The following is a 72,089-nucleotide window of genomic DNA, read 5'->3' as shown; positions in this document are numbered from 1 at the left end:
GGCCTGAAAGTATGTAAGAATGTGTTGAATATCACTAATCATCAGGAAGATGCTGTTTTGGTTATTATCCTTCAACCTGAGGCATTTAATGTGACCAGATGAGAGTCAAAGTTTTTGGGTTTGCTTTCAGTGTTGAAAACTGAACCTAGGGCTTTAAGCATACTGGGCAAGTGCTCTACTACCAAACAATCCCCGCCCACTAGTCCAAGATTTGGTTCAGCTAAAGTCATAGTGTATTCTGTAATGGAAGTGCAGTTCTGGGAGTCAAAACTTCAATACAGCAAAGCTCTGAATTATAGTGAGAGGAAAAAAGAAATCCACAAGAGGGTCCCTGAGAATGATAAACAGATGGGTCTGTCTTAATTCTTCTCCTTATTTCCTGGACCTGTGAGTTTTAGCTGTTGGTAACATAGTATAATATATTAATTGTTAATTCAATGCATATGTAACATCTTGGAGGTCATCGTGTATAGGTAAAATACAATTGCACTATTCACCTCTTTTCTGAGTTTTACTAGGCATTTGGTTATTCTCTGAGCCTGGCCCATCTAAAAAAGGTGAATCCTGTGGTCCTGGCCTATTGTCACAATCCTCTCACTGCAAAGTGTGCTTCATGCCAGAGGCAATCTTTGTGGAACAGAATATCCATAAGTAAGACTCAATAGAAATTAGAATGGCGATCCCTGGAAAAGGACTCCAAGAAAAAAAGAAGAGCTGGTGTCAGGGGCAGGAATCAAGTTCAACAAGGACATAGCAGTACCACCTGTGTGGAGGGACTGACTTCATATAATTGATTTGCTAATGAATGGCAATTTCTCAGTATCAATCTTGTCTGTTCACAGGTCAAATATTGAGGATCAGTAATGGCACTAGAGAGATAAGCCTTAAGTAAGGGAAGTCCAACACTTTTGAACACAGCCTACCTGACCACTCCAATGTCTATTTCACTCATGAACTCATTACATGTGCAATGGGACAATAAAGAACAAAATTATTTGAGAGATAATCCTCTTCCACTGGTCTTAATTGCTTCCTCTATGAAGAACAACATGTGGTAGACAATGATGTCATAACTAAGATCCCGAAACCTTACATTGATTCATATAGGATTGTCCTTACTTTTTCCCCATAACACCTTTATTTGATTCTCCAGTGTTGTTCTGCTATTGCCTCTAATAAACCAGCCGAGATAATTTCTACTGTCCAGGAACTTGTGTTTATTATTATCTAAGTCAAAATACACATTCCAAGTTGACAATTAAGTACAATATTCATGAGTGCTCACACTAAACAAAATTCCCACAAACCAGGTACATTAGTGAGTGCCTGTAAACCCTGCCACTCTGAAGGCTGAAGCAGGAGGATCACAAGTTCAAAGCCAGCCTCAGCAAGTTAGCGAGACCCTAAGCAACTAAGTGAGACCCTTTCTCCAAATCAAAAATCATAAATAAATTTCACAAAGCTTCCCTCACCAGTATAATTTCTGGTCACCCTGAGTGGCAACAGTAGCCCATTTGCTTGCAGATGTCCAGATATATAAGGTCCTATCTGTGAACAAAAATTTAAGTTTTCATTTTTCTGTCAACTGGCCATGGCAATCCTATCATGAGCCCAAAAATCTGAACTAAACGAAAGATGTGATAAGTACTTGATACAAGGACCAGTAATACCCATTCATGTATCTGTGTGATGGCTTTGGAGCTGCTTCAGCTTAAACCCAGAGGGAACAATTAAAATATATGATTCATTGCATTGACTGATAGAAATTGTCACTTGCTAAATGATGGACAATCCTAGTGACATGACATTGGAAAACCCTTTGTCAGAACCTAGTACTTACTTAAGGCTCTGGAGCCTCTTAGAATCTGCTATTCAAACAGTAAATGTGCTTCTTTATAAGATGCCTGGCTTTCTTCCAGAACACTGACAGTTAACATTGTTCCTCATCTCCTTATTGATCACGTCCTTATTTATCATGAATATCTGCATTCAATTATATTTTCTTCTGTACACTGAGCATTCCATTACCAAAAGTTAAGGAATCTCTTAATGTAGAATGGACTTGATGCAGGGATCCACTGAACTAACAATCCTATGAGTGACCCCAATAACTGTAATACAGATGTATTCACAAGTATATTATGACAGAAAGAAGATGAAAACAGAGCTGAGAAAAAACTGTAGCTACTCATCACTGTTGTTCCAATCAAAAAAAAAAGTTTTAGAAAATGTACATCCTTTTGCACATACAGTAAAAATCACCCTAATGTTTGAAGTATGAACAATACATTTTTCACCCACACAAGGCTCAAAGTATTTACATATTAGTAAATATTGTTGACTTGAAAACCAGTAACACTTTACTTTAATACTATTTTAAATTTTAAAATATCAATAAAAGAACACCAATGAAGAACTAAAAAAGAGAAGATAAAATTTGATAAAAATTCATTATGCTTTTTATTATCATGATTTCTATACTTTAAATTAATCAACTCTACAGGTTAAAATGATTTTTTTTTTATATCATAGAAAACCCATTTAAAAATCTCTAGAGACAAGGCTAAAAAATTAACAGTCCTGTGAGTTTACTTTGTTTCTAGGAAAAGAGCATTTCTTATCACTGCAGAAACCTGGCCAGGCTTCAGATACCGACTCTTCAGCTTGGACATAGCTGCCTTCACTTCTTTGTTCCTCAGAGTATAGATAACAGGGTTTAGGATGGGAGTAAATATGGTGTAGAACACAGCAAGCACCTTGTCAACTGAGTAACTGCTGAAGGGCCACACATAGATGAAAATGCATGGTCCAAAAAAGAGTGTGACCACAGTGATGTGAGCGGTCAGTGTGGAGCGGGCCTTGGCCATGCTAGCAGAGGAGCGGCTCCTGACTGTAATAAGAATCACAGTGTAGGACACAACCAGGAGGAGAAAGGAGCTCAGAGAGAGAAAGCCACTGTCTGCCACTATGAGTAAGCTGATCACATAAGTGTCTAGGCAGGCTAGCTTGGTCACTAGAGGGAGGTCACAGAAGAAACTGTCAACTTGATTAGGCCCACAAAAAGGTAAATTTACAGTAAATGCCAACTGGCTAGTGGTGTGGATGAAGCCCACAGACCAGGAGATGAGGACAAGAATAATACACACTCGGCGGCTCATGATTGTCATGTAATGGAGAGGCTTGCATATGGCAACATAGCGGTCATAGGCCATGGATACCAGAAGGACCATTTCACTTCCAGTGAAGAGGTGAACAAAGAAAATCTGAGCCAAGCAGGCATCAAAAGAAATAGTCTTGCGCTCAACCAGAAGGTCTGCAATCATTTTGGGTGTAGCAAAAGAGGCAACACACACATCTATGAAAGAGAGGTTTGCAAGCAGAAAGTACATGGGGGTGTGAAGGCGGGAATCCGAGGTCACAGTGAGGATGATGAGAAAGTTGCCCAGCAGAATTGCTAAGTAGAGTAGTGAGAAGATGAGAAACAAGAGTGGCTGAAGCTCCTTTGAACTGGAGAGTCCCAGCAACACAAATTCGGTCACCCGAGAATAATTTGTATCATTCATTGATTTTGGACGGGACCTCTCTTCAGCTACCTGAATAGGAGAGAGGTAGAGACCAATCAACTAATTAAGCATGGTTTACTTTCCCAATTATGCAAGTATTCAGGATTCTAATTCTTCTTTATTTTTATGTACTTTAAAAAAAATTATTAGACATTGTATAGACAATGCAAAATTGCCTCATGAATGTAGTTAAATTTTAAAAACTGTCAAAACTTATAGATGGTCTTTAAAGTCCTGTAGTTCTTATCCTCGAAAGGGGTCTAGGGAAAAGGACTAAGTGCAGGAAATATTCTGTTTGTTGACGTAGTTGAGAATTAGATGGGAGCTTTGTAAATGTTTACCGAGATATGCGCCTGCTTTTTGTATCTTTGTGACATACATATTTATAAAGACAAAACTGGAGAGAGGGACAACATTCATTTATGTAAATAGGTTCATAGAAGAAATCATTACCTTGAGTGATTCTATTTTATCTCCTTCTCCCTTCATTTACAGATTCTATAAACTAGAATAGAAAATCCTGGCAACACTGAAAGTTTCAGAACTTCCCAGAACCCTCTCCATGTAAGGTCCTCGTGGAGTTCTCCTTATGAAAAAAACTGCTCTTAGTTCATTTCAACTTATCCCTGAAGATGTTAAACTTCTTTATATCCAGTCATTGATGTTGATAACCATGAATATTTTGTTGGGTTATTAATAATATTTCATTTGATTTCATTCGTCTTTTAAAAATTATAGTTGGGAAGGATGAGAAGTTATAAGGAGTTTACACCATGAGAACAACGATTTTCCATTCCTGTTCAGTTATTCTATGATCTATTTTATTAGAACGTATTCTGCTTTATGTTATTTTCACTTGTATAAGCTATCTAGAACTTTCTAAAATTGTATAGTGAATAAAAAAATAAAAAGCAAGTTGAAAAAGAACATTAGACATCTCAAATTTGAAAGATTTCATTAAATCTAAATCAATTTATAGAAGAGGTTTTTTTTATTTTACTGATTTCTGACCACTTGCTATTTTTAATATTAACATCTTAGATCATAACTACAAATTTCTTAGTCTCTCCTTGAGTTTCACCAAAGGGTTTATGTATAAAGGCAGGTAATGTGATGAATAATTTTAACTACCAGAAATCAAATTCAGAGACTCATTTTGTATCTCAAATCTCCAAGTTTCTAGAAAAATCACCAAATAATTCATATATTATTACAGATTATATCAAATGATGACTTCAGGATTTCTGAAAAGCTTAACAAGTGAAATTTGAATGTATAACAGATTGCAGGAAAAATTATACAGTGGAACACATTTGACTTTGAAGAACTACTATTTTCTTTTCAGTTTATTTCTCACCTCTTTCTACATACTCAGAATTTCTAACTCTTAGACTCCATGACATAAATACTGCAATGAATTTCTAAGGCAGGAAAGGAAATAATACCCAATAAAATCAGCTAATAGGGTCTCACATGTATCCCATCAGAAAGAGCAAAGCATTAATCACAGGAAGGAAAGCTTCTGGTGCTACAGCAGGAAGACTGTAACAGGAGGGATTCGTGAGCAAAGGCTTGAGAGAAAACACATAATTCAATTCTGTGAGAAAGTTATCAGAAGAATCCTTCTTTCAGTGACTTTTTGGTCTTTTGCTAACTGGTTTCTCAGAGTTCCCAGAAAAAGAAAGTATCCTGTTTTCCATGGAGAAAAATATTACACAATTGATTCAATCAAGAGCTGAGATTCCTGGCATATAAGATACCAAATAAAATCACAGTGATGCATTAAGCACAAAGCTTTTAGAATAAAAAATTTATGTTAAAAACTACAGTTATGTCATTGGGTTGCTGCATGATGCTGGGCACGTCCTTTAGCCTTTCATCACATCATCCTCAAAAAATTAAATATTTGGATTATTATCTTCAAATGCACATTGAAAATTTTCCTAAAATACCATGTAGGACAGAATTCTGCAAGAGATCATAATGACTAAGTATATGTAACATTCTTAATAGTGTGTTATTTCAGATCAGAATAAATAATGATTTTCTAAAATTTTACATGGTGTGGTCTGACTCATAGCAGAATGAATTTTGGACTAGATGTGGTCAGGTAAAGACAAATTCTTCATTTCTTAATGTATTTGGAGATGAATTAATGCATGCATACAAGGTTGTGCTAGATGATTCTCAGGTCCCTCCTTTCTGAAATTCTATCAAATGACTCTTTCTCTAGTACTTACAACTCAGCTATTACAACCAGCAGGTGAAGTGCAGTGAATAAAAGTATTGGAGGCAAATAATGGCTCATAATCTTTAGAAGAATCACCCCCTTTCCCCCAAAAGAAACAATTCCACTTACCTAAAATGAGTATGGAGATATCCTATAATCTATAGTCATTAATGCTTGGGAAGAACTTGGTTGTTACTCCCACATCTCCTTGGAAATCAGACCTAGTGCTGTGGAGATAAGTCATAAAGTTTACTTTTTAAAAAAGAGAAGGAAATAGATTCAGGGTGTCTGTAGCAAAAATGAGCTTTCCAGGAGGTGAAAGAGGGTTAGATGCTGTATTCAAATCTAAGACCTAAGAAGTTCATGGAACACACAGAATGGTCAGAATTCTAAAAGAAATAAGGACAATAAAAGGAAGAAATGAAACATTTTGAAAACAAATACTCTTTCACAGTTTTGCAAAGTATTTAATCTAACTGGTGTTATATTACTTCTGTTTGCAATAGCAGTAAATTAGATTACAAAAAAAATTCAGAAACCTCTAGAAATTAAAACAAATCACACATCACCAAGAGTCGCATTGAAAGGATCATTTCCTGGTCTCTACTGTAGCTTAACATGCAAAGTATGTACTCACATGTGCTAGGAAAATGCTACCTTCCAACTTAACTTCATCTGACAGGTCCAGGAAGCTTTGCTGTTCCTGTCATTGATTTTACAATGTCAGCACCTACTGGGAGACACAAAATTCCTCAGAAGTCTCTCAGTGGGAGACAGAAGAGGAAATCCATGCATGTCCAGTCTTCGGTCCTTGCCCTTCACATTCAGAACATCAATATCTTCAGTACACAGATATAAGGAAAGTCATCACAGAGATTAGACAACTAATTAGGAATTTGACGTCACTGGACTGTAGTGACCAAGAGACCTAGAGGAGAGTTGTGGTGGCAGAAATTACCTTCATTAGGAATAATTACCTTTGGGAGTTTGTTTGCTCATGAGAATTATAGTGCATTATCTTGAGGATTTCACAACTGGACCAAGCAGCAGGACTAGTGGAAATGCTTTATCCTGCTGGGGACCATCTAACATGGCAGAAAAGAAAATGATGAATAATTTTGTTGGCTAGTCCTTTCTGCTTCATGACCAATGTAGAAAAGCAGCAGTAAGAGTGTTTCAAAAAGTGGTATGATTGCATCCACATAGTAGGCCAATTTTAATTCTTTAGGATAAATACCACAGAGAAGGATAGCTAGGTTATATGGTGGATCCACTCCTAGAATTTTGAGGAAGCTCCATGCTGCATTCAAAAATGGTCGTACTAATTGGCAATCCCACTGACAATGCATGAGTGTAGCTTTTTCCCCACATCCTTGTCAACATTTGTTATAATTTGCATTCTTAATAACTGCCATTCTGACTGGAACTAGATGAAATCTCATTGTAGTTTTGATTTGCATTTCCCTGATGGTTAGAGATATTGAACAATTTTTCAAATATTTATTGGCCATTTTTACTTTTTCTTTTGAGAAGTGTCTATTTAGTTCTTGCCCATTCGTTAACTGAGTTAACGGTTTTGGTTTTTGTTTTTTGGTGTCAATTTTTTTGTGTTCTTTATACCTTCTGTATATTAATCCCTTATTCAAGGAGCAAGTTGGCAAAGAACTTCTCCTATGCTGTAGGCTCTCTTTTCAAGTGCTTAATTGTTGCCTTTTCTGTGCAAATACTTTTCAGTTTCATGCCATCCCAATTATTGATTCTTGGTTTTATTTCTTGTGCTTTAGGATTCTTGTTAAGGAAGTTGATGCTGTGTCAATCAATGTGTATAGCAGTTCACAATTCATAATAGCCCAGCTATGGAACCAGCCTCGGTGCTCATTGACAAACAAATGAATAAAGAAAATGTGGTATTTATTCAAGATGGAATTTTCCTCAACCATAGGTATATCAAAATTATGGCATCTGCTTATAAATGGATGGAACTGAAAACCATAATGCTACATGAAATAAGCCAGATCCAGAAAGTCAAGGCTAAAAGATTTCCTCTCATTTGCAGAAGCTAGACAAAATAAGAATTTTTTTAAAAGGTGTAGGGAATTCCATGAAAATAGAAGAGAGATCAGGGGAGTAGAGGAAGAGATTTGAGGGAGAGGGAGGAAGGAGAGGAAAAGGAAGGAATATTGTAATGAATCTGACCAAACTTTCATATGTACATATATGAATATACCACAGTGAATTTCACCTTTATGCAGATTCTTTATGTACTAATTTTAAAAACTATAAATAAAAGAAGAAAGATCAGTAGAATAAGGAAAAGGGAATGGGAGAGGGAGGAAGGAAGGGAAAGGGGAAGTTCTGGGGACTGAATTAGAGCATGTTATATTCCATGCTTCTATCATTATATCAGAACAAACTCCAATATTATGTATACATAAAACTAACAAAAAAGGAAAAGTAATCCATGTGAAGCCATTATGTGACCCTGCATACTACACAGCAGGACAAACACCCTGGTATTTTGTCAACTTCAGATCAGCCATATGCTTGATTTCCAAGACAAGGAATCTAGGGCAGGGCAGTGGGAGCTGTTCTATAACCAAAACTGCAGCCTGCAGAACAGATTCTAGTAAACAGACTGAATAATCTTGAAGGAATTTTAATTTCCTAGTTCAAATTCTCAGGGAAAAATGCTGTTGAATGAAACTAGGACTTTTTTCCTCCTTTTAGTCTTCATTCAAGAATAGAATAAAAAAAACCACAAAATGAAAAAAAAAAAAAGGGGGGGGGGAGAAAAAAAGGTCCTTCTTATAATCTCAGAATTGTGATGCTGGTACAAATAATGGAAATCAATGACTTCAACATCCTAAATCTAGAGCAACCAACAACAGTTCCATCCCAACACTTTTTAGATGGGTATTTTCCTGATGGGCTAGCATAATCTGGTGATTTTACACATGTTATTCAAATAACCAAAATGTTTGATCTTAATGAAGATATACCTAAGCACCTACTAATATGATTTCTACCCTAATCATGATGATATAACTACTGATATGTTTTACTATCATATATTTCAATGTATTTTGACAAATTTCTTTGAGTTTCTTGAAATTATTGGCAAGTTAGCATTTCTGGATTTGTAAATCTGCAGGTCTAAACTTAAACTGGGACAACTCATTAACATAATGTGAATTACAAAACTTTCTGGTGATAGGGCAACTAAATGCCCTGTTAGTTTTGTACATGGTAAATCATTTTTTCATTAAATATTCCTCTAATTCCCTTCCTCCTTAATATGCAGTCATGTCCATAAGGCTGGAGATATTCCTTATTCTCCTTTATGTGTACAAAATATCTGGAATAAATAAATTGCTGACCTGACTGTGTTACTTTGAATTGAACAAAACTGAATGTTACCACACCGAGATTACAAATTAATATATGTGTTTGTAACATCACTTATATTCTTAACTTGCCTTTTTTATTCATTAGAGAGCATTTTAATGCTACTCTGGTATGAAAGTTGTTGGGAACAGAAGATTGACTTTTGTCATTTTGTTTAGTACCTTATATTGCCCCTTAGGATGATTTTCATTGAGTCCATTTTAAAACAACATTAGTTAATTAAAGTAGCACCCAAGAAAGTAATCTCACACATGGATAACTAAATGAAAAAACAAGATTGCATTGTCAAAGGGCAATGACCCAACTAAACTGAGACTTACAGATGAAACAATCTAGTTTTCCACCTGCTTCATATCCCATAACTCCAAATATATAATTTTTATAAAAACAAACAAGAATAGAACTTACCTGAAAATCAGCATTCTGTATTACAACCTCTTTGTGGCACTTAGAGCATATACTTTGATTTTGAACATTTGTTACTATTTACAGCTTTAGGAAGAGCTGTGTGATATAAGCTAGGATAATATTTCCTTAGGGTCTTAAAGCCTATTCTAAGTAATAAAAACAAAACACACAATCATGTCTTGAGTCCAAAGCTTATGACTATGAACTAAAAGCTAACACAGATAGAAAACTTCCCTTGGCTTGAATTAAGTAAAGTAGCGATGACATTGCCAGTTTCTGTAGCTGATAAAGGAATCTATCAATCATGGGCTCCTTTCCTTCTCCTGTTCTTTCCATCATTTGCTGACATGCTTCTGAAGTTTCAAAGTTTGAGATAAAGAGAAATATGCAATATATTTTCTTATAACCAATGTACACATTTTCTGTGACTACTTTGAATTTTGTATTCTTCAAGTGAAACTAGCTAAACAAATTCATTGATTATATGGACATTCTACAGTCATTTTCAGTTGATGGTGGGCTTATTATCAATGATGTGAAATTTGTGTGTAAGGGGTCTAATAGTTCTGCAGAAAGAGTATAAGTAGTCCTGTGATTTAAGCTACAGACTTGGTAGTATTTATTGATTTTATTTGTTTTAGAGCCAAAGCAGCAAAACTCAGACCTATAATTGATGTTATACTATTCTATGTATTTAAAATTTAGAACAAATAATAACTTTAATAGAGTTCTTATAAACATCAATACCTTCTTACTAAATGTGGAATTTTTGTACCTAATTGTAGGAACAAAGTTATTAGTTATAATAATTATGAACTAAAACTGAGAAAGCTGATGAGCACTTTTTGAATCTTCATATAGACTGTTATGTCATAGAAAATTCTATTTTTAACTAAAAAAAGAAAGCCAAATTCTTCTCTGTGCTATCAAAATTGAGCCACATGTGTTAGTCCTGTTTACTATGAAGCTGATATTAACATACTACAAAGAATATCTTAATGTCTATAGAAAGTAAAATGATTAAGGAATTTTGATATATGTATTTGCAGCATATGTAATTATTTAATATGTGCAGTTGTTATAATATATTTAGTTATTTTAGGAAAGATGATGTGATATACAGAACTTTGAGTCAACTTTTTCATCACAGTAATGAAGAAGACAAGAAGAGCATAAAGGAGGAAAAGTTTATTTGGAGCTCAGTTTCAGAGGTCTCAGGCCACAGATGACTGATTCTATTTTCTCTGGGCCAGAGGTGAAGCAGAACATCACACAAGAAGGTGCGGAGGAGGAAAACAGCTCAGAACATGGCACATGGCAAGCAGAGAGAGCGAGTTTCCCTCACCTCAGGGAAAATATGAACCCTAAAGGCATGCACCTTTGACCTTTCTCTTCCAACAACACCCTATCTGTCTACAGTTACATTATCACTGAGTTGATCCATATCAGTGCACTAATGCACTAATTAAGTTAAGGCTCTCATTACCCAACCATTTCACCTCTAAACTTTCTTGTGCTGTTTCACACCTGGCTTCAGGGGGACACCTTATAGGTAACCCATAACATAAAATATAGGAATTAATATCATAATGTGAGATTCTGCACTACCTTTACCAACATGTAGAAAACTTGATTCAGGCCCTATAACAATTAAATTCAACTTGTTATAGGAACAGTAGTAATAATCATATGTATTGAGTATAAATCCAAGAAGTAGAGATTTGAGCTACTTTCTAGAAAACCTACTCAGAACCAACATTCGGCTCTTTAACTTCTTCATGGCTTCCTTTACATCTTTATTCCTCAGAGTGTAAATCATGGGATTAAGGAAAGGAGTGAAGACAGTAAAAAAAACAGAGATGAATTTATCAATTGGAAAGCTTTCAAAGGGCCAAATATAGATAAAGATTAAAGGGCCAAAGAACAGAACCACAACAGTAATGTGGGCTGACAGGGTGGAAAGTGCCTTGGACATCCCACCAGAGGCTTGGTGATGAACAGTAGCAAGAATGACAGTGTAAGAAACGAGTAAAAGGAGGAAACAGATAAGTGAAAGCAGGCCACTGTTGGTGAGCACGAGGATCTCCAAAACATAGGTGTCTAAGCAGGCAAGCTTAATCACTAGGGGGAGGTCGCAGAAAAAATTGTCTACTTTATTGGGTCCGCAGAAGGGGAGATCAACTGTGAATGCCAGGTGGCTGGCTGAGTGCAGGATGCCAATGGCCCAAGAGACCCCCACCAGAACAGCACAGACCCTTCGACTCATGATGGCCAGGTAGTGCAGAGGTCTGCATATAGCAATGTACCTATCGTAAGCCATGGCAACAAGAAGAACCATTTCGCTACCCCCGAAAACGTGCAAGAAAAAGATTTGTGACATGCATCCCTGGAAAGTGATGGTCTTATGTTCATTGAGGAAGTCTGCAATCATCTTAGGAGTAGCGAATGTAGCCTGACACACATCAATGAAGGAGAGATTGCTGAGAAGAAAGTACATTGGAGAATGTAAGCGAGAGTCTGTAATTACTGTAAGGATGATAAGGATGTTTCCCAACACTGCAGCCCCATAAAACACAGAGAAGACTAAAAAGAGGACAAGTTGGAGTTCCTGAGAGCTGGACAGGCCCAACAAAATGAATTCAGTGACCACTGACTTATTGCTCCATCCATTAACTGAGTTTGGGCTGTTGGAGTTATCTAGAGGAAAAAAAAAAAAACAACAATAATCACTAAGGATAAGCCTTTCATCATTTTTCAAATGACATAGAAGATTTGATTCTAATAAATATAAAAAATAGTGTTGTGAGGTTAAAAGACACTGTATTCACATTATTGTTAGGAATTGATATTTTCTATGAAATTTTCTTCACTTTTGCAATTATGGATTGGAATGATGGTCATATTTATCTAACAAATAAGTGTATATGGAAGTAGGGAAAAAGTTGAGATATACCAGCACTTGCCAATGTATTCTAATTATGATTTTTAAAAATGTACAACAACCTCAATATTACTTTGAAAGAAACATATACTTTACTTACACATTCAGGTTGTGAATAGTTGAAAATAAGTCTGGCGCTTTCTACAGAATCTTGGAGAAAGAGAAAATTTAGACTAAGTACAAGGAGATGGAAATCATTCCAGTTACTTCAGTAAATGTTATCAAGAAAAGAATTGAATGTAGCCATGTATTTGAGTATTTGCAGTAACAAGATCAGGGAGAAATTAATTTGTAACAAGTTAAACTGTTGTGAGTGAGAGATGGCATTCACCTTTCTGTATTAATTTATTTTGAAGTTTACAGCAGTGAGTTAGACAATTTAGTATACATTCTTTTTAATGAAAAATGGTTATTTTAGTATCACAGTTGTATCTTTATGCATCTCATAATGAGTTGCTTGTTACTTCAACTTAATACTCCTTAATGGATCAGATACCTGCTCTTCAAAGATAGGACTAAATGCAATTTTAGTGAGCATGATATATTTGCTATTTAAATTTATATTTAAATATTTAAACTTCTTTTCCAATGATTTTATGAAATCTTCTATCTGTAATGAAATTAATATTGCAATAACAAAATTGCTTTCTTAAACTTATTGAATAGCATCACTGATATAATTAATTCATTCAACAAATATAGATTTTCTCCTCTGAACTATGCACTCTTATAAACTCTGAGACAAAGCAAAGAACAAAAAGAAGAGGAAAATATCACATCCATATATAGCTCACATTTTAATGGTGACACTGGCAGAAAATATCAAAAATAAGTAAAATAATATTGTATCAATTAATGGTAAGTACTATAGAAACAATGAAGGAGAAAAAAGGAATATAGACTATACCCAGGTGGTCAGAAAACACCTCATTAGTATATTATACTTCAGACCAAGGACAATGAGGAATGAGCCTTGAAGAAATCTATTGCAGACCAAGGGAGTAGAAAGAATGTTCAATAATTCACCTATGTGAAATTAGCATTATTTTGGCAGGCAATTATAAATGAATTGAATGGAAATTTAACTTTTAACCTTATTATAAACTGAATGTGAAAAATTGGGTTTTTTGAAAAATATTCTTCTTCATGGGCTCAAATATGTTTATAATTTTAAGAAGCTATAAATTCAGTTTTAAAATGAAAATACCCAAAAATCTAGACTTCCATTTTTTTAGAATGAAATGTAGATATAAAATTGCTTTCCAAATGTTGTATTCCCAGCATCCACCACACACAAACACATAGATATGTATGTACGTATGTATATATCCATATATACAATTTGAAAACAATTTTATATTTTTCATATGATTGTATGGTGTTATTCTTATCATTCAAAATAAAACTGAAACAATCTTCTACCCAGGAAATGTCCTTTGAAATGAAATTTTATGACTAGGTGTCAGAAGTGGGAAAGAGTTAATTATCAAAATTTAGAGTCATATTTGACAGTAAATTGAATGTAGATTGTTCATTCATTCAAATAATGAGACCATTAAAATATAAAATTCAATAATTAAGGTTTGGTATTATAGAATCAATTGTATCCTCTGAAATATCTGTCTTCCTATGCTAAAGTTATGTGTATGTAAGACCTAACAATAATTTGCAAAATAATATGTATTAAGCCAAAGTTTTTTCATCTAAAACCATTCTACTTTGTCTACAATTATTATAATTTAATTGAATTACATTAGTTCTACAAGTATAGACAGAATTTCTCTAAAACCACTCCACATATATTTTTTCCATAGTAAAGAATATTTGTATTTGTTAATCACAGTTGCATGACCATCCAATATGAAAAGACAAACAATGAAAACTTCCACCAGATTCCATTATATAAGTACACGATTTGAGATAAGAAGATCTGAGTTTGCCAATCATGGTTGCACACACCTGTAATCCCAGTCACTAGGAAAGTCAAGTCAGGAGGATCTTAATTGCAAAGGAAAGCCTCAGTAACTTAGTGAGACCCTGTCTCAAAATAAAAGTAAAAAGGTAAAGGACAGAGGTTGTAGCTCAGTGGTGAAGCTCCCCTGGGTTCAATCCACACTGCCCCACTCTCCCCTAAAAGATCTAATTTGAATACCTGTCTTCACTTACTCTTTGTGATAATATTTGGTCATTCATTCCAGTTTATTGATATCTACATGCTTATGTGCCAGGCATTCAGTAGGAGATATACTGATGATCAGAACAGATAGGATTCATATCCTCATGAAATTCATCACAATTCTCTGCAATTTTAATTCCTTGTTTGTGACAGCATGCATTTGAAAGAGCTGTGTAAACTGTAAGATGATAAATACTATTTATGTTCACATAGTACTCTAGTTGATAATTACATAAAAAAGCATTATTTCCATATATGCAAAGCTAATCTGAGTGGGAAATCATCCTATTCTGAGAATATTAATGATCTATGAGATCATTAAAAGACCGAAAAATAAGATTAAAGATAATATTAGGGTGAAATCATTTTCTATAATAAACCTATAATTCATTGAAACAATAGAAAGCATATCTGACAAAACAAAAGTAGAAGAGAGGCCTTATGGGACTCTTCACAGTTTTCCTTGTTTCACCTTGGTTACTTCCTGTCTTTAGAATTCTTTAACCTTCAGGAAAAACAGAAAGAAAGTACAGTAAATTGAAGCCAGAATTGTATTTCAAATGGCTATCTCCATGAAAGAGAGGAGGACCTCCTTTGATGCTTCATTATCAAATGTACCTCAGCTTGCAAATACATAGTTAAACAGTGCCCTGTTGTAGACATCAGGGTAACCTAGGATAATCTACCCTTGGTTACCAACTTCAGAAAGTAATCTTAGGTCTCTACACAAGTTAGAGACAAACTGTGAAACCAACCTTCCATTTAAAGAAGAATTGTGCAATTCATATGCAGTACTTTCTGGACTCAGAAATTAGTTTGGCTAAACAGAAGTTTCAATGAAAAGCATTCAAGTCAAGCAGAAAAAAAGCAGTCAAACTGTGTATACTTCTCCACTGGGTCAAATTCTAGGTTGCTCAGCTCAGACTGACAAATGCAAGGATTTAAAGGTCTTGGTGATAGTGATGGAGGTGTCAGATATGAAAAGAGTCAATGTAAGACATGGAAGAAAGGAAAGAGATTTTGGTCATGAATATAACCATGTTTACAGAAGGAAATTGGTTTCTTATTGTTAGATAATTAATCAAAGTAGATAGAAGCTTTTCAGTATACATTAATTGTCTTTCAGTTATATGGGGTTAACAATTACATAAATTATGTATATTTTTGATGCAAGATAGTACAAAGTAATAGAAGCTAGAAAAGATCCTCAATGAGAAAAAAATCAGATTAAAACATTCTATATTTGTTAAATGTTGGAAGAAAAGAGCCTCTGCTAATTGGAATTATAACTGTCAGTATTTTCTTAGTCAACTACATGCAAAGCACTGTGCTAAACACTTTATACATGATCATATTTATCTTAGAGTCCTACACAAGGAGGTACTATTATCACCTTAACTTTTCAATATAAGAAACCAAGTCTTAGCCACAAAGTTAGTGTCAAAGGGCACACTGCTAGTCAAAGGGGGTTTACATACTCAGCTAATCACATATTTAACCACTATGTATTGCTAACTAAAGACATCTTGACTGAGAACCTATATCTGAAGAAGTCTACCTGGTCCTGATGTTTTATCCCATTCTATTCTCTACCTTCATCTTTATTTTTTCTGAACCACATATCAACACTCTCACTTTAAGCTAACTCAATGGATCGTTTTGATTAGCATAAACAATAATTAAACATAGCTTGATATTGTGTTTCAACTTTCAAATCTCATGTACAAACTCCAAGTTCACATGCTAAGAACCCAGGTTATATTGACTCTAGTAATAACTTCAGCCCAGAATCCCTTTAACATAATGGTAACAGCTATGTTTGCTCTTTAGTTCAATGTGATTAAATGCCACATACCAGTTTTTAGAGATGCCCCAGGGTAATAATAGACAGGAAAAGTTTCCAGAAACCCATTTTTCTTACATGAGTCACAAATACAAACACACATAAACAAATATTTAAATACCATGCCACACCCCCCAAAATCTCAGATAATCAGTCCCATGGATTGCAACATACAATTAAAGAACTTTCTTTGTGAAGTGAAGTCATCTTGCTATGGGAGTTATTAGAACAATTTGTGTTGTTTTTTCCAAAAACAAGATGGTGAGAATTTTGAAACTGTTCATCTATAATTACAAGTGAAGACATATCACAAGGGAGAAATGTAGCGGCCCAAAAGTTTACAACAGCTACGTTTACTCATTTAACAATCTGCCTCCCTCCTTCCCCTTCCCTTATCCAAAGTGGCCATGCCTATGAGCATTATCAACCCACATGTACAGAGACTAAAGGACTCTGAGAGAAGTATAAATCTGGCAGTAAACTTTTAAAAACAGAATTTTATTTTCTCTAATCCTTTGCTTAACTTCTTTCTTTTCATAGCAACATTTATGATCATAGTTTTCAAACCCCATACAGTATAGTATTCTACCTCTAAAACTCTAGTATTTTAATTGTCACTACTCAGTATACAACAGAATCAGAGAGAAAGCTTAGTTGTCCTAAGGAGGTAGACAGCTCAGATGTAGGCATAGCTTACCTCTGGATATTGTGGAAAGACACATTATCAGAGCTGTAGGAGGACTTGGGAGCTCTTCAGAGAAGAGCAGGTGACATGGAAAATACCAACTTGAGACATAGAGGGAGAAAGGGCTCAGGAAATTGGGTCAACCTCATAGAGGAGCCAGGCCTCTCCAGGCTGCTGTCTGATACGCCAACATCCTTTTTGAATTTTCTCTTTAATGTTTCCAGACATCTTAATTCTTGTGTTTCCAAACCTAGTACTCCCTTAGTCTGCCCTGTTCCAGACAATGGTGTTTCTGTTGACCTAGAGGTTTTGGCCAGGAACTTCAATTCTTCCACCCAAACCTGCTGTGCCTCCCTCCAAAACATTTCTGATTTATCAAACCGTTTCATTGTGTTGATCGTATTGCCTAAAACTTCATATCTTTCCCCTTAAATGTTTCAAAGACCTTCTAATCATCTCTAACCATCTCTAATCTTCTGCCACTGACTTTGTTCAATTGATGCCTCTAGTAATCTTCAAAATAAAATAAATCAGAACAAATCCAACAGCTCAACTGTGATGAACACAGACCCACACTCCAGTCTTCTCCTGGACCTTGCTGTTTCCGTTGCATTCATTTGCTCTGCTCTCACTCACTAAACTCCAGCTTTTCTTTCCTGGAAACCACCCCCGTGCAATTCAGGGAATTTAACTTACTCTTTTTCTACCTGACTACTTTTTCTTCTGGCTCTTCACATGCTTCCTTTCTGAATTTTCAAGAATGTGATGAGATGTTCATTACACACAGAGGTTTTTTGTTTTTTTTTTAAAGGTTTCTATTATGAATTTTGCATGTATGCATATAAAGTACTTTGATCATATGCACTCTTCCTATTATCCTCTCTCACCTTCCCTCTCCCAGACTCCCGATTCCCTTACTCTTTCTTAATAGCCCGCCTTCTCCTTTTTTACAGTATTTTTCACCCTAGATTTCACATGCTAGAGAAAACATGATATTGCCTTTTTCGCTTTACATGATGTTCTCCAGTTCCATCCATTTTCCTGCAGAAGACATGATTTCTTTTTCTTTGTGGCTGAATAATACTCAATCGTAGATTTATACTACAGTTTCTTCATTCATTCAACTATTGATGGGTACCTGCCTGATTTCATATGTTACTTACTGTGAGTGGTGCCTCAATAAGCATAAATGTGCAGGTATCTCTTTGGTATGCTGATCTCATTTCCTTTGGATAGATGCCAGAAGGGGAATAACTGGATCTTATGGCATCTCTATTTTAGTTTTTGGAAGAGCCTTCATATTTATCTCTATAGAGTACTAATTTTCATTCCCACAAACAGTGAATAAGAATTCTTTTTTTTCCACATCATCACCAACATTTATTATTTTTATTTCTATAATAACCATTCTAACTGGAATGAGATGTCCTCTCTTTGTGGTTTTGATTTGCATTTCCCTGATGGCACATGAGATTTAATGAACTTAGTTTCTCATATTTTCTTTTAAGTTTAAAGTAATTGGTGTCATATTTAAGAAACTTTTGCTGATACAAAGTCCATGAAAACATTCCCTAGCATCTTCCAAGAGCCTTATTTTTCCAATTTACATAAAAAAATATTATTTTAAATTAATTTAATAAATTGTGCAATTAGAACTAGATTCTGTTTGTTAATTTAATGTATAAATGCAGTTGATCATACACCATAATTCTACCCTTCTTTGCAAAAATCGGATGATCCACCTATGTGTGCCTTTTGTTGCCAGAATCCCTAGTAAATTCCATTAACAATTCCTATGTCCTTAACCAATACCACAAAATCTTAATATTTATTTCTTAATACAGACTTAACATTAGAAATCTTGATATATCATACTGTATGTTTTCCTTCAAATTTTCCTTGGATATTCTTGTCCTTTTGTGTTTTCAGGTAAGATTTAAAAACATCATGACAATTGGCTCATGGTAGTATGAAAATTTCGATTGAGATTGCATTGTCTATGGATCAATTTCGGAAAAATTAGTCATTATTAAGCAACGTTGATAAATGCAGTAATTTCAATAGATTACAATATTTTCTCTATATACACATTGTGTTTCTTAATATTATCTAGACTTATATATTTTATTTCTATTTTTACCTCATGAAATCCCCTAGAATCTTCGGCACATTGAATAGGAATGGAGGTAACGTATGTTCTCAACATGGAACATATTTTAATTGTGGTATTAATAAATGCTCTTTGTAGAAATTTAATATCAGCCTTCAAATAATGCTGGTCTTTATCTGAAAGGATTCTCCTTTTCCTGCGCTAACAGGTAGAGCAGCTGAAAGCTACAATCCAACTAGACTTGCTATGTAGAAGATAAGTTGCATTTTGGCCAGAGTACATGTTCCCTGGTTTTCTCCCCACACTTAAGATACAGCCTTCCGTATCTTTCCAATGAGAGCTTATATATTCACATGGCCTCACATATGGGCAATTTCCAAAAACAAATTCTGTCCCTGAAGTCTCATGAGTTCTCAATGTTAACTCTGCAGGTCCAAGAAACCATCAAATCTCATTGGCTTGGTGCCTGAGAAAATTTGCCATGCAGAGCCCAGATCTGTCATGTAAACAATCAACAAATGCCCCCAAGAGAAAAAGCACAGGCTGTCAGCTCACCATGCCAAGGTCTTCACCTGTGGGGAAAGAAGGCCCGTGCTGACCCTGACGCTTCCATAATAATCCCATGCCTTTCAATAGGTGCTTATGATGTCATGTTTGTCTTCTTTTTATTTGATTTTAGGACCATTGGCCTATCATAAGCCTTATTATCCTAAGTGGAAAAATAAGTGGCATTTGGATACTCTAAACCTGTATCTTCTTGAATCTATAATTAATTTTAAAGTCAATAAAGTATCTTTGCTTACAATTTTCTCATCAAAATTTATTCATTTTGTCATATTATCCATAGTGTGTAACTTCTAATCAGGAATAAAGAATTTGTGATTGATTTGGATGGAGTTTTTTTTATAACTTGAGATATTACAAGATTAATGCATGGAATTTATTTTTACATCCTTTTTATTGATAAGCTATCAGGATCTTTGTATTTAAAGTGGATTACTAGTTGACAATATATACTTGAGTGCTGCTCTTTCAGCCAGTCTATTAATCTCTGTTTTTTACCAGTATATTTACCATTACTTTTTAATGGGATATTTAATCTATCTGGGTTTAAAACTACCTTATTGATCTTCATGTTTTATTTGTCTCATCTGTTTGTAGTTTCTCCCATTGTGTGGATTGAGTCTTTCTATAACTACTTGATTCTAGTCTCAGGTTCTTAGTTATTTTGGTTTTTATTAGGTTGTATGTTTGTGGTTTGCAAGTACAACTTTAACTTCTAGTACTCTACATCAACAGTATTAATAATGTTGTTTATATGCATATTATATAATAATATGCCATAGGTTATAATCATTATATAATTCTAAAATGCAAAGTGGTGTATTCTATAATATATGAAATAATCTATAATACAATATTCTGTATTGTCATTATTATGATATATTAATTATATTATATGATATGTTATACCTTGATTAGTAGTAGATTACATATCATTATATAATATAATTACTATATAATCATGTTATTAAAACATTACATTAATAATATACAAATAGTAGGTATTAGTACAATGGTAATATATATTGTGGTATATAAATCCATATTATGTAATGGTATGTTATATTTTAAAACCATCATAATACATAATATATAATAATTATCATATTATTACATATTCCATAATGAAATTATATTACTTAACATACAATATTATTTTATATAATATTTTATATTTTGTCATATAATATGGTAAGGTTCTTACAGCAATATATTTTATTTTCTCCTCCCATTTTTCTGTATTTTAAATATCTTTTATATCTAAATACATATGAACTTCATATTATGAATCATGCAAGGAATAAATATTTTATTGAAAAATGAAGAGTGAGAAAGTAGCAGGTGATCAATGTATGTGTCCTCAGAACCAGAAGGTACAAGAATCAAGAGCACTGATGTCAAGGACAGGAGAAGAGAGAGGTCTCCACTCAAGAAGAGAGAATTTGTCCTTCATTAGTCTTTTTACTCTGTCTGGATTAGTCTTCCCACTCTATCTACAGATTCACAGCTAAGCTCTTCTGGAGACACCCTCACAGTCACAAATGTAATGTTTAGCCATCGCTCTGGGCATCTTTCAACCCAGTCAAAGTGACACATAAAATCATAAAACCATCACAGGACTATGTTTGACCTCAGAGGATCCAGAAAAAAACAACCTTACCAACACCATGGTTTTAGACTTCCAGAATCCAGAATTACAGGATAGTAAGTTTCTGTTGTTTTAAGCCACACATTTTGTGGAAATTTGTTATGGAAATCCTAGAAAAAATTAATGTAATGCACAAATATCAAAATCCAAATTGGCAATAATAAATGAACACTGCAAAATTCTAAATTTAAAGATGTCCATTTTAATACAATGGAAAGATAAAATAGTCAGAGGGAGTGTGCACATGCATCATGAGTGTAGTTCAGTTAATTGCAAAAGTGGCAAAAGCCAATCTGCACAGAATTGTTACCTATTTAAATGCCTGCAGAATTTCCTGTTCAAAAGTAAGAGCACTACAACTATTCACGTAGTGCTTTCTACTCTGTTAATGTTATTCCAGTTATATCCTCTTGCCTCTTATAGTTCCTGTGAAACAGTTATTAGTTACTTCATCTTTTATATGAGAATGCTCTGGCAGTGAAATGATTTTTCTAGTGCATAGTCAAGGCCTCTCATTAGCAGGGCAGAGGAAAAAAAAATATTACCAAAAATTTTATGACTGCTTTCATGTTTATTGTATATGCAAGAATGTTTTCGGCACTGTGCAAAAACATGTATAACAGAGAGTCAAGTTTCAAAGATCATTACCATATTTGGCATTGTACAAATGAAGTTGTCCAAAATTTCAAAATTACAAAACAAAAACAAAAAATAAGAAAAAAATTCCAACAAATAGTTTAATGGTTTAACAATCCTGTGTCGCTATACTAAAATCCTCCTTGCAATGACATTTAGCATACAGAGTTAATATCTATGCACATAATCACTAACTTGCATCTTAGAATATAAATAAAATACTGAGTGTGGAGTGATCACAATTATGGGTTTTCTGTATTATGCTGAACAGTTCCGTGTTTCATTGTTAGAATGCAATCTAATCCAAATCCTTTTTTATAATGAAAATCTAATTGTGAGAGTAAATAGGAAAGTAGTTATCTAGGAAATCAAATAATACTTTTTAGATAGATGGTTTTCATCTTTATTATAGATGCAGATGAATTTTATTTTCCTTCTATTTTCAAAGAAATATGTAAGAATAGATTTAGTTCTTCGTCACAAATAATTAGTAGTATTACTTTGTGTATTTGGATGTTTTAGATGAAGATGGAATTCACTTTTTATTTGAATTTATATGTTTAACATTTGCCGTATTTGTAAACAACCTCAAATGTCTGCAACATTCTGTGAATAAGACAGAATTCCTTATAAACAACTTATCCTATTGTAAAAACAAGTTAACTTGGAACAGAGATGCACAGGTTGGTCATGGCAACAACTACCTAGAAAACATTTTATAAGTAATATATATGTAATAATGTAAAAGAAAACAAAAGTTTTATGGGAATAAAGTTGTGATAAAGATATAATAAATAACAAAATGTGTATAACTAGATTACAAATAACCAAAATAGTTAATGTATAAGGAAAATGTATGTTAATGAATGCATATCCATGAGGTGAGCCCCATATTGTAAAATAGGGCTTTTTTCTTACCATATCAATATATGTGATGATGTTATAAATACACTGAAAGATGTCAGAAATTCAATTGATTTTGATTTTAAGATATAAAAATATTTGTTTAACTGAAAAAAATCACAAGTTTAGTAACTTGACTACTAAATTTGTATTAGAATATCAAAATTTTTTACAAAGTATTTTCAAAACAATTTATATTAAGAGTTATAACAGCCAAGCGCAGTGGTGTATGCCTGTAATCCCAGCAGCTCAGGAGGCTGAAGTGGGAGGATTGCGAGTTCAAAGCCAGCCTCAGCAAAAGTGAGGTGCTAAACAAGTTAGTGAGAACCTGTCTCTAAATAAAATACAAAATAGGGCTGGGGATGTGGCTCAGTGGCTGAGCGCCCCTGAGTTCAATAACCTGTACCAACCCCCCCCCCCCAAATAAAGAGTTATAAACAATGAAAAATCCGTTAAAACCATGTTTAAATTGAATCAGAAACTGGTTTTAAGTAGTTTCCTTGCATTTAAAACAAATATGTCTATAATTCAAGAACTCATAAGGCTAGCAAAGACAAATGGTATGATGCTGGGATCACAGGAAGCTCATCATTCTAATTCAGGATTAGGTTCCCTCTTGGTAATCTTAGTTTTTCCAGGCGTTTACATGACGGTTTCTCAACTTCCACATGGCTGATTTAACATCTTCATTCCTCAGCGAGTAGATGATGGGATTCAACAAGGGTGTACAAACAGTGTAGAAGACAGAGAGGAACTTATCCACAGAAAATCTGCTGAAAGGCCATATGTAGAAATAAATACAAGGTCCAAAGAAAAGAATTACCACTGTGATGTGGGCAGTTAGGGTAGAAAAGGCCTTAGATGACCCACTGGAGGACTGATGCCGGACTGTGATCAAAATGACAGTGTAGGAGATAATTAAAGCCAGAAAACAACTCAATGATATCAGGCCGCTGTTAGTCAGGGTCATAACTTCCATTCCATATGTGTCCATGCAAGCCAGCTTGATCACTAGGGGAAGGTCACAGAAGAAGCTGTCCACCTCATTGGGACCACAGAATGGCAGGCCCACGGTAAAGGCCAAGTGACTCACAGAATGAAGAACACCCACTGCCCAGGAAACAGACACAAAAATTATACACAGCTTCTGATTCATGATTGTACTATAATGCAGGGGCTTACAAATGGCTACAAACCTGTCATATGCCATAGCTACAAGCAATATCATCTCACTCCCAACAAAACTATGGAGAAGGAATATCTGGGCCATGCACCCCTCAAAGGAGATAGTCTTGTGCTCAACAAAAAAGTCCACAAGCATCTTGGGAGTGGCAAAGTTAGATTGGCAAATATCGATGAAAGAAAGGTTACTGAGCAGAAAGTACATAGGAGAGTTCAAGTTGGAGTCAGAGAAAATGACAATAATAATCAAGACATTGCCTAGCACAGATATCACATAGACTGTAGAGAAGATGGCAAAAAAGAAAAGTTGAAGTTCCCAAGAATCAGAGAGTCCCAGAAGCACAAACTCAGACACTATTGATTCATTAGTGTGAGCCATGTATCCAGTCTACAATTACCTAAGGAAAAGAAAATTAGGAAGATATCACCATGATTGATGTAATATACCTAGTCCATATATGAAATAAATATGATAAAATTTCAAGTCAATTTAATTTAATGAAATGCATACAAAAATGTCAATGTAATATTTAATACTCATGATTGCTATGGAAAGCTGAAGAAATGTGAAAAAGAATTAGGAGAAGTTATACATTTTACAAAATAAAATATCAAATCAGGAACTAAGTATGAGTAATACGGTAATACCATAGATATTAGTAAGATGAATGATACCTAAATAACAAAGTTTTAGCTCAAATAAAAATATTTAGAAATTTTAGTAGTTTGAACGTTTGAAATTTGCTAGCCAAAAATCAAGGGAAAGCTATTTCAGACAGGAGAATAACAAAAATAAAGATAACAAGTGTGAAATACTTATATAAACGACAACCCATCAGTAGAATGATCTGGCCATAGTTGAGGACATGTCACGAAGCAAAACAACAACAAAAAATTAAACTGTGTCTCCATTTAACCTTCAACGTGAGGCCAAATGGATTAGATTAAGGTTCTTTTTTTTTTTTTCATTATTTAGAGAATACTTTATTAGTTTCTGTAATCAAACCCAGGTAGATAAGACCTTACATATTTAATACAGTGCGTTACCCCTGTACAAATGGAAAAAAATTAAGTTTAACGTTTCTAGACCAATATGGCTGTTAATTTCTGTACAATGCCAACTCAACATGGTAAACTGGGATACTTTTTCCAAAGTTGACAGCACAGCTAAAGTTTCCAAAAATTCAAATTATATATATATGTATATATATATGTATATATTTATATTTATATAAAAAGACCAATAATAGCAGTATGTTATGCATCAATAGCAGCAACAGCTTTTCCAGGTTCTGCAGTCATCTGAACAAAATTATAGAGACATCCAGCACACTCCATTAAAAAAAGGGGCCAGGGCTGGGGGAGGGGGGGGGGCGGTGGTGGTAAAAAAACAAAAACAAAACAAAACCCGAGAAAACAGCAAAATTCTGTTACTGTTGTGATACCTGGCACCATTTTTTTTTTTTTTTATTAGCTTCTCAATCATCAGCTGAAAAGAAAACATTCTAGAGTAACATCATTAAAAACAGCTCTGATAAAGCACGGTCACTACTACGTATCATAAAGCAGGTACAAGAGGTTTTACATTCACAGAGTATGATACAGTACTGTCCTACATCTATAATACTAGAGGATACAATCAAAAAGGCAATTATTTGAGACTTGATTCTACTTTTCCAGCAGAGGGCCCAAAGGATGGCATGACACAGCTCTGTAAAGAAATGTACTTCCTTAGGATTTCCTTTCATTGGCGGCACAGTTCCAAGTACTCACTCTCTTCATGAATATCAGCTAAAAACTGTTTATATATATAAAGGCCAGGAAAAAAACCAAAAAACAAAAAGCAAAACAAAACCATTGGATTCATACACAGGTGACCAAGTGGAGGCAAGCAAGACTCAACCTAACCAGCATTTTGTCAAATCTGTCCTGTTTGAATGGTGAGCGCTCCATAGAAGAAAGGAGAGGCCAAGCAGCGCTCTGAAGCCCCAGACCACAATCAAAACACAGCATCATTTCAACAGAGGCAGCTGCCAAACACTGCTCATTCGGATACGCTCCAGGATGCTGGTGTCAATATTTAATCATCTGCTCACTCATTCAGGAAGAATGATTAAGGTTCTTGAAACTGAGAAACATACAGTGCTTGACATTATTTAAAGAAATTTAATAGAGAAAATTGTCATATTACGGGGGGGAAGAGTTAGTCGTGAAATTCAGGAAGTTTTTCTGAAGGTCCTTTTTTAAAATAGTTAATCAAAATTCACCTTCTGTCACATAATGACTAATAAATTACAAAAGAAACAATGACCACCAGAAGGTTTTCAGTCTCTTTAGTCTGATTCTTTCTTTTCTACATACACGCCTAAATAATTGAATTTTTCAAAACCTACAAGGCCTTTCAGAAATAGTCCTTTTGAAAATGTCTCATGTAACTTTACATAGTACATTTTGAACACATAATAAATTCTCAAAAAAGAAAAGCTAAGTAATGTGTAAATTGCCTTTTATTTATTTACTTTTTAACATTTAGCTTAACACATGTGATCACTCAATCCCAGAAGAAAGCCCTACAATCTTCCTACAGTGGTTCAGGAAACATTTTGACTTCAGCTCTGTGTATCCAACAGTAAAGAGTAGATATTTAGCTGTCCATGTACTGTGCAAAGCTCTGCATTTCATATTCTTCAGTGTTTTCTGGGAACAAGTTTCTTAGCTATAACTAAAATAATAAATATTTAATTTTTAAAAGCAAAAGTTGTATCAGTAAACATGAACAAACTAATTTTTAAAGGATTTCAACTCTTTATAAACTTTCATTATGCAATTTTAGCCTTAATCAATCTTAATGTTGAAACACTAAATCCTACCCTTCCAGGGACTTCCATCTTTGCCTTTGGTTATAATATCAAGTTTTATTAAGAATTTAGAAACTTAAGTTACCGAAGAATATAGAAATTGATGAGGCATGAACTGACCTATGTACAAGCTTCCATCATGAGAAAATGGGATTCTCATTCCCATATAAAAAATTTGGGTGATTGCTGGAATATCTAGTAATGTCTTTATATAGTCATGGGAAAGAAGGAGGCAAACAAATATTGAAAAGGAAATAATATTCCCATTTCTAAGACAACAAATGTTTCAGAAGAGCCACATTTGTTAATTTAAAAAGATAGTATTTGATACCATAAGGAACTGCTTATAACACCTAATCCACTCTATAGACCTTGTGAAATATTATAATGTGTTAGGATAACATTATAATTTCATATGATAGCTCAGAACCATACGGCCCAGTAAGCAAAGCATTATTCTTACAGAATTTGCAGATATATTTTCAAACAACTACTATTGATAGGTTAAATGCTTTGTAATAATAATAATAATAATAATAATATTAAATGATTATAATTACAGGAAAAGATAATCCAGATAAGAATTTTTATTTTGTGATAGGATTTGCCATTTAAATGAATCATACAATATTTTGTATACACTATTTTAGAAAATATTAGAAATATGTTTTATATAATAACGGCAACAACAAAAATAACTTCTATAGCACTTTCTATATTTTAGGCATTCTCTTAAGCATATTGTATCTATTTACTCATTTAATCTTCATATTAGCATGAAAAAGTAGCTGCCATTTACATATATTTTACAGTTGAGGATACTGAGGCCCAGATAAGATCAGACTAGCAAATTTTCTAATTTTTCATAATGAGTAAGTTGCACACTCAGAATGATGACTTCTATGGTAGACTGAGAGAAGCTTTTGAAGAAAGGAAGATAAATCTTATGTGACAAAACAATGGCTTCTAAAGTGGAACCGACTTACGTTAAATCTCAGTCTCCAGCACCTGTAACGGAAGAAACAGTTCCATTATCTTGATTAGCTTAGGTTCTAAAATGCCGTGAGTCTCACTTGTGCATTTCAGGGTAGAGCTTATGCTCTGTGTATATGGTGAGTGAGAGGAAAGAGAGAGAGAGAGAGAGAGAGAGAGAGAGAGAGAGAGAGAGAGAGAGAGAGAGAGAGAGAGAGAGAGAAAAGGAAGAGTGTAGGGAGGGGGGCAGGGAGGAAAGGAGGAGAATAAAGAAACAAGCAAAAAGAAGAAAGAGAAGAGATGAAGCGTTATGTGTGTGCATTAAAGTAAGTAGTCTTATACATTTTTCAAAAATCATTTCTGAAATAGTTTCTAAAAATAACAAAATTCCACCCTTCCAATGTCCAATAAATGATAATGTTTGTCAGTCTTTATTTTTCAGAATATAGGAAACAACTACAAAATCCTTTCCACACTAACTTCTTATGATTTCTTAATTCATGTAGGACAGATGAGGGTCAATGTTATGTCTTATATTCTTCTAATAATTAAGATAGGTTCTCATTAGTAAAGAAGAATACTCTTGCTACTTCCAAGCTATGTTACTGAACTTAGAACATAAAAAATAGATAATAGTTCTAAAGCAATTTTCATCTCTAAAATTCTAAGGGTAGAGGTAGTTATGTTTTAGAAACAGAGTTTAGAACAGTCACTGAAAAGTCTTCAGATTATTCAAAGTGTACCTAGAAGCTTCTCCATTAATGAGTCATTCGCTGTCCCATTGATCCTGTACCTCAGATATAGAAGTGTTATCAGATCCCAAATACCTTGTAAGTAATTTCCCCATTCTTGACGTAAGACTAAGTTAGGTAGACAAAAGTTGATGTTACATTAGTATCCACTTCTAAAAGGTGTCCAAAGAACTCTGAAACCATAGCAGGCATAACTTTTCTTTTCATTTTAACTCAAAATACTTGATTTCCTATATAAGCAAAGGCAATAATGAACACACCATAGACCGTTACTCTTCTTTGAGTAGTTATTCCTTTTTTTTCATTAAAGGCAAATTTTGAGAGTCAATTAACATTTGTAAGCAAATATGTGTAAACTAATGGCTAAATGTTCTCTGAATAAAAGGGGATGAGAAGGAATAGATAATGACTATATCATACTGCCTCTGAAATCAGATTCTGATCCTATTCCTATCAACACAAGGCAAAACCAGCACAGTGGGAGAGTGGTACAGACAGGTAGAGAAAGAACTTGCCCCTTCCAAACGGAGTTTCCAGTTTGCCTAAGACAACAATAGTTTTTCCTTTGCTATCTTTTAGCTGCCGATTTACATCTGGAAGAGAGTTTATCTACTACTGGCCTAGTCCCACAATATGTTCATAATGCATGTGCAGTACTTACAATTTTAATTATTTCTTTCACTTCTTTATTTTTTTTTCAAATTTGGTGTCCCCAGTTTATTTGTAAGCTTTTCACTTTCTGCCGTGGGTCTTCATACTTAAAACACTCATACTATAATCTTGACTTGCTGCATTTTCACTTGCACTAAGATTTGCAGCAGTAAGCTTCTTAGGGCCTGCCTTGAGGTAGAAAGGGCTTTGCTCCTGGAGCCCTGGGCCATAAAATTACCATATCCTAAGACAATGCAGTATAAAGCCTTCTGTCCTCATTCCAGGAAACCAATTTCACTGGGGAAGTAGGAAATCACCCTTAAGAGATCTGAGGTCACCCTGCAATGGGATTAATTAAGTTTTACAAGTGATTTTTCCAGGAATGGAAAAGAATGAAAAAAATTTAGGAAGTTTTTTTATAAGAGTTGTGGAGATATATATATATATATATAAAATAAAATCCATATACATACATACTGACAATTTAACAATTTTTCAACGCTAACTGTCTGTCAATAAGCAGTCACACAATTTTACAGATGATCATATAGCCTCAGGGTATCTTCTTCCAATCACAAGGAGCTCACTACTTCAGAAGTTTAATCTATTGTCCATTTCTACCATCCATGGTTAACAAGGCAAAGCTATCTCCACTTCAGCATGATTGTTCTTCAAGTATTTGAAGATGCTTTCATTCCTTCTCCATGACAAATCTTCTGTTCCGCTCCCAAAATATCTCAACAGTAATTTCAACTTCATTTTAGTAAGTTTTCAGGCCAGCTTGGAGCAAAGAAATTTTAAACATTGAGTTGAACAAATGATAGCATCTACTTCATAAATGCTATATTTTCTTCTATTTCATAGATAACTTCCACTTTGGTGTTATGTAAATGAAACACTGTCATGTCTACATCCAGCCAACTCCTAGTTTTCAGTATTATATGTGTTGTGTTTCATGAAATGTGTTTAGATGCTGCTGGTTTCTCAATATTTTCAAAATACTTAAAAGTATCTGTATCTGTTCAGTCAGGAGACAGAACCCAAAATGGTAATTGTAACAAAGAACTCTTAGTATAAAGAATTGTATCTGGTAATAGATTATTAACTACCAAGACATGGTGAAAGAGAACTTTGAAGAATACCTAAGGCTATAGGAAAGAAACCAAGGAAGAAATAAACTTGGAAGGGGAAGTGCTTCTCAAGGGTGAGCTTTACAACAGTTTGGAGAGGTTGTGATTGTAGACCCCTGAGGTTCTCTGGGTGACCCTGGACCAGAGCTGTTCTACAAATCATTTGGTCAAAACTGTGGAGCAGGGAATTTAAGACTGAGACTGGCAATAAAATTTGCTGGAGGGTGAGTGCCATGAACATAAGCCACTGGCATATTCACTGTGGGAACAAGGAAAATTACAGCACACTGGGACAGGGAAGAGAAGCCTCTTTCTACTGTGATACTCATGCAGCATGCTTTCATGACACCTGGCAAAGGGAGTGGGTTTACCAGGTCAAGCTTCTTTATCACAAATGACGAATTTGGTGTAGACAGTGACTTGGTAAGAACTTTGGGTCAAGAAACAAAGGTACCCTTCAACAGATGAATGGATAAGGAAAACATTGTATATGTATATATATATATATATATACACACACACACACACACACACATATACAATGGAATGTTACTCCACCTTAAAATTGAATGAATTTATGACTTTTCTGGTAAATGGTTGGATCTGGAGACTATTATGCTAAGAGAAATAAGTCAATCCACAAAAAACAAAGGTTGTTCTTTCTGTTATGTAAATGCTAACACACCACAAGAAAGGGGAAGGGAAAGAATAGAAGTTCAGTAGATTAGACAAAGGGGAATGAAGGGAAGGGAGGGGAACACATATAGGAAAGACAGTGGATTGAATCCGACATGAAACTTTCCTGTGTACATATATGAATACACCACAGTGAAACTCTCCATCACATACAACCATAAGACTGGGATATTAATTAGAATAGATGTACTCCATGTTTGTATAAATATGTCAAAATATACTGTAGTGTCATGTGTAACTAAAAAGAAGAAAGAAAAAAAGAAAAAAGAAAAAGTGATACTCTCAATTAAATGGAGGGATTGTAACATTCTGAGACACATCTGCTCCTCTTACTCTGTTAATGAATGTACACTCTGCAGCTACTATGGCCTTTGCTGTTCTTCCCAACATGCATTGGATGGAAATTCATTTTAAAATCATGAAATTGTGTCTATTGCTAAGAAAGTAGTTACCTCCACTGGCATTCAAATGAAGTACCTAGAATATCTACTGTGTTAAGAGATTTTACCAAGTATTAAAAATAAAATGTGTTTTTCTCTATTACTTGAAAACTTGATGGACTTTTAAGCATTATTTTAAAGTACTTAATTGAAGTATGGATGGCACATAATTTTTCATAAAACATGAAGTATCCATGAAAATGTATAAATATATCTTAGTCCTATAAATAAAATAGACCTTACAAATTTAATTTATTTGTGTATAAGAAATTTAAGTCAGGATATATGAAAAAAATTCAAAGGACCAGGGAAATATTTGAATTCTTTGACCCAAACATTTCCTTCTTTGTCAGTGTTAGTTAAAGGAACTCTAAGTCTATTTCTTATTATTTCCATATATCTCAGGGATTAAGTAAAAATAAAATTTGAAATTAATTTGATATCATAGGTAACATATACATTTTCATTTCAAGGACCACTCTACAATGTCATCTTACACAAAACTGAATAAAGATGCCTTTACATTAAAATGCAAAAATGATAAAAATTAAAATTGCTCCTGTATCTTTTATTAACATTACTTTCACCCAAATTTTATTAATTTTAACTAAAAATTATAATAATAAAAGGGTTATTATTTTTGAAGTTATGTTTATATTTGAGTAATAGGAATAACTACATTTCTAAGTTAACAAATTGTTAGTTTTTGTCACTGTGAGCAAAATACTCACAAGAAAATTTAGTGGGGGAAAAGTTTGTTTTTATTCACAGTTTTTAGAGGTTCAGTACATGGTTGGCCAACTCCATTGCTCTGGCCTGAGGTGAGGCAGATTCAATCAGAAAGGCATGGCTGGTGGAGGAAAGCCACTCAGCTCATTGCAGACACAGTGTGTATGCACCAGGAGCCAGACACAAAATAAAACCCTCAAAGGTACACCCCCAGTGACCTACTTCCTCTAACCATGCCCACCTGCCCACAGTTACCACCCAATAATCCATTCGACTTATAAACTCATCAAATGGATTAATCCACTGGTTAGGTCATAGCTCTCATAATCTAATCATTTCACCTCTGAATATTTCTGCATTGCTATATGAGTTTTTCAGAGGGCATCTCATATCTGAAACATAACATAAATATACTGTATATAGAATCTCATGTGTGTTTGTGCTGTTTCTTGGGAAAATATATTTTCAAATAAAAATTCAAATTCACCGAGTCAAAGAATGCTTTGAGTACCTGAGTAATAAACAGTACAGTTAACCAGATCACATAATTTCTGAACTTCCTGGCAAATTGAGCCTCATGGTTTAAGGGATTTAATGTAGCTTTTTAAAGAAACATCTAGAAAAGAAGTTTAATTTCAATTTAGAACAAGTAATTCTGCTAGCATTGAAATGGTTGATAAGGAGAAAATCATATGGTATCTACTTCTTCATCTGAGAACAACCACAGTTCAGGGCTCATTTCAGAATGGAATATGAGGCAGTGCACATGGTCCAAGGTCAGGGAACATTAGTAAGAGCTCTTCTTCCTTGACCAGTTTTAGATCCAATCTGCCAACTCTTTACTATTGCTCTTGAAGGACTTTCAAAATTAGAAAGAAATGATTATAAATTGCTTAGAAAGGTAATCAATGAATGTAAATTTACACTAAGGTATAAATTAATGTCATGCTACCCTTACCCTAAAGAACAAGAAAATATCAGATCTTAGGAGAACTAAAAAGCTATTGAGAGAGCAAAAGTAGTTGGGGTGGGAGAAGAGGAAATCATCACGACTTCCTCAGTATTTTATTTTATGACCATTTTGTTAGGTATAGATTCAGAAAAGACTAACTGAATTGAAAGGATAAGAAACCAAAAAACAAAGCTAGTGTTTTCATTCTTTACATAAAGAAATTATTAATGTCTACATTCATCTATTTGCTTCTTATGAATTGAAGTATTTGGACAGGTAAAGTTAAAGAGATCTCTAGTCAACATGAACAAATCGCCTGCTGGTCCTTCAGTCCAGGCCACAGGTCCAGCTGTGGAATCTGGGTCACCAAGTGGATGTATGTTTAATACTGGTTCTTTTTTGCTAGGCACTTCACATTTAGTCCAAATGCAGAGTTGTAAAGCTGTTCATATCACAGATGAAATAGTTGATGTTGAAATGGTTCATCTGAACCATTCTAGATGAACTCTTCTACAACTTGTGCATTCAAAGGAAACTGGAATTATCTTAAAACTGATCAGAGAAAGTCCACTCCTCATAATGTTTGAAATGGAAACTCATGATTAAGTAACATTACATTTTAAAGCACTGTTAGCTACTGCAAAACCATATGAGATAGGTGTAATTGATGTTGGGGAAAGGATCTCATAACTGAAGAATCTCCACTTAAGTTCATGTACTTATCTTAAATCAGTATATTGGCTATCCACTTAACTTGGGAAAATTCAGTTCATATTCTTAAACAGTCTGCATGTATAGATTTTTCAGGCATGTCAGTAAACTAAACTTTTTAAGACTAAATAAATAAATAAATGTCTAAATTTATGTCCACCAAAGAGTTGTGTTCCCATTCCTTTTTCCCATCATATTCATATCTATTTGTGACAAAAGTAGTCAATGCATACATGCTACTCAAGTAATTTCCTTATTTTATTTCTATAACCAGTAATGATATACACGCTAGTTTTGTTTTCATAAGTCCAGACACACAACTTTTCCTCAGGTGATACTGGGAAAAGATTTTGTTAAGATCCATTGAATACTCTCTGTATCATCTTTATTAGTTTCCCCACTGTTGAGATACGACATAAGAATACAATGAAAATATCTACAAGTAGATTATTTATTTGAAGAATTTCAAGGAGGTTTGCTTTAATAAAGGGAATTCCTCGCAACTAGTGGAATTTCAGAGACTTTTTTGGACCTTAGATAATGAGCCACAATTTTCCTCATGGCAGCCTTCATATCTCTATTTCTTAGTGTGTAGATAATGGGGTTCAGGATGGGAGTAAAAATAGTATAAAATATGGCAAGAACTTTATCCACAGGATAGGTGGTGAAGGGCCACACATAGATGAAGATGCAAGGCCCAAAGAATAATATTACTACTGTGATATGAGCAGCCAGAGTAGAAAATGCCTTGGCCATTGCAGCCGAGGACTTGAACCAGACGGTGACAAGAATAATGACATAAGAGCTGACCAAGACAGAAAAAGTACTTAGGGAAAGAATTCCACTATTGACCACAATGAGTATTTCAATGATGTAAGAGTCCAGGCAGGCAAGTTTGGTCACTCGAGGAAGGTCACAAAAAAAGCTGTCTACTACATTGGGCCCACAAAAAGGCAGGTTCACTGTAAATGATAACTGGCTTAATGTGTGCACCAAGCCCACAGTCCAGGAGATTACCACCAAGACCGTGCACGTCCTTCGACTCATGATGACTAGATAGTGTAGTGGTTTACATATGGCCACATATCTGTCATAAGCCATGGAGACCAGCAGCACCATCTCTCCTCCAGTAAAAAGGTGAATGAAGAAAATCTGGGCTATGCAACCACTGAAGGAGATGGTCTTGTGTTCACTCAGAAAGTCTGCAATCATCTTAGGCGTAGCAAAAGAAGCCTGACAGATGTCAACGAAGGAAAGATTTCCTAGGAGGAAGTACATGGGGGAGTGCAGGCTGGCATCAGAGGTCACTGTGAGGATAATGAGGAGGTTTCCTAACACGATGACCACATACAACACAGAGAAGAAAGCAAAAAAGAAAAGCTGGAGTTCCTGAGAACTAGAAAGTCCCAGCAATACAAATTCAGAAACCCCTGAAAGATTGGCCTTGTCCATGGGTCCAGGTGGTGGACCTGCTCTGAAACAACCCTAAAGGAGGGGAAATAAAGAGGGGTTAGAACCATGAACTAAGAACATTAAACGTGAAAAAGTCTGAGACCTCAGATATAATATATATTTGCTGAATACAAACATTTTGAAAAGATCATGATAATATACATGGATAGTAGCAAGGAGCTTATGAGTATGTCTAAATAATGCTTAGTAATTTGTTCAACCTCAGCAGAAACCCTAGAGTTTCTGAATGGTCCTTACATGTTACACAGTAATAAAGGAGCTCCCCCATGAGTTGATTTGTGATAACATGGCTAGAGGAGTGACTTAAGGCCCAGATCCATAGGTGTGGGAGAATGGCAAAGACAATTCAGACCTGTTGACCTTATGGTCATTTTCCATTTTAGCAAGTCTTTAAGTACAACATTTTCTTTAATTCTCCAAGAGATATGCATTTTTAATAGATCTTTTTAGTAAGTTAAATATCCCATAACAACAAAAATTAACCTTACTGCTGTTATAGGAATCATATACAATTTAGACGATTCCTACTAAGAAGATGCTGCTAAATACCTATTATTCAGGTCTTTAGTTCCAACAGTTTATCAATTAATCATTCAAACAATTCCATAAGTTCATATCATGACTTACCTTAATTAGTTAAAACTCACTTTAACTTGATTTTCTAAATATTCCATTTTCTTTACCTATAAAAATTAAGTCCATTTATGTTCCCCCTGCTTAAGTGTTCTTTATGACCTTAAAACATTCTTATAAAGAGCAAAAGAATAGTATTGTTTTTAGGACTTTTTTTTTTTTTTTTTTTTTTTTTTTACATTTAGAGGTCAAACAATTAGATTATAAACCTCCTATATTCCTAAATTAACTTCTGTTTGGCATCAGAATAATACTAATAACTAGTTCAAATTTGCATCTCTTGTTTTATTCCCCTATAAAGATACACCCCTACTATATAAATTGAGTTCAGGTGCTCTGAAACAACTTTTAGGAAGCTCTATTTTAGTAAACTGTCAAGTCTGAAATACATTGTTGAAAATTTATAAGAAGGATCTTAAATGTGATGTACTTCTACCCCCAAGTAAGAACATAGGTATCTTCCACTGCCTATTTATTTCATATGAGAAGCCAAAATCATTCCTGTGTCTCTAGGATTAAGCCCTGGCCCCTTATTGAGATAGATGCAATTGCAGGACCTCAAGTAAAGAACCATTTAATGTACTTTTAATGTAAGAAATTTAATTGAATAACCCATATATGCATGAATATGTTAGTGAAAATGAACCTGTGTTTATGATTATACAAAAGCAGTAATAGAGGGGATAGATTTTGAAATAGAATTCAAATTATTTTACCATTTTATTCCTTGTGAAACTCATTTTGTTTCCCCATTTCTAAAATAGAGGTGTTATCACTCAAGTTCATAGATTTATTATATAAAATAATCAAATCTACTTAATAAAATGTTTACTATATGAATGTAATTTATATAAACTAAAAGAATGAGGCAGATTTCTAATGAATTATGAATCATGATTTTTAAATTGTCAAAAGAAAAGAAATTTTGGATTTGTTGAGACCTTATCAGGCAACATCTACTGTGTCAGATGTTTATATATTAGTTTTATCAAGTGATCTTTAGAAAAGATCTGTGGGGAAGGCATTATTACTTCCAAACTATAGAGGAGAAAAACAAGGAGTAGACAAGTTTATTCATCTCCAAACAGCTAGTAAGGGTTTCAAAATGTTGGTGGAGATTTGAAGTCAGATAATGAAAATAGTTTTTACATTTTCTACACAGCAGCAAAATGTCAGTCATTCTTCTAAGCACTCTGCATATATTAATTGAAACTTTCCATAATACTATACACTAAATATACTTAATAGTTCCATTTTATAGTAATAAGTCATAGCTACAGAGATGATAAATAACTTTCATAAAGTTACATACCTGGAAGTCATTGAACTAGAATTGAACACCAGTCCTTATCTCCCTACTACAACACTGCATTATATTGTTTGGGGACTGAATGATATGAAATCCATGATGCCATTTACACTAGGCTACAGTTTGGAAACCCCTCAATATATGCTCTTGATTATAATCTTTCCACCTACTTTGGGACATTGGTTCTTCAGTTAAGCCAGGATTTCTCATTATTGGTACTCTTATATTAAGACTATATAGGTATTCAGTAGTATCCACCCATTTGCTTCGAGATACCAGTCACACTTTTCCCCAACTTAAACCAAAAATGTCTCCAGACTTTACCAAATGTCCATTTGGGGTGCAAAGTAACCACCATTTCAGAACCACCCAATTAAGCTATCTTTAGCTTGTGTTTTTAGTCTACCTTTCATTTAACCTTTTTATCTACTAACAAGCTGCTCAGAACAACTCATTAGAGAAATAAGCAAAAAAAAAAAAAAAAAAATTAAGAATATAAAAAATTAAAAGTAAACCTCTCCTAAACTCTTCTATCACCTTTTTTAGTTCTTAATTTCTCCTCCAAATATTTTTAAAGAAGTATCTATATATTTTTCCCATTACTCACACCTTTAACACACTCAGCTATGCCTTTCCTGTCACAGTCAGGGAAATCACTTTATCAAACATCCTCAAAGACCTGGTAATAATAGCTGAGTTTATTATGCCTGCTTGTGAACTAGCTCCAGGTTTTCCTTTCAGAATGTTTAAATCACCTTCCTTCCTCCATGCCTCTGCCCTCTCAAGCAGTTTCCAATGCGATTATTCTGGATTTTCCACTTTATTTTCCTTTGCTCTCTGCATTTCTTATAAATATAAGAAATATTTATTTCCTGGCTCATGTCACTTTTATTCTTCCTTGTTCTCTCTTTCCTTGTTCTTGTTCTTCTCTGGGCATTCCATTTACCTCTGTGGTGTCAATCATCATGTTTATGTGACAACCCCTAATTTTACAGTACCATTCCTCATTCCACTCCAGTATCTCAAAGATGTTTCTGAAAATTTTGTGGATGTATTAAGAAGCCATTTTAGATCTCAGCTTGCCTCAATCCAGTCCTTTGTTTTTCCTTTATTTTTTTCTGAATCATGCCACTTTAAGGAAGAAGTCTTCCTTGATCTCCCACTTGTAACATTTTATCATTTCTTAAAGTCAAAAAATATTAAATCTAAAGTCCTTAGTGTGATGACAGCCAAGCATATATGCTGTTTTCCCTATACTATAACCTATTCCCTAACCAAAATCAGACTATTCAATATTTACTAAGATATTACTTCTATTTATTAAGAATCTGATCTCCTTCACATATGCCATCTTCTCCAAAGTCTTCTCAAAAGTTTGAAAGTTGAAATTTCTGTTTCCTAACATTGCTGTAGCGCTTTGCTGACATGCAGGTTATATACTCTCCCAAGATAAGAGGTTTTTTTGTATATGTCATTTCCCTACAACATAAAGAATTCCTCGAATTTCCGTGTTTCTTATGTGTTATTCTCAGTATTTGGTGTAAAGATGTGCGTAGGGTAAATACGCCATCAATGTGTCTCAGTATCAGTTCAAATAGATTTTACCTCATCTCTGTCATTGATTCAAAATTTCTATGTTTTAATCTTCCTGTGCATAAAATTCTTCCCAGTTAATGTCAAACCACCTACATAAGTTCCATCTTTACATGAAAAAAAATTTCATCCCTTTGATAATGCAAGGTCATATTTAAATCATTAAAAACAATGGAAGTAATTAACTAGCCAATAAAAGAAATGAAATAGTCTGTTTGAATTGAAGCATTGAGAAAGGCATTTGTTTGTTGTATTGGAAATAAACCATATTTGGGTTACCAAGTTACTAAAAAGTGATTGAAATGATGAGATACTTATTTAAAAGTACTGTCTAATCCACTTTTACATGTAAAATAAATTATTGATTGAAGCATACTATAACTGTAAACCTATTCTCTGATATTGGTATTTAACATTCCTATTATTTTTAATAATCTTATTCTACAAAGGGATATAAAGTCTTGATTTGCATGCTTATTTCATTTCTTTAGGTGAAGGGCAAAAGTCTCATAATGAACTTATTCTAAGTTCAGTCATAGCTTTTCATAATCTCTCCAACAATGCCTCACCATCTTATTTAATTTCTGACAGATTCTCCCAAGTATGCTAAAACACAGCCACATAAACATCTTCATTGTGACTTATTTTCTTTTACATTTAATATACATTTTTCTCCCCTTTATGAATCCACTCTAAGGCACAAGGTAATAAACTTCAGATGCTATTGACTCATTTATTTATGATGTATATCTTTATAATGGATATCTTACCTGTTGTAAAGCATATCAGAGATGCAAATTGAATTCTTCAATTTTTATAATGTGGTATTAATGTCTTCCAAGTAGTGGTATTTATAGGTGCCTCTTGCATTTTTCAAATTGGAAGGGTACATGGATTTAACTAAGTGACCACTTGAGGCTTTTGAGATTTAGCAATCAATAGCCAAGGTTCATCTTCCAATGGGAATTATTAATACCTTCCACTAGACTTTCCCATTGGAACAAAATAAATGGCACCCCACATTGTTGACAATCACAATGGGGGCCATCAGAACATAGAAGAAAAAGGGAGGGTCATGCAGTTCTTGAGCAGCATGTGAATTATACACTTGAACCTGTCACTTCAGGAGAGATGTGTGGAGAAGTACGCTCTTTTGTGTACTTGAAGAATGCTTTAACTTGGGAATGTAAAGACATATTGTGTCCTTGCCTCCTTAATAAGTGATGATATGGAGGATGGGTAATTAATTAGAATTTAAAGTCAGGGGTTCTCAATTCTATCAATAACTTGGTTTACTTTGTATGTGATGATTTATAATATTTCAAAGATGTTAAAAATAAATAAAATTATTAAATAAATTATCTGCATACAATGTTCAAGTTTGGCAAATCTTAATATTTTAAGTTTTCCAGAATTAGCCCATAATCTAAATTCAGTATTGAAAACTCCTATGACTTTTTTTTAAATAGTTTTACCACATAGGACATATCTACAAATGAATAAATGACCTGTATTTATTTGTTTGACTTCATTTAAGTGGTAGTAGACTCTTTGCATCTTTTATAATTTACCGTTTTTCTACTGAGCAATTTGTTTCTGAGCAGTTTTTAATTTAACTACATACACCTGTAGTTCATTTTAACTATATACACCTGTAGTTCATTCATTTTAATTCATTTTTCCATTGTTTAAATACATTACTTACTTGACCATTTTTGGTTAGTAGACATCTGAGTTGTTTTCACTTCTTGCTATGATAACCAACAAAACATGCGCATGATTGAATTTATTCTAAAGGTTCTTGGTTATTAGTGAACTCTAATTTGTCTGAGAAATTTATTACACATTTAAATTTTTTCTGTGAAATGTCTGTTTTTAACATTGGTGGAATCTAGTCATAATCACCCAACCAACATATTCCCCTTCTTCATTCACAGAACTCCAGTTAACTATGTTCAGGCAGAAGTATGCTAATGTGTAGAAAATAAACTGTAACTAAAGTAATTATGTAACCTCTTTCTCAAACTATATGTTCATTAGATTCAGATTATTATGTTTCAACTGGTCTATAGACTTAGCAATTCTTTAACTTTATTTTTTAATTGAGTAGAATATTTGTACTTATTTATTGAGTATGGTTTTGTAATGTTTTACATGTATACAATGTATAATCATCAGATTGGGGAAATTAACAATTCTATTCTTTAAATATTATCATTTATATGTTGACAACCTTTAAACTCTTCTCTTCTAGTTAGTGTGAAATGTATAATTTTTGTAGACTAGACTTGCCCTACAGTGCTATATAACTTTAGGACTACTTCCTCCTCTGTGTTTTGGCACACATTATTTACCCTTTTACTATTTCCCCTGCCCCTTCATGTTCTTATCCTCTGGTGACCTTTATTCTACTTCTGTATGTTTAGCAAACTTTTTCTTGTTAACTTTTATTGAACTCTCTAATGATGACTGTAGGGTTTTTCTTTTTTTCTTTTAATTCTGCACTTTACACATGTTGAGACTGTAATTAGGTTTATACAGACAGTCCTCAACTTGTGATAGCTTGACTTAGGATTATGGACTTCGTCACGATGTGAAAGTGATGCACATTCAGTAGAAAATGTACTTTAAATTTTTTATCTTTTTCTGGCTAATTCTATGTGGTACAGTACTCTGTTTCCATGCTGGGCAGTAGTAGCCAGTCACAGCTCCCAGCCCGTCTTGAGATGGAGAAGGTACACACTGATACTCTACAGTGTGCTGTGCAGCTAAGCTACGAGGTTGGGCAGGTTAGGTGCATTGACTGTGCCTTGACTTCCAGTATTTTTGATTATGGTCAATTAATTGGGATGTAACCCCCTTGTATCTCAAGAAGCATCTGTACCACATAAGTTTAGGAAGGTGATGTAATCCCAGAATCCAGAAAAAATTTTCTTTTAACAATATAGACTTGTAGGACCCCCCAAAAGGAAGACCCTTACTCGAGTCTCAGGATGGCGCGCTCCAGGAAACACGAGAGACCCACTTGATGCAAAAGCACGAGGCACTTTAATAACGGAGCTCTGGGCCAACACGTATCTCACGCAGGAGATAGAGGAGTTGACCACGAGGCTCAGAAATCAGGGGTTTATATAGGAAAAGTTAGGGAGTTTGGCGCGGGTACACATAATTGGCTGATTCAAACATATGCGGGCACATGACTACATTGATTACATCAGCAAGTAGTACATGCAAATTGACATTCCAGCAGTATGGTAGGGCAGTTTATTTTGGTTAGCAGGGGTCAAGTTAACCTTAAAGAAAAGGGAAGAAGGGGGGAAGTGGGTGACACCAGATGGTCCACAGCCTTGTGGAGATTGTTTATCCTCCATGGCCAGTTAGTTTTTGATGATTTGGCAGTATTATTTTAGGCTTGTTTAGGTACGTTCAGGCCTCAGGCCTGTCCCCCTTTGTTTCTTTTTCTAAGTTCATTTGCTAGACTACAGATTCTGTGCTTTAATTATGGGCACTTAAATTTTAACTCCTTCAGACTCATCTCAATTATGTTTAATACTGTTTTCTGCATTAAATTGCCTTTTGATTGATATTAATAAACCTTATATGATTCCATCAACTTTTCTTAGTGTTTTATTGCTTTTTTTTTTCAGTTTTCAATTGCCATATTGCTCAGTATGGGTTAAAATCATAAAAGTTTATCTTAAAAGCTGGTGAATTAAATACTTTGTTAATTATCTCTATTTCCTATTAGATTATTTTCACTATCTTATGTTCTATTTTTACAATGTTCCTTTTCCCTTCATTCTTGCCTTCTATTAAGTGGATTGAGTGTTGATACATTTTGTTTTCTATATTGGCTTGAAAATCATGTATAAATCTTGTATTCTACTCCTACTTAATGTTTTCCCCTCACAATTTTAACATATATACTTGACATTGTAAGTCAAAATTAATGGGTATTTTTATCCTCCTCCTAAAAATGTAAGACCATATGATTCTCAATACAATCCCTCCCTTTGTAGCTAATGCAAAAGACTGTTTTGTCGCATCTGACTTTAATTGGTCTGAGATCTTATTTTTATTATGCTAATCTTATCTTAGTATTATACTTTGCAAATACCTTCAAAGATATGAGCAATCAAGAGGCTTAGGCAAAGCAGAGAGAGAGATGGAACATCAGGAATGGATCCCTTGGTCTTTCCAACCACATCTGACAGGCCCATCCTCACCCAGAATAATAAATGAGCTCTGCAAATTTAAGGTTTGAGGAGCTAACTGCTTAGCAGAAGAGTATCTATTTTATGAAATGTCTCTATTTTCTTACCCTATAATTAGGGAGTTGTTCCTCATAAATCTATCATTTCTTAATTTACTTCCTATAATAAATAATTCAACAGAGGCATCCTTTTAAGAACATTTCCACTCTCCAGACATATGGATTATCTTCCTAGCAAATCCTTTGGAGTCTCTAACAAGTGGTGTAGTTTGCAGCATATTTATAAATAAGAGCAAGTCATCCACCTGCTTTTGCCTGAGTGTCCCACATTAAAAGTGGTGAACAGAAATTAAGCCATTTGGCTTAATTTCTTTCTCTTCCTAACTCACTTGATAATTTTTGTCCCATGCTATTTTGTCATATCATTATTATACTTGGTATTGATCTAAGCCTATCCACATTACCAAAGTCCTTGCTCAGCATTCCTTTCCTGATAATGCCTTTTCCTCCCAAACTCCATTTCCTTGGTGAAATGAAGGTCTAGAAGTAGTTAATCTTCAGTATTTACTTGAAAATTCAGTAATGTTCCTCTCACCCTGAATGATGGTATAGCAATACAGGGAATTGATTTTTTCCCTCTAAGCTACATAACAATATTGTTTCATTGTCTTGTGACTCCTATTGTTTCTATGGATAAGTCTCTGTTGATTGCTCTCATTATTTAGTAACTTTCACCATTTTACACTTTCTGGTTGCTTTCATGGCCTTTTCTTTTTATGTAATGTTATGCTCTTTCACTATTGTGAGTCTAGATATGAATTTATTTTACTAATCCAGCTCTAGATTATTCATGCTTCATAAATCTGGAATTTAAAACTTCAATGCTGAAAACAATCAGCCTTTTATCTTTTGAGCATTGCTTCTTCCCATTCTCATCATCTCATAATATATTTTACTTTTGTGGAGACATTTAATTCCCCCTTGATCTTTTATTTTCTCTTTGTTATTTCTTCTTTTAGATATCAGTAATGCTTTTATGTAAATACTTTGGGTCTATTTTCAAGATCACTAATAATTTAATAAATTATGTTTATTATCTTGGTTAGCCCATTTACTAAGTTTTCAGAAACTACAATATAAATTTGAGAAATTTCACTTCATGTTAGTTATGATTTTTTGGTTTTTAAATTAAACTTTTATTCTGAGACAAACATAAATTCACATGAAGTTGTATAAAATAGTATAAAGAGATCATATGTTCATTATATCGAAGTTCACTCGATAGCAACGTCTTCTAAAACTGTAGTACAATATCACAACCAGGATATTGGCATTGATAGTTGGACCAAGATATAGGGTATTTCCATCAACATAAAAGATCCTAATATTTCCACTTTTTAGCCACTCTCACTTCCCTTCCAATCACTCCTTCTTTAACTCCTGATAACTACTAAACATTCAAGAATGCTATATAAACGTAATTTTTCTAATTATTTGAACTTAATTTGAGGTGCATATTAGTCTATTCATGCCACTCGAATAAAATGCCTCAGACTTGATAGTTTATACAGAAAGAATTTTATTGCTCACATTATGGAGGCTAAGGCACCCTCAGATTCAGTTTCTGCTGAAAGCTCACTTCCTGGTTCATTAACAGCCATCTTTTCTCTGAAATCTCACATGGCAGAAGAGAGGAAGGACCTCTCTGGGGCCTCCTTATCAGCTCACTGATACCTTTCATGAGGTCCCAACCCTCAGAGTCTATTCACTTCAGATGGCCCACTTCCAAATTCTATTACATTGCAGATTAGATTTTAATTTCTAATTTTGGGGGAGACACTTTTCAGTTGATAGCAGTGTCCAACTCACTTCACTGATATCCTTGACTCTTACTTTCCTAACAGGTGAAAAGAGAGCTAGACAATGAGCAATAAATAAGTATTGAATGTAAGTGTAAATATGTAGCTTTCTTTTAAAAAGTCAGAACAATAATCATCACTCAGAGATATTTTTAAAATGTATTCTCAATTTTATTTTATTTGCTAGAGTAGATCAGGGGGCAAGACCTGAAATATAGAGAACAAATATATATTAAACCTGTTGGTGAAAACAATCCACCTATATGTGCAGAATTACTCATTTTTGTGTGTAGTCATTGAACTGAAATCACTGCGTGAAAATCTAAAGTTTAATTTAACATACTGATATAAAGAAACATTAATTTGGGGCTTGGGTTTTGCTATTTATAGCATAGTTAATGTAAATATGGGATATAATGCAAACCTATTTGATTTCTGAATTCAAACAAAAGTCTGTGGCATAATATATTCATTTTTTTGGTTGAAAGTTTGGATAGTTTATAGTGAGAATATAGATTACAGAAAATACCATTTTAATATACAAAACCCCTCAATTTATTTAGTTCTTTAGTTAGATAGAAATAGCTTAAAGAGCAAGAGATTTAAGTGTGTGTGTTCTTAGATATGCAGAGCACAGAGAGACAAGGAAAGGAAAGGATCTGTTATCAGAAGACATATTCTGCCATCTAAAACTGATGAGAGCTGTACTGTTTTACTCATTTAATATGATTTATAATACCTATCTCTAATCTGTGATGCCAAACTGGAAAATAACTGCATTTTAATTACTTTTCTTTTCCTTTTCTTTCTTTCTTTTCTCCTTTTCTTTTTTTCATTTTTGCAGTGCTGAGTGTCAAACCCATGGCTTCATGCATGGCTGGCAAGTGCTCCACTACTGATCCACACCTCCAGCCCCTTAATTACTATTTCGAAACTTTAAAAATATGATTTACATTTACATACATTATATTACTTACATATATACATTACATATATTTTATATATGTAATATGCTATATATCATGTTAATTATTATATGTATTACGTATCATATTATTTTGGTATTTCTTGTGTTCATAGTTATCAAATTAATAAGAAACACAAATTTGATAGGCCTCTTTATATTTTATGTGAAAAAATTATTGTTAAAATCAGTTTTATTCTAATCAAATAAAAATTATTTTAAAAGTCAAAGATGGGGAATTCCAAGATGGTTATCCTAGATGGTTTGTTTACTATTTACTTTTATGAAAAAGAAAATATGTCCTTTGCTATTTCAGTCATAATACAGATCTACAGAGGAAAGTATACTAACCCTCTCACTGTGTGGCATTATTTATCACAAGGGAGAGATGGGAGACAATCAAGAACTTATCGTCGACTCCTTAGTTTTCTCATTGCTGATATCACCTCTTTGTTTCTTAAGGTGTAGATCAAGGGGTTTAAGAGAGGGGTGAAAACAGTATAAAATATTGAGAGAAGCTTATCCACTGGCAAGTCACTAAAAGGCCAGGCATAAATGAAGATGCAGGGACCAAAGAAGAGGGTCACCACGGTGACGTGGGCTGACAGGGTGGCCTGTGCCTTGGCCATGCCTGCTAAGGAATGACGACGCACAGTCACCAGGATGACTGTGTATGAGATCAGCAGAAGAAAAAAGGAGATCATGGCCATTAGACCACTGTCTGAAAGCATCAGTACCTGAAGAATATAAGTATCAGTGCAAGCAAGTTTGATTACCAGGGGAAGGTCACAGAAAAAACTATCTACCTTATTGGGACCACAGAATGGAAGGTTTATTGTGAAGACCAACTGACTTATAGAGTGCAGGACCCCAGTGAGCCAGGAGCCCACCACGAGGACGATGCACTTGTGTGTGTTCATGATGGCAGCATAGTGTAGAGGTCGGCATATGGCTACATATCTGTCATATGCCATGGCCACAAGGAGCATCATTTCACCACCAGCAAAGACATGCAGAAAGAATATCTGGGCCATGCAGCCCTCAAAAGAAATGGTCTTGTGCTCCATGAGGAAGTCGAAAATCATTTTGGGGGTAGCAAAGGTGGACAGACACACATCGAGGAAGGAGAGGTTGCTGAGTAGGAAGTACATTGGGGTGTGCAGCACAGGATCAGAGATGACTGTGAGCAAAATGAAGAGGTTTCCCAACACAATGGATAAATAGAAAAGTGTAAAAAATGCAAAATAGAAAAGTTGCAGCTCTCGAGAACCTGAAAGACTATTCAGTACAAACTCAGTCACTCCTGATTTATTGCCTTGATCCATGATTTCAAATTTCAGAGATCAGAGCAGAAATTGTCCTGTAACAGGAAATGGAAATAATAATATTACAAATAATAATATTACAGGATTGTAAAAGTACATGAGAAAAGCCAAGCCTAGAGTCAAATTCCATTCAACATTCACTTCAGATCCTCATAAGCAAACAAGATATGTGTTGCATGTAATCATTTCTTGTGTAGTGACTGTGTATCCTTGGTTTTCATGGTTGTATGACAAATGTAAATTCTAAAAATACAAGTGTACAACCTTATTTTCAGGACTTTGAGTTTCCTTATATAAAAAAAAGATAAACCCTAGTCATAGTGACATGTTTCCACTTCTATCATTTATCATTCATTAATTCCTCGCAATGTGAACTTGTGCAAGTTAAACCCTCCATGCTTCAGCTTTTCTATGTGCAAAATGACGAAAATAAGATATAGCCTTATAGGATTGTTGTAAGGATTAAAGGAATTATAATAATTGAAATATATAAGATAGTGCCTGACCTATAGTAAGTATTCAATTAATGTTAGATACTATATATCTTTGTTTCATCCATGATGAAAATATTTGCATGTGCAGGTTAGTGTGGTACATAAAATGCTAAAATGCCAAATTGTGTTTTCATCCTTTGAAAAATAGCTCTTTTGTGTACTTTAGTAACTCTTTTTACATTGACAGATGTTAATATTTGAGATAACAATATCTCATTTTTCCATTTTTAATCAGACAATTCCTACCTCAGACTCTTTGTGAATGCATAATGACTCTTCTCCACCCAGTGACTGAATTTGTGTGAATTTAATATGTAATCTCATTTAGTATCAAGTAAAAACAGAGTGTTATATTTTCTATTATCCATCTATCTTCCCTGGCAATTTATGTAAACACGGTCTGTGATTCTAAAGAAGTCCTTTTATTTATTTTATTCACAGTATATAACTCATAGATGGCATTTGATATTTGTTGATCTAAATATATTTTTAGTTTCATGTCAACTAAAATAGAACTGCTTTTATTTCACAAATTATCCCTCTGTACTTTCAATAAAACTTTAAAAAATGCTTTGATTCTTTTCTATGGAAAATAGTTTTACTTTGACAAATCACAGTTTGAATCAAGTATGAAATTAATTGACTATAAATAATTACAAAGAAATTAAACAAGATGCATAGTAAGGAATGCCTGAATGCAACAACAGGTGTAAACTCACCTTTTTAAAGATGGTCTACAATTTTTTTTATTGCACTCCTTTACCAGTAAAATCGTTATGGTAATGTGTATTTAATTACCTGTAAGTTGCATACATATGCCACTACATTAATATATTAAATACCCTATAAAATGTAATTGAAATTTAAGAAAAAATATTTTTTCAAATATGTAAAGAGAGCTGTAAATATTTTTTCCACATGGAAGGAGCTCACCTGTGTGGGTGTATGCACCCACTTGATCGTGAGGAAGGTAGACAGAGTTAACTTATTGCACATTGCATTCTGATTCTAGAAGAGATGCCAAGACGTCTTTGTGGGGCAGAAAATTGTTTTCCTACTGCAGATATAATAGCCAAGATGCCAAAGTCTATCCTTAGTCCCTCTGTTTCTACCAATTTCCTTTGTTCACCAACTGGGTCGAGTTTCCTTCTGACGGCTCTATTTTAGGAATATGAGATTATGTGTCCTTTTTTCCAGACAGCTGGTGAAACCTGAAGTCAAACAAATTAATATTTTCAATTGTTCTAAACTGTCTTTACCTGAAATTAAAGAAAAATACTATTGGGGTCAGAAACTCATTTGCTAAAATCACCTCTAGGAGAGTTGCTTGCTGCCGTAGCCATAGTGCACATATACATAAAAAAGTTTTTTATTGGTCTAACCCAGAGTGTGAACAGTGATTGTCTCCAGGTGACAGACAGAGAGATTATAATTTAATCCTTAGACATTTCTGTATTTACTGTTTTGGGGGTTTTGTTTGTTCTGATACTACAGATTGAACCCAGGGACACTTTACCACTGAACTACATCCCCAGTTCTTTTTATTTAGAATTTTTTACATTGAGGCAGGGTCTCAGTTAGTTGCTGAGGGTCTAAATTGCTGAGGCTAGCCTCAACCAGGATCCTCCTGCCTCAATCGTCCATATTGCTAGAATTGCAGGTATGCACCATTGTACCCAGCCTAAGTTTATGTTTGCTATGCAATGAGAATGTAATATCGTTTCACTCAGAAAAAATTAAAGCCCTTCTTAATTTATAAGGTTGTGTATGTGTGTGCGTGTGTGTGTGTCTTCATTCATGCATTATAATTATGCATTTTGACATAGTCATGCATGCAAGGAATAAAATTTGTTCCTTCTCAGTTCCCAGTACTTCCTCTTTCCCTTCCCTCCTACCTTCCCCTGTTCTTTCTCTACTGATTTTTCTTCTATTTATTTATAGTTTTTTAAAAAAATTATATTTAATTTATTTTAATACTCAAAGTGAAATTCACTGTGGTACATTCATATTTGAACATAGTATAATTTGGTCAATTTCATTTCACCATTCCTGTCTTTTTCTGTTCTTCCCATCCCCTTTCTCTACTTCACTTCTTATTTATTTTAATTTAGAAAAATCAAATGAGTAGCAAAATTAAATAAAAATGATCATTGATAAGAACACACAGAAATAATAAATATTAATGTAAATATAGCCTATAACTGCATGTGTGGTACATATTATTTTATAATCAACTAGTCAACAACATATTATAAGTACTTCCCATGTCAATACAGTATTTTGATACCATCTTTTTTTGCGCATTTGTGTTCTTTTATTACGTGGATGTTTTAAATTTTCCCAAATTAACATATAATAAATGTTTTTATTTTAGCTATAATTTAAGGGTTTATATAATTTATTTAGAATATATCATTATAGTTATGCACTTCAGAAATTTTTGATTCATTATATGAAAACATCTTATTAAAATTATATGTGAGAATGCCCATTCTTCACCTCATTTTAAAAAATAACCTACTATGTTATGCCTTTTACTTTTACTTACCACATAAAAATTCATACTGATATCTTAATGCATTTAAATAGTAAAGATGACCATTTAACCATGGTCATATGTAAATTTATTTTATCTTATAAAATAAAAAAATAATAAATCATTATTATTTTTTAGTTCCTCAGTTGCCTCTAAATGTCTGTTGCCCATTTTTCTATTGAAAACTTTATCTTTTTAATTTGTATTTATAATACTTTCCATACTATGGGGTTTTTTAGTATGGATATTCAAAATGTATTTTAATTTACTCTTTTCCTTTTAATATTATTTATGTTACTTTTAGTAAAATTGTTTAAAATATTTATGTAAATTAATCTATTTTTGCTGAATAGTTTCTCCCTTTATTGTCTCACCTAAAAGATTTCTGTGCAATTATATTTATTATTTCAAAAAATACCAAAATATTAATTAATAAATTCAACTTCTAAGCAAAACCTTTCAAACAGTGGTGACTATGGAAAATCTGTATTAAGTAAGCTTCTAGTAGTGAATTTTAAGGTCACAGCTTCAAATAACACTTTTTATTGGCTAGGAGTTCCAGTGTTGACCAAAGGTGGTTTTAAAGAATGGTATTTCTAGGGCAATCAAAACCTTAACTAAAGAAAATTAAATTCTTTCATGGAAATTACAACTATGACCTAAGATTTGAGAGGATAAAGAATGAGGTTTTCAGTATATTTCTGAAATCACTCCACAAAATTTCTATTTCATTGAGCTGGCGTTCTTTTTCTAATATGAGGCTATGGAGCCTTATAATAGGCTGATCTCTTTTGTGTGTTCCTTTTGTCTGAACATTTATTTTCCCGATGTTTAATTTCCTAAGATAATCCAAGTCTTGCTATAAGGAGTTCCCAGAGAAAACTAAAAATCCCAGAGTTTTCTTTGATCAATGTCAATGACATTTTTTCTTCTTATCCATAAGAGGATAGCTAAGCTAAAACAAAAATGATCTTAACATATAAAATTCTTCTTTACTGCATATTCAGGTAGGCTAAGAAAATTGGACATATGGTTTCTCAAATAGTATAATATCTCAAGTTGATAAGGTTCTATGTATATTTTACATATACACATATGCACATATATAATTTATTTATATCATTATAATTATACACTTCAGAAGTTTGATATATATTTGTGTGTATTTATACTAACACATTTATATATGTATTTATACATATTTCTTTCTCCATGAAAAATTCATGTCTTGGTCCCATCACAGTTAAGCCTGTGTCTCCAAAGAATATGTTTATAAATGGCATAAAGGATTATTTATAAATAGTGCCAAATAAGTGAACAGACTCATGAATAATCATATGAATGATTATATGCATGAATGATTTAATGCAATGCCATTTGAGTGAAAAGGATAATGACTAATAAAATATAATTATTGTTCATAGACAGGAGGTAATTAAGTTATAAGTAATTAATTAGATTTTGAACACAAAAACAGGAATAATTTTAAAAAGCCCAATCTACATTCTCTCAAATTGAACTACGACTTTGCTGAAAGAAGACAGGGGAAATGAAAGAGGGGAGGGAGGAGAGAAGGAAGGAAGTGAGAGAGGGAGAAAGAGAAGGAAGGAAGGAAAGAAGGAAAATAGAAAAGAACGGGGACAAAGGATATTTTAAGACTAGTTATATTTCTTCTTCACTACTCTTCTAATTTATTAAGTATTGGTAAAGTCCTTATTTCATCTTAAAAATCCTCAGTGTATGCTTTCTGTTTTTGAGCTGAGCAATAATACAAAAATAAATGCAAAATGAATTTATTGAAAATTTAAATGCCTAGAGTCATTTAAACAAAAATTCACTCTGAATCAATACTTTTGAATAACAAAAAAACTGTTTGCCTTAATTTTTTAATGATAAAGGACAAAGAATATTTTAATGTAAACAAAATTTCTGGATCACTCATTTTTATAAATTCTATGGGAAGCAGAAACTAAAATTTTATACAAATCTCTGCTTTTGACCATTTAATTTTGAGTAATTAAGTTTACAGGGCGCACCAACTCTGCCCCTTTTGAACCTAAAAGAAAAATTATGAAAATGGATATGTATGGTTTCTTCCATCCTGATTTCATTATAAAGTATGTTTAAGGCAAATGGAAGAATAAATACATAGATCTTTGAAGGGAGAAAAATCAAACTTCATTAAAAGGCAAGCTTAAAGGCATAGGCAAAACACAGAATAGCGTATCAGACTTCTCCTCATGAAGGTGTAATAGTGAGATTTTTATGTAGGTGACTTTCTGAGCACTAAATTTTGAACATTTCACTCTCCAACTAGTTTAGTCACTTAAGTCTGTATACAAATAATGAAATCTCCATTATAACACCTAAAATAACCTAATTCATTCTAAATAAGAATGCTATCGAGTACCATCAATCTGTAAATTGCTCATTAATAATTTTTAATTAGAATAATAAAAATGTCCTAGAAGTAATTAAATTAGTACAATCAGGTTTTTTCATTTATTACTTTGTCTGATACTATGTATATATGTATCTGTATATATACAAATATATATATATTATTAAATCATCATTTTCATGTTTATAAAGAAACCATAGCAATGAAGTAATTAAGTTATAAATAATTAATTGAATTTTTAAAAGTGAAAACATGAATAATAAAAACGGCCAACCCACATTCTATCTTCTCAAATCATGACTTTGTTAAAAGAAGAAATAATGAGAGAGATGACAGAAAGACAGAGAAAGAGGGAGGGAGGAAAGGAGGGACAGAAAGATTTTATATGAACATGTGTGTATGTATGTGTATATATTTTTTTTTTCTAATTCAGTCATGTCCAAAGAACAATGTCTATAATAATATAGATGTTATTAAATATAGAATATAATTGGATTATATAGGTTCCCTATAACTTTTAGATGAAAAAATTAGTTGCCATTTCTTATACTCTATGTGATAAGATTTCTTAAGACTCTGGGTATGGATATATTTATAGAAGTGGCTTACACACACACCCACAATCATAAGCAATATGTATATCGAAAAGGAACTCTCGCAATAACACTTAAGTATAGTTCTGTCCATGTACTGTATAATCTCAGACTAAATAGCTGTCCAGTCATATGGCAAACAAGTGACAAAGCTGACTTTTTCATGGCAGAAACTACAGGTTAAGAATTTTAAGATAGTATATTGCCATGATTACGTGTGCCAAAATGGAAGTGACATCTGAAAATATATATGTGTGCCTATTTCTACGAAGAAGCAATTTTGGTTAAGTGAATATATTGGCCACTTACTGTGATGCCACACTATGTGCCATTTAACTCTCAAAATAAACCCCGAGAGAGCAATGAGTAAGTCTGCAGAAGGGTGTGAAGTCAACTGACGGGTGAAAAAAAGTGAGCACATTTCAGAACATTAAGAGGGAGTTCAAATATAGAAAGGCATATTCAATCTCACTCATGCAATCAAAAGCAATAGAACCTTGTATTAAAATAGGATGTCCACACAGAGCTGTCTGAAGTGGCAGAGGTATGAAAACTTACATGAGTCATTGGTAGTTTGCATATAGATGTCACTAAGAGAGTTGGAATTTTTCAGCCCTTTTAATTTTTGAAGTTCCACATGAACAGCCTGAAGTATTATAATGGTATAAGGAGTGTGTTCTTTTCATGCTTCTTGTGTTATGTCCTACATACTTTATTTAAGAGTAGGTAAAACTGAAAATGTATTTCTTATTGATGAGTTTTTGTCCCGTGGGGCTGTTGCTAACAAGGCTTTTTTTGTTTTTTTTTTTTTTAATCATGGACTAGCAAATATCATTTCTATCTAGGGATTAATGCTTTTAAAATCATACTCCCAACTTATCTATATACTAGTTATTGTAAGGGCCTCTTATAACTAGAGTTTATTTTCTCAGAAAATGTATTCAAAGGCAAGATTTCTGTTTTCAGCCATTATAACTGAATTCTCATAAAAAACTTTTTTCTCTCCATAGTTTCAATACAGTCCCTATGACTACTATTAATATTCTCTACAAAATTCATATAATTTCAATCCACATTCAAATTACTTTAACTGTAGACTTAAAAATTGATTGCAGTATTGCAAACCTATAATCACTTAGACAAAGCAATGTCTGCATTTCCCAATTAAATTTAATTCAGGAATGTATAATAATTGCATACCTACTATATGTAAAATCACAGAATAAGAATGCAAAATGAGTACAAAGTGCTTATCTGCAAGCAGTTCACAAATTAGAAGGGCAATTAAAGAAAATAAACAATGTAACAAAGTGCAGACAGAAAAATATACATTTTGTAAGTACAAATTCCATAAATTTTAACATTGGGAAAAATTATATTTTGTTGAAAGAATCAGGAAGTAAAGTATAGAGAAGGAAAACCACACTGGAAGGAATGGAGGAGAGGAAGACCATCACTGTGCACTATGTATGAAGGGTCTTAAATGAAACATGGGCTTTAATAGGCAGAGATAGTGAGTGAAGGAATATTTATTCTGGGAAACTACTATAAGACTTATTCTTTTATTTGGGAATTAAAACTAACTTGAAATGTATCATCATCGTCGTTGATGCATTAAAGTGACTCAGGGGGTGTTTAACATGTATACTTTGAATTAAAATTTTCTATCTTTGGAGAAAATTAATGAGGAGAATGTAATTTAGTATCTGAGATCTCTTTTAGGCATGGGCTGTAAAAATTGTTGTCTTAACTCTGATGTTTGACAAAGAAGTCCCTGAATATTTTCCAAACTAAAAAGTGTAAATTCAAATAATGTATAATTAATTATTTTTCATTTTATTTCATACTCTTCAATTTCATCTCATAATTAAATGGATAATAATTTTATAAAAGAAGATATAATATTGTAAAATTTTAGAAAGTGAAATAACTTATGTGAAATAAAAGAAGAATTCACTAAATAAAGAAAATCCATATTCCACAATGGAGAAACAGTATTAATTAAAATCAAAACTAACAAAATGGTTTCAGATAATTAGGCAATCCAAACCAAAAAATAATATAATTTTTGCAAAGTATACTGGCAATGTCTTTTACATTCATCTAAAAAGACAAAGGTGTTATAACAAAAATAATAATTATGGTATAACAATCTAATCACGTTTGAAGAATGTTATGAGGCTTTTAGTAAACCAAAAGACTTAGCATAAAATGGACAGATCAATTAGTTGAACAAAATAAATAATTCAGTATTAAAGTCTTAGAACAGATAAGTTTTTAACATAAAAAAGGAGTTATCACAAATTGATGAAAGGAAAGTATTCAACATATAATCACCAAAACTATTGATAAACTATTCATAAATTCTAAAGAATGTAAAAGCTTATATCAAATAAATTACAAATTAATTAGAATCATTATTGCAAGAAAACATTTAAACAAAAGGAACTTGAGGAAAACACCAGATGAAATTTGTTTCTGAATATAACTATATGCAATATACATAAGAATATAAATAACATGTAAAGAAAAAAATATGGTTTTGACTATGTGTCATTTAAACAACTGCATTTCCAAAATCACATTAAGTAGAAGACAGAAACCTGAGAAAAAGGAATGCTAAACCCAAAATGAACAAATAATAAAATAAGAGCAGAAATCAATGAACTGAAACAGAAAATATGAAGAAACAAGAAAAAGAAGGAAAATTCCCAAAACCCCTATAGGAAATATGAAAAGACCTTTCATACTTAATGGTGGAAGAATGAATTCCTTTTCGGAGTGGGAACAAACGGGAGTATTTTCTATTCTATTGAAAGTCAGGTTACATAAAAGGGAACCCATAAAAAGCTCAGCAGATTCCTCGGTAGAACTTTATAAGCCCAGAGAGAATGAGATGATATGTTCAAAATGCTAGGGGAAAAAATTGTCAATCTAGAATATTACATCTGAAAAGACTCTCCTTCAGAAATGAAGGAAAAATAAACCTATTCCCAGATAAACAGAGCTGCAGAATTCATCGCAATTACACCTGCCATACAAAAAATGCTAACGGAGGTATTTCAAGTTGAAATAAAAGGATGCTAACATGAAAACATAAAATGTATAAAACTCACTGTCAAGGAAAGAAGATGATCATATTCACAATGCCCTAATGCTGTAATGGTGGTACATAAATCATTTTAATTCTGGTATTAGTACCAAAGTAACTACAACTACAATAATGTGTTAAAGAATGTACAGGACATAAGAGAGGCAAACCTGAAATTGTAACATAAAACATGGATAGAGGAAAAGTTGAAGTGTTGAGTATTCACATTGGTTGAAATTAAGTTGTTATTCACTTAAAATAGACAGTTATAACTATGATGTGCTTATGGCAACTACAAAGAAAAACTACCTACAGGAGATTTTGATCATATATTTTTTTAGACCTGGCTTCTTTCTGGCATTTTAGCAAAATGTATTTAAAACTCACCCATGGTGGTGTTTGCATCCATAGTTTATTCCTTTATCAACAAACAATATTCTATTTATAGATGTACCATGGTTTTCTTTTATCTATTTACCAAATGGAGAATATGTAACTGTTTTTCAGTTTGGGGCAATTAGGAGAAAAGGTTTCTATAGATGTCTCTGTACAAGTCTCTGTGTAGATTTGTGTCTTTTCTCAAGAGGAGAACCCCGGAGTAGAACCCATTGTAGTTGTATTTTTTAATTGTTCAGATTTATGGACATAGCATGATAATTCAATACATGTATACAAAGCTTAATGATCAAACTAGAGTGTTAACATTTCCACTTCATTAAATGTCTATCACTTCTTTGTTCTGGAAAATTCTAAACTCCTCCTTTCTAGTTTTTTATAAGATTATAATGAATTGTTGTAAAGTGAAGTTACTGGCTGTGCTGTAGAGCACTATTCCTCCTATGTAACAACTGTACAACCTCCTTTATTCCCTTTCCTCCTACCCTTTCCAACCTCTAGTGGCCACTCATTCACTACTTCTCTACAGAAACTAAAAATAAAAATGATGAAAAATTTCATGTGAGGTGTCTATAGTAGTTACTGCTGTCCAAGCAATTTTTGATTGTAATGCCGATACCAGGAAATATGCAATTGCACAATGCGGAACCGATGAATTACCCAGTTTAAGAGAGAGGAAAAAAAATAATGATTGTGACAAACTTATTAAATGAGTTATGTTCAAAAATAGTGAAAGCACAACAGTATACCTCCAAACAGTTAGTGATGTGTTGTCTGTCTGTATTTTATGTCAGCAGAAACTGATATCCTACAGCGAGTTCACTTTGAGAAAATTTGGAGTGGTACATAATTCTAACTGTCTGAGTTCATTCCTATAGTTTATCCCTGTTAAATGCTATAACAAAATATTGTAAACTGGGTGGCTTGAAACCACACAAATTTTTTCACAGTTCTGGAGGTTGGGAAGTTCACAGATTTGGTGTCTGGTGAGGTCCACTTCCTTATAGATACCAGTCCTCTCACTGTTACTTCACAATGACAGAAGACAGAGGAGCTCTGTGGAGTCTCAGGATCTAATCACCTCCCAAGGGCCTCCTAATACCCCCAACTTGGGGTGAGGGTTTCAGTATATAAATAAGACATAATTATTCAGTGCCCAGCACTGCAGCAACACTCTAATGTGCTTCCAGATCCTAATGTGCATTGTTTTCTGCAGGAGCTGGCTTTGCATCTGCCGTCCTTCAAACAACTGCACAGATGCCATCACAGGGCGTGGTTGTGAGCATGTGTGAGGGATCTTGTTCTATTTTTATGCCTTTTTTATTACAGAGTATCTAAAGCTTCATGTGCTATTTTTTGTAATTATTTTAGGGATTTAAAATGGGTTAACTGTATATTTTAATGTCAAAACTGGGTGACAAACTAAGGAAAATAAATAGTACCTGAGTCATGTGACATAATTTTATTAAGCTTCAATAAAAGTGGCAGGTAGTTCCTTAATTTTTCTCTGTAATGTGGAAAAAAATGAAATAAAAAAAAAATTTGAGAAGTGTTACTTGGATTTTTGTAAACTGGTTTTTACAAGCTGAATTAGACCTTGGTATTTTTAACAGAAAGCACAAACTTTTTAATGTAAAATGTATGGGGAAAAAAGAGTGGTAATGAGATTGATTTTGAGTTCTAAACTAAATCTTATAGATTATCTAGAGTATTTTAGGTCATACAAGAAACATAAAGCTTAGCCAATATAAAACATAAAGTTTAGCCAATAAAAAATGCAATGAAATTTTTATGAAATTAATTTCATTTAATTATATTGCATAGTAGTTTGTGAAACATTGTTTCTAACTTTAAGTGGCAAATATATTTTAAAACTAATGAAAATATAAGAAAAGTATCATGAGGGAATGCATAATTATGTGCAGACTGCTGTATATATGTTTAACAAAGAACATGCATTACACTTATCATTTTAAACAAAGTAATTCTAAAAAACAATAGTGATCATAAGATGAAGGTAGTCTCTGTCTCCAATTTCTTCCTTTCTGCTTAGTGCAACCAATCCAGTCCTACAATAGTGGGTTCTGTGTGAAAGAGAGGCAAGGCAGCTTTGAATTTACATACTGGGTCTTCAGTTTATTCATTGCTGATTTCACCTCTTTGTTTCTCAATGTGTAGATGATGGGGTTCAATATAGGTGTGAAAACTGTAGAGAACACAGAAAAGACTTTATCCACTGGAAAGTTGCTGAAAGGCCAGACATAGATGAATATGCAGGGTCCAAAGAAGAGCGTCACCACCATGATGTGGGCAGTCAAAGTGCTTCGGGCTTTGGCCATATCCACTGAGGAATGGCGGCTCACAGTAACCAGGATGACCGTGTAGGAGATCAGCAAGAGCAAGAAAGAAGTTACTCCCATAAGACCACTGTCCAAAAGCATCAGCACTTCAGGGATGTATGTGTCTGTACAGGCAAGCTTGATAACCAAAGTAAGATCACAATAATAACTATCCACTATGTTTGGGCCACAGAAGGGCAAGTTGACAGTGAAAGCTAACTGACTCAAGGAGTGCATAACTCCAATGACCCAAGAGCCAACCACTAAGCCCGTGCACTTGCACAAGTTCATGATGGCTGTGTAATGCAGAGGTTTACATATGGCTACGTATCTATCATATGCCATGGCTACAAGGAGGACCATTTCACCACCAGCAAAGACATGGAGCAAGAATATCTGGACCATGCAACCCTCAAAGGAGATGGTCTTGGGTTCATGAAGGAAATCATGGATCATCTTTGGGGTTGCATATGTGGCCAGAAGAACATCAAGAACAGAGAGATTACTAAGCATAATATACATAGGTGTATGCAAGGCAGGTTCAGAAATCACTGTGAAGACAATAAGAAAGTTTCCCAGGACAATGATGATGTATAAGAAGTTAAAAAACACAAAGAAGAAACACTGGAGCTTCCAGGAACTGGAGAGTCCCAGCAACACAAACTCAGTGACCCTAGAATAATTTTGCTGATCCATGGTCTCAGGATGTAAGAGAAATCCCTACAAAGAGAAACATTAATAGGTTATTATGAAGAATAAGAAGAGCAGACAACAACCCCAAAGAGTTCATCTCAATATTAATTTTAAATGTTCCACAATTATCCTATTAGGAAGTACCTTCTCTGTAATGTTTATAATATGTTCTCCCCTCAGTTTTTCTCATGAAAAAAATGTAACTTTGAAGTAAAACATAGTAAGCCAACAGCTCCACTGCATAAATTTGTGGGTTAGGTCTGAAGATAAATACATAGCATGCAGGCACCACAAAGAACTTAACCAAGAGGGAATGCTAAGCGATCCAGATCCTTGCACTGCCTTCCTCACCCTGAGGTTCATCTACTCCAGTTATTTACAAGCAGTTTCAATTCTTAGAATTCTTGAGAGGCCATGTTTACATATCTTTTCTTTTTCCCCATTCCCCCACCCCATGTTTCTCTCTCCTCTTGTCTCTGTCTGCTAATTAACCCCTGCAACCATACCATTAAGACCTTTTAATTCATATTGTCTCTGAAGTTGTGACACCTGCTTTGGTTTCAAGTGAAGTCCCTTGCAACTAACATTGTAATATATGAAATTAAGTATACTGAGATGGTCAATATGTGGGTATAGAATATCAATAGGTGAGGTAAATGCAAAGATCTGATTTAATTTAATAGTTGAAAAGTAGATCATTTGAAGGTTGATAGTAACATTTCACTCATCAGTATATAAACCTTCCAAAGTAAATAGTTATGTTCAGTAGTTATTACATCTACAGGCTTTGACTAGAATTTCTCTGACCCAATAAAATGAGTTACATTCTTTGAAAATACTCAGTAGCACAATGCTTTCCTATTAGATAAAAATTAAGATAATTAAGTGGCCTTTTTTCAGCATAGCAGAAGAAAAACCTTAAAACAATGAACATAAAACTCACACAGCTCAAACATGGCAGGAGTTGATCCAGTCTTTGTGCTACTTTCTATCACATCCAAAGGCAAATCTTAAGTTCCAGACTAACATGGATGTGAACATTTTGTGAGTGAGCCAGATGAATTTGAACTAAACTTAAAGTCCAAATATCACAAGCCATTTCTCTAAGTTTTTATTCTTGAATTAAAGGTCTTACCATCATCTTTGAAAAAGATAATTTCAAGCAAATGGATTGTCGAGCAAATGGTTGACATAAAATAAACATACCAGTGCAATTATCCACAGATTTTGAGAATGTTGAAACAGGTTTGGCTTCTTTCGGGTTGTGTCCGTGTAGAAGAGTGGCATCAAATGTACACATGCCTCTGAGCTACGATGTAACTACAATAAATGCTAACTTAGACAAGCTTCCTTTTCTTCTCAGCCTTCTATTTCACTCTTTTCCCATTTTATTGTTTCTACATCTAATATGGGACTGGAATTAGAATAGGGACCCTGAGAGGATAGAAGTGTCCCATGGTGATTCTTTTGTCATTAGATGTTTACTGGCTTGTTGAATAAGGAAAATGGCATAAGTCCAGAAAACCAAACCATTTTCACTTTTTCTCAACTCCCATGTCTTACCCACTACCAATTATATGCACTATGTTTCCAATAAATTTAGAAAACTTTTACATGTAGAAGTTTCTGAATGACTTCAAAACGAATTGAACCATTTTGTAATATTTTTCAGCTAGGTAAATGGAAAAACTCAGCAAAGCAAATCTAATTCCCTGAAATAGCAATATATAATGAATTATTCTTTTAATCTTAATTTTAAATATCATTGATAGAAGATCCAAGGCAATCAGTATAAACTCTACTTAATTTTTGTTTAGACATATGAGAATATCATAACTTTAGTTTAATATCTAGTTTTTATTTAGAATTTTTGCATATAAGTTAAGAGGTGAAATTGACCCGTGGCATGCTTCAGTTACCATACTATGCACTTCTAATTTAGTTGGTAAGACAACGATAGACTTATAAATTTAGTGGAATGCTCAAAAATGCATTTCTACATCCTGTAATTTCACATTTTTTGATATCTGGAAGAAGTTGTAAATAAACTTGAATGTATCCTGTGAGTTTTATAGGGTTAAATCTTTTTTAAATATATTCAATAGTTATTGGCAACTGCATTTTCTCCTCCTTAAGCAAATTTGTCAATGTATTTTCTTTAAGAAATTTTAAAAATCATGTAGATGAATCTGTAGACTTCTGATTTTACATAACCTTAATTATTTAATCTCTTCAATTAATGAATTTATTACAATCTTTCTAATCTCTAAAGGTTAATTGTATAATCTCATTTTTATTTTGATCAATTCCCTCTCTCCTTCTATCTGTCTTTCTCTCTGTTTCTTCATTTGCCAATAGTCATATTTTGATTTCACTAGTAATCATAAATGTTTGTTTTTTCATCTGAAGAACTCCTACTTTTGCTTTAAGTAAAAATTGTATATATTTATGGTATATATTTCAATCAGTTTTTTGTTGATGTAACCAAAAGACCTGACAAGAGCAATTAGAGGATAAAACATTTACTTGGGAGCTCATGGTTTCAGAGGTCACAATCCACAGAAGGCTTTCTCCATTTCTTGGGGCTGGAGGTGAGTCAGAACATCACGGTGGAAGAGTGTGGTAGAGGAAATTGCCTCAGGATACTGCTCCTCTCTTCAAGGACAAAATATATACCCAAGGCACGCCCCAAGAAACCCACCTCCTCTAGTCACACCCAACCATCTTTTAGATACCACTCAGTTAATCCCATTAGGGAATTAATGAACTGCTTGGGTTAAGGCTTTCATAACCCTATCATTTCACCTCTACACCTTCTTGCATTATCTCACACATGAAACTTTGGGGGGATACCTGCTATGCAAACCATAACAGTGTACAATATGATGTTTCGATATGTGTACACACTGTAGAATGGCAAAATCAAGCTATTTATCATATGTATCACACCATGCACTTGCCAATTGTATTGTGGTGAGAATATTTAAAGCCTAGTCTCCTAGAAAATTTCAATATACAATATATTGTCATTACCTGTAGTTACCATGATATCCAATAGATCTCTTGAAATTACTCTTCCTAAATGAAATTTTGTGTCCTTTGATAATTTCCTCAATCCCCTCAAATCATCCTCTGTGAATTTGAATTTTACAGTCCACATAAGAGTAGAATCCTACTGGGTCTATCTTTTTGTGCATAGTTTATTTCACTTGACATGTTATCTTCCAGGTTCATCCATGTCATTGCAAATGACCAGATTCCTTCTTTTTCAAAACTGTATAGTATTCCACTGCATGTATGTAACAGATTTTCTTTATCAATTCTTATCCATGAAAACTCAGGTTGACCTACCTCTTGACTATTGCCAACAAAGATGCAATGACACAGGAATACAGATATCTCATCAGTATTCAGATCCCTTTGAATAGTTATTCAGTAGTTGGATACCTGTATCATAAGGTAGTTCTACTTTCACTTTTTCGGGGAACTTCTATACTGTTTTCCATAAAGAATATATTAGCATATATTCCCACCCAAAGAATGCAAGAGCTCCCATTTCTTCATGTCCTCACCAATACTTGTTTATTTTTTCTTTTTTGATCATAGTCATTCTAAAAATAATAGAGATATATGGCATATCACTGTGATTTTTGCATATCCCTGATAATTAGTGATGTTGAACATTTTTTTTTCATGTACTCATTGGCCATTTGGATGTCTTCTTTGAGACATGTTTGTTCAGGAATTTTCCCATATTTTAACTGGTTTATTTGTTGTTTTGCTTTTGAGTTGCCGACTTCCTATATACATACAAAGCCATTCAGGTAAAAAGCATTGCTTTATTAATGGTAATAGTATTTTAAGATTTGCATTTTAGAAGCTTATCTGTGTGTAGAGTGTGCATAACTGATTATAGAAAGGCAAAACTTAACTTCTGAAATGTAATAGTGATGAGATCAACCAAGTCTTTCTCCAAAAAGAAATAATAGAAATTGAATGGAAATTGTCAGGAACAATTCCTTCAAAATCATGGATATTGACTGAGGGCTTACACTGTCCCACAATTCTTATGTTGAATTCTTAACCCCCAGTAAAATAATATGAAAATTTGGGGTCTTTGGGAAGTAGATGAATGAAATTAGGGCCTTTGTAGAAGAGACTCCACCCTCTTTATAAAAGAGTCTCTTTATAGAAAAGACTCCTAAAAAGTATAAGAGTTCTACAAGAATAGGGCAAATGGAAATCAGCTCCCTTGCTGCAAGAGATGGTTGGCTTAATTTGGAGCTGAAAATGAAAAATTCCATGCCTGGGCACATGACAGGGTATCTAAAATGATGATGATCTTAGTGGCAAAAAGAAAAATAAATCCAACAGTGCACTAAGTCTAGTGTTGAGATGTTAGATGGCACATACAAACAACTGACAGACTTAACAAAAATTTAATAGGCTAGTTAGAGAAATGAAATCATGACACTGGGTCTTGATGAGCTCCCACATAATGTCCCTGGAGGTTAGGGCAGCTGTGCACATGCAAGGAACCCACTTGTGGGCTCAGGAGCATCAGAGAATATCTACATGGCACGGGAAGAACATAGACTTGAAAACAGGCAGAGCAGACAGGAGGAGGCCTGGAAGAAAGTAAAAGCAGTAAAACTTGTAAACCACTTATAATTGACCAAAAGTGTCAAGATAATGAAATACATGTAACCAATTATCAGGTGACCATTAACCTATGCTCACCCAGCTATCTAGCACATCAGAAAAATAGCAACAGCAAACCTAAACAAAAACATTAGTTGCCATATATTTCAGGAAAAACAGATTCTGGGTGTCACTAAGCAAAAATAACACAACCAACAATAACAGCAAGAACGACGATTCTCTGGAGGGAAATGAATAAAAATCAAAAGTTGCTACAATATATTATCTTAAAAGTACAATTTAAAAAAATGCCATCTAAAAAAGAAAAAAATGTAACTCAGACACAGGAAGAAAAATATGTGATTGAAATGATCTCTGATGTTTCTTAAATGTTGAATTTAGCAGGCAAATACATCAAATCAGACACTAAAATATGTTGGAAGAACTAAAGAAAAGCATTTTAAAAAAACTAAAGGAAATCATAATGAGAATGATTCACTAAATAGAAAATAATAGTCAAGAAATATAAATAACAAATAAGAAAAGATAGAAATTTTAGAGAGAAAAAACAAGTGAACTTATTTCACTAGAATTACTAGCAAACTGGAGGTGGCAAGAGAAAAAAATCAGCAAACTTAAAGACAGATCAGTTAAAATTATTCATTCCACCAGTGGCATGAGCAGTGTTTGGCAACTGCCTCTGTCTGAAACGGTGCTGTGTTTGGTTGTGGTCTGGGGCTTCTCAGTGCTCCTTGGCATCTCCTTTATTCCATGGAGTGCTCTCCATTCAAACATGACAGATTTGGTAAAATGCTAGTTAGGTTGAGTCTTGTTTGCCTCCACTTGTTCACTTTTGTATGAATCCAATGAGTGTTTTGTTTTGTTTCTTTTTGTTTGTTTGTTTGTTTTTCTGGCTTTTTAAAAACAGTTTTTAGCTGTTCATGAAGAGAGTGAATACTTGGAACCGTGCCACCAATGAAAAGAAATCCTGAGGAAGTGCAATTCTTTACAGAGCTGTGTCAGACCATCCCTTGGGCCCTCTGCTGGAAAAGTAGAATCGAGTTTCAAATAATGCCTTTTTAATTGTATCCTCTAGTCTTACAGATGTAGGACAGTACTGTGTCACATCTGTGATCGTAAAAACTCTTTTACCTGCTTCATGATACATTTATCAGAGCTGTTTTTAATGTTACTCTAGAATGTTTTCTTTTCAGATGATGATTGAGAAGCTAATAAAAAAAAAATGGTGCCAGATATCAAAAAAGAAAATTTGTTCAATCTGAAAAAAAGGAAAAGAAAAAAATGAAAAATGAGAAAGAATGAACAGAGCTTCCCAGAATTGTGGGACATGCACATGCCCATAATGGAAGTCTCAAAAGAATTTAAAAAAACAAGCAGAAAAGCATATGATGATAGAATGTCTAAGAATTTTCCAAAGTTAATGAAAAGCATTAATCTACAAATCCAAAAAACATAACCTATCTTAATAAGGATAAACACAACCATGCCTCGTATAGACTATCATACTCAAACAAAAATCAAAGACAAAGGGAAAACTGTAAAATCTGTAAGAAAAACATCCAGAAAAAGGGAACCTCATTAACTGAAAACTGACTTTTCATTGGAAAATATGGAGCCTGGAAAGCAACCAAGTTTCAAAGTTCTGAAAGAAAAACCACACACACACAAAAAATGCATACTTAGAAAAAAATCCTTCAAAAATGAAGATAATATTAATAATAAAATACAGAAAACCGAGGCTTCTTTGCCCCACCCCCTTCACGTGGCCTGTGCCGCTCTTGCTCTTTCGGCGGACCAGCGGGACAAAAGACACTACTCTTTAGAAGTTCATGAAGCAGCTTCCGTTTATTCAAATAATACCTTCAATATATAAGCAGTCTCATGCATAAGCAATTGTAACCAAATATGTCCATCCAATCCTGTTAAAGGTCAAGCGATCACTCGCTCAAGCATACACGTAAAATATATCTGTCCACACGCTAGGCGGCAGAACTGATTATCATACAGCCAATTGTAAACGCTTCCTGCCTCTCTCCAGGCATAATCAGGAGGCCATTTGCTCTCTGCCAGTCGCCATCTTTAGATGCATGTGGCGTAACCCTGGGCCCTGGTTTCGCCTGCCACAATAAAGCAGGGAGAATCTCTTGCTAGTTCTGCTGTTCAAGAAATACTAAAAGAAGTCCCGCAGGCTGAAAAGAAGGACACCAGAGAATAACTTCATTCAACATATAGAATTAAAGAATATCAGCAAACATTAAAGCTCTTATTAACTGCATTTTTTTCTTTCTCTAAACTAATTGGAAAATGAAGTGTATAAAATAAATGTGAAATTTTGTATTTTTGCTTATAAACATGAAGATATATCTGACAATAATAATACAAGGAAGGGAGAGGATCTGAAGATACTACAGAGCAAAGAATTTCTATTTTACTGAAATTGTTAGTATTGATCTGAAATAAGTTGGATGAGTCAGCATGCATATTGTGATCCCACTAGCAACCACAAGGAAAATAACTCAAACAACATTGTTAAAAACAGCAAAGGAATTAGATTATTACATTAATAATATTAATGGATGCAAACTTTATATATTCAGTTTTTTCCTCAGCCACTAGCCTTGCTGACATGTAAGAAAATAAAGGTCTTCCTGCAGAGTCAGAAGCAACTGACATCTGTAGGATTCTCCAGAAATTCTTTCTACTGCATAAAATCTAACCCTACAATTCATTCCTCATCACATGTCATTCTTAGTGGTTCAGCTTCCCTCATCAAATTTTGACAGTTAAGTATATGTTATGTTCAAAATGTAATGGTACATAAACTCCCCTTTTCCTAATATCTCATTGGGTTTTGATCTTAAGCTTAAGATGGATCCAAAGAGATCTGGACAAAATTTTATCATTTTCTGCTCTTTATTATTTTTATCTTTCTACTCCTTTAATCCTCTTTATTAAAAAATTTTCCCTAATTTTTTCTATTAAACACCAAGCTTAAAGTTCTTTTCTTATAGTTTAACATGGATAGTTGTGATTATAAATTTACTTCACAACTTTTGATATGCATTATGCATTATATTTGTGTAACTGAGTGTTAAGTGCTGTTATCACCATTATTAACTTGTTTGGCTCATGATTTACTTATCAGTATTTTTTCTTTTTTCCAAAAATGTAGGATTCTAGTTTTTGGGAATTGGGGGATAAAGGAGTAAGGGACAAATATTTATCATTTTATATTTTTATAGCTGTGTAACTAGATAATGTATCATAAAATTATATCTGGTTTTAATAAGACTTTATAGATTACCTACATGTTAATCATGTTTTTGTAAATGCTACATGAGTTCCTGGAAAGGGTATACGGTCTTCAATTTGGGAGTGCAGTAGTCTTCACATGAACCTGTGCAATCTTTTCCTGTAACAATTTTTGAAGGTCTGGTTGATCTGTAACTAAGTTCAGTAAACAGCACCTTATCCTGAAAGGACTTATATAGTCCTTGGAAGATTTTTTAAAGTATCATTGAAAAGTTGAAGACCTTGTGGCATGACTACCTAGTGTTGGCTTCAGTCAAGAGAAGAGAATAATTTCTTACCTCTTTAAGCATGCATTTTTAGGAGTGAAATCAATTTAGAACAGTCATGAGATTTGATGTTTGAAAGTTACTTTCATTGTAAAACATTTTTACTACCAACGAGTTAGGATGTGAACCATAAATCCAAGAGACCTGTGATGTGAGCGACTCTTTTCTAATTGATCAAAAATAGCATCCCTTGGGAGATAGGCAAGGGAGTGATTATCTAGTCAAGGGTAAGCCCAGCCCATGGTCTACGGAATTATTTTTTCTTATTGGTTTTGTAATTTATTAATAAGGTTTAGGTAAAACAGACCAGCAGAAAGGTCAACCTTGATCCTCCTTATTTGTGTTAGTTTCCAATATATTTGTATCTTGCCTTTCTTTTCTCTTGAGGCAAGAAGTCCTTTTACTATTTTGTTTTCTCAGTGCAGAATTGTTATCATCACATGTGAAATAAGAGACAAAGAGGTCAGATCCTAAAGTACTCCAGGATTCAAGTAAGGATTCTAATTTATTTGATAACTAGAAATGCAAAAGTTGTAACTTTCTTGAAAAAAATTAGAAAATTTAAATAGGTATATTGACAGTATTCAAGCAGGTTTTACTCTTTTTTTTTTGGTGGGGGGGGTTTTAACTAAACCTACCTTTATTTTTTCTTTTTTTCTCCTTTTTTTTAGATTCAAGATATTTTATTAACAGCTACTACACACAGTAAGTTAGCTCAATTAGATTACCAAGTACAAAATCAACATACAAAAATCAGTAGTTTGCATATTTTCAAACAATCTTTTGGAAAATTTAATGGAAGAAAAGATTTCATGTATAACAATAACAAAAAATATATTAATATGTTTACCAATAAAAATGTGAGACCAATTAAAAATTAAAATTAAAATACCACTGAAGGCCAAAAAAAATAGCCTTTCTACAAATAGAAGGACCATATTGTTCTGTAAATTAATTTGTAAATTTAACAAAGTCTCAATGAAAGCAGTTTTAAGCTATATTACTTGAAGCTAAATTTAGTGAAAAAAATAAACAGAAATGGAACCATCACTGAAACACATTAAGGCATTTTTAAAAGCCTATATAATTTAAGAGTATCATACTGGTCTATCAGCAAAACAGAATTCCCAGAAGTAAGTACACTCAGCTACATATAGAAATTGAATGTATAAAGAAGATATCTTCCCAAACCACTGGGAAAAAGAAGTAGTCCATAAATATTATAGGAATAAGTAAAGTGATATCCCTGCCTTAACTAATATACCATGATAAATTCCATATGTACCAAAGATGTTTTTTTAAATAACACAATCATTAAATAATATGAAGAAAACTTGAAAATTTTTTCTTTACATATCTGGAGTCAGCAAGAACTATCTAAACTTTCATGACTCAAAATCGCTAAGTCATGAATTATTTCACTGGTACTTTTTGTTACATAAAAGTCAATTTTTTATGGAAAGAAGCATCATAAGCAAACTTTTAAAAAAATAAAGGAGATATTTATAGCACATATCACAAAGAGCTATCCTTCCTAACGCGAATTGACAAAATCATAACCCTTTTAAAACATAGAAAAAAGAAATGAAATTTGCTAATAATAAACAAGATAGTTAACTTCACTCATTAAAAAACAGAAATGTAAATTAAAACTGTGGATGAAAGACTGTTTTCTCTCTCTTCATTGGCAAAAATCCAAAATTAGATAACATACTCTATAGATAGGACTCTGGAGGGGAAAGTATTTTCTCATGCATTCTGACAATGGTGTGTTAAAGTCACCCAGAATTATTGTGTTGTGGTCTATTTGATTCCTGGAATTGAGAAGGATTTGTTTGACATACATTGATGCACCATTTGGGGCATAAATATTTATGATCCTTATGTCTTCCTGATTTATGGTTCCATTAAGCAGTATGAAATGTCTTTCTTTATCCCTTCTGATAAAGTCCATTTTATCAGATATAAGGATGGAAACCCCTGCTTTTTTACTGAGTCAGTGTGCATTGTATGTTTCTTCCCATCCTTTCACCTTTAGTCTGTGGATGTCTTTTTCTATGAGATGAGTCTTGAAGGCAGCATATCGTTGGGTTTTTCTTGTTAATCCAATCTACCAGTCTATGTTTTTTGATTGACAAGTTTAGGCCATTGAATTTCAAGGTTATTATTGAGATATGAATTGTTTTCTCAGTCATTTTGACTTATTTTTGGTTTTTAACTTGACTTGGTTTCGCCTTTGATTGACTTTTCTTTTAGGGTAGTTCTTCCCTTTGCTGACCTACATTGTTGTTTTTCACTTCCTCCTCATGGAATATTTTGCTGAGAATGTTCTGTAGTGTAGGCTTTATATTTGTGAATTCTTTTAACTTTTGTTTATCATGGAAGGGTTTTATTTCATCTTCAAATCTGAAGGTTAGTTTTGCTGGGTATAAGATTCTTGGTTTGCAATCATGTTCTTTCAGAGCTTGGTATATGTTGTTCCAGGCCCTTCTAGCTTTTAGGGTCTGGGTTGAGAAATCTGCTGATATCCATATTAGTTCCCCCCATATGTAATCTGATGTTTTTCTCTCACAACCTTCAAAATCCTATCTTTATTTTGTATGTTAGGTATTTTCATTATAATGTGCCTTGGTGTGGATTTGTTGTGATTTTGAGCATTTGGTGTTCTGTAAGCCTCTTGTATTTGATTTTCTATTTCATTCTTCAGGTTTGGGAAATTTTCTGGTATTCTTTCTGGTTTAACAGGTTGTTCATTCCTTTGTTTTTTTTTTTTTTTTTTCTCTGTACCTTCCTCAATCCCAATAATTCTTAAATTTGGTCTTTTCATGATGTCCCATAGTTCTTGGAGGTTCTGTTCATGATTTCTTACCATCCCTGTCTGTGGTCAACTTTATTTTCAAGATTAAATATTTTGTCTTCATTGTCTGAGGTTGTGTTCTTCAAGTGATCTAGTCTGTTAGTGATGCTTTCCATTGAGTTTTTTGTCTTTTTTTTTTATTTTATTCTGAAGAAGAAGCCATTGAGTTTTTTATTTGGTTTATTGTTTCCTTCATTTCAAGTATTTCTTTTTTTTTTTTTTTTTTTTAGAATCTCTGTCTCTTTGTTGAAATGACCTTTTGCTTCCTGCAGTTGCTCTTCCAACTGTTTATTGGAGTGATTGTTCATTGCCTGTGTTTGCTCTCTTATCTCATCCCTTGCTTCACAAATCATTTTAATTAAGTATTTTCTGAACTCCTTTTCTGACATTTCTTCTACCATGCTGTCATTGGAGTCTATTAATATAGAATCTTGGTTTGTTTAGAACACTTTCTTCCCTTGGTTTTTTTTTTTTTTTTTTTTTTTTTTTTTTCATGTTGTTCATGTATCCCCTATAGCTGTGCAGATCTGGGGTATTGGAATTTCCACACCCCCCCATAGTCTTATAGTGACCCTGCAGATTTCCAAAAACTCTTCTTTAACAGGGAGATCAATATTAGTAGCACCCAGTACAGACAATACACAGCCCTAAACCAAATAGCCCCATGAAGACATTAACAATATTGTCATAATAAATAGAGAGTATGAGTTTAATTATTATCTACAGTATAACAAATAGATTTGCAATGAGGTCTACAGTTTCTAATGGTGGACAAAGAGGATGGGGAGGGGAGTAGGACGTAACTGTTAATGGAACAAGAAAAGAGTATATAGAAGTTCTAGATAGAAGGAAGAGTGACAGCAGAATCAAAAGAAGAAAAGGGAGAAAGAAATTC

The 72,089-nt window shown here is 33.6% G+C and overlaps 6 protein-coding genes across 6 annotated transcripts; all 6 read right to left on the bottom strand.

Annotated features, from left to right (window-relative positions):
- Positions 1-2,588: 2,588 nt before the first annotated feature.
- On the bottom strand, positions 2,589-3,566 carry LOC306653419 (olfactory receptor 4K15; the record flags this gene model as incomplete). The annotated part of the gene is made up of 1 exon (XM_079126423.1): positions 2,589-3,566. Exon 1 carries the CDS (start codon positions 3,561-3,563, stop codon positions 2,589-2,591), a length of 975 nt encoding a protein of 324 aa, XP_078982549.1. The 5' UTR covers positions 3,564-3,566.
- Positions 3,567-11,332: 7,766 nt separating this feature from the next.
- Positions 11,333-17,640, bottom strand: LOC306653664 (olfactory receptor 4K15-like; the record flags this gene model as incomplete). Its single annotated transcript, XM_079126666.1, has 2 exons — positions 11,333-12,303; positions 17,502-17,640. 2 exons carry the CDS (start codon positions 17,638-17,640, stop codon positions 11,333-11,335), a joined length of 1,110 nt encoding a protein of 369 aa, XP_078982792.1.
- A 6,097-nt stretch (positions 17,641-23,737) lies between these two features.
- LOC306653397 (olfactory receptor 4K1) lies at positions 23,738-24,673 on the bottom strand (the record flags this gene model as incomplete). Its single annotated transcript, XM_079126403.1, has 1 exon — positions 23,738-24,673. The coding sequence occupies one exon, from the start codon at positions 24,671-24,673 to the stop codon at positions 23,738-23,740; it is 936 nt and encodes a 311-aa protein (XP_078982529.1).
- Positions 24,674-34,665: 9,992 nt separating this feature from the next.
- On the bottom strand, positions 34,666-35,637 carry LOC306653365 (olfactory receptor 4K5; the record flags this gene model as incomplete). The annotated part of the gene is made up of 1 exon (XM_079126367.1): positions 34,666-35,637. One exon carries the CDS (start codon positions 35,635-35,637, stop codon positions 34,666-34,668), a length of 972 nt encoding a protein of 323 aa, XP_078982493.1.
- A 10,999-nt stretch (positions 35,638-46,636) lies between these two features.
- Positions 46,637-47,554, bottom strand: LOC306653663 (olfactory receptor 4K15-like; the record flags this gene model as incomplete). The annotated part of the gene is made up of 1 exon (XM_079126665.1): positions 46,637-47,554. One exon carries the CDS (start codon positions 47,552-47,554, stop codon positions 46,637-46,639), a length of 918 nt encoding a protein of 305 aa, XP_078982791.1.
- An 11,580-nt stretch (positions 47,555-59,134) lies between these two features.
- Positions 59,135-60,100, bottom strand: LOC306653662 (olfactory receptor 4K15-like; the record flags this gene model as incomplete). The annotated part of the gene is made up of 1 exon (XM_079126664.1): positions 59,135-60,100. One exon carries the CDS (start codon positions 60,098-60,100, stop codon positions 59,135-59,137), a length of 966 nt encoding a protein of 321 aa, XP_078982790.1.
- Positions 60,101-72,089: the final 11,989 nt, after the last annotated feature.

The sequence above is a fragment of the Sciurus vulgaris genome, assembly GCF_902686455.1.
Source record: "Sciurus vulgaris genome assembly, chromosome: 2".
Classification (NCBI taxonomy): Eukaryota; Metazoa; Chordata; class Mammalia; order Rodentia; family Sciuridae; genus Sciurus; species Sciurus vulgaris.
Note: the sequence above shows the minus strand (reverse complement) of the source record. Positions and strands in the feature narration are given on the sequence as shown.